The sequence below is a fragment of the Hordeum vulgare genome, chromosome 2H (genome assembly GCF_904849725.1).
Source record: "Hordeum vulgare subsp. vulgare chromosome 2H, MorexV3_pseudomolecules_assembly, whole genome shotgun sequence".
Lineage (NCBI taxonomy): Eukaryota > Viridiplantae > Streptophyta > Magnoliopsida > Poales > Poaceae > Hordeum > Hordeum vulgare.
Window position 1 is genome coordinate 655,025,417 of NC_058519.1, and position 72,089 is coordinate 655,097,505.

Below are 72,089 nucleotides of genomic sequence, written 5' to 3' on the forward strand. Positions count from 1 at the left end.
ATCATCTGTCCATTCAGTTCATATTTTGAAAGGTCAATTCAACCACTTATTAGAGTTTGTGAAAAGCTATGAACAATTGCGCGACCAAATCTTTTCAAATTTCCAGTCCAATTAGTCACCAAGAAGTTGAAATATGATAGTTCTAGAGCATCCGCAACCCAACCCCCCATATCAGCCCCAAACGTCCGCGCGAGCTGCCTAGACGAAAATTTACCACCCAACCGGACATGGAAAATCGGGCCGAAATGCGTGGGCTCACAGGCAACTCCCATAACTAGCTCATATCTTCACCTGATATGGGGAAGCCCGGCCGCGCGTGGGTGGGCCTACAATGTTAGATCCGACACACTACCCGGTCGACTCCACATATATTCAACCATATCCGCAGTGTGCACGAAACCAAAGTCGCATTCCACTTCACTCCACTCTCCCTTCACTATACTCCATCCCAAGCAACCTGTGGGCGATCTCCGGCCATCTCCGACTTGAAGAGCAGCGAACCCAAATCCTCCACGTCCAGATCTTGAGACTGGGAGCTCATCACACGCAGCCCCGAGGAAGAGATGTTTGCCCGCATTGTGCTCCTTCGCTCCTGGGAGGAGTCTGCCCACCAATGGTTAGACTTCATTTGACGAAAATCTATTGTGTGTTAGGCACGTTGTCGCGGCCTCACTAGTGGCGGTTCGGCCCGTCTTTCGTCCAAAATGCCATGGCGGTTGCAGCACCGCTTCGTTGGTGCATTGTGTTTGTGGTGGAATGTCACTACATGAAGGATGCAAATATGATGCGACATGCGTGCTGAGCGGGGCTACGGTCGTGGGAGGCCGCGACAAACGTCAACGAGGCGGAGTCGCACTCTCCGACGCCCAACGGTTGACCATGGTCCTATGCCGCTGCAACCGCGTCGTCGTGGACTTGTCGACGATCTCACCTCCACTCGCGATGTGAAGGCTTCGGGCTTCGACGAGAAAGAATAGGACGTGGGAGACGTCGGCGCCTCGAGTCGCATGAGCCGGTGCGTGTCGTATGTCCTACTCTACGTTGTCGGCGGCCGCACTTGCACTTTGAGAATCGCAGCCGACCGATGGACATGAACACGGCATGTGCAAGAAGGGCGAAAATTTGAAGTAGGTCTACTTTGCATTATTGCATGGGGGGTGTGTTTTTGGCTCTCGGGTGCATTTGCACCCGGATGAACAGTAACCCAAAATATAATAGTAAATGTTTTGAAAAATTATAATTTTTTTTGTAGATGTTGGTGTTACTGTCTCAGACATGCTTGACAACTTTCATGCGAAATAGGAGTGGTGTTTCGCCGGTGGAAAAAAAACAATTTTGGATCTAAAATTTTGGGTAACAATTGATATTTAGTTTGTTTCTTTCACAAGCCAAAATGCTTAATTTTCATATCTAAAAATGTTTTGATAGCATTTGAATGTGACAAAGAACACATAATATTTTTCTTATGATTTTCTTGACATATCGAAAGTCATTTTTTATGGACAGGGGCACGTGCTTCCCGAAGCCGAATTGCATGTACCTATGAATTTGATGATTTGTACTCCCTCCATTCCTAAATATATATATATATATATATATATATATATATATATATATATATATATATATTTTAAAGATTATATCAAGGGACTACATATGAGTAAAATGAACGAACATATATTCTAATGTATGTCTATATACATCTATATTTAGTTTTTTATAATAAAAACTTTAAAAAATACTTATATTTAGAAACCGAGGGTGTTAAACGGGATATCCGGACGACTTTTTTTTTGTGTGCTCACCGGTCAGTATGTGCGGAAGTTTGGAGCCGCATTTGATGATTTTATACAACTTGTGGTTGTGGATGCTCCGTCGCTTGCCGGTGGAGACGTGCAGAAGGCGATGCACGGCTTGTGGTCAGGCCGGGCTGTAAATAAGGAACTGTGCACATTGAACGCGCAGCAGCACAGCACAGCACAGCACAGCACAGCAGGCGCCATCACTCCTCCAAGCATGGGTCAGGGGCCACGGCTGCGGTGCATCACATGCCCATTGAATTCATTCACACCCGCACAGCACAGGTGAGAGTATTAAACACCCAGCAACCAAACGACATTCCACCCATGACGCATCTACTAACCACCAACGGATCAACGCTAGGCAAGCTTGATTAACTCTGATCACGAAAGCATCAACCATTTTGTTTATCTTTTGCGGATGAAAAAGAAATATCGTTGATGAAGGACGTGTTTGCTTTGCCCAAAGCATGCAAAACCATAGTTTTTTGCATCAAAAAAAAAAAGGCATGCAAAAGCATCTACCCCACCGAAAGCAAACTGAGCACCGTCTTTTTTCCACCCTAAAAGCAAAGCGATTTTCCCATCTAAAAAGAAGAAAAAGCAAAGCAATTTGGCGGTCGATCGAGCAGCAACCGACGTACGCAGGATGGATCCCGATCCTCTCCTCGATTGCGCGTGGCGTGGTGTGGTGTGGTGTGGTGATTCAACAAGTGGTTAAGCAAACACGCGTGCACACGGTACGGTACAGTTTTTATTTATTGCTAATTAAAATCCTCACTAGGAGTACTACTAGTAGTACTCTGGAATCTGGATCCGAAAGCTGCACGAGCAGGCAAGCTTAATCTGTCACTAACTTTTCCACTACTACATGGCGTGGCGTGGCGTGGCGTGATTAATCAAGTCGGATGATACAGTAGTAGTAGTACGTAGGTACGCGAGCATGCATCTGCATGCCATTGCCACCAACCATCTTTACGAGGACGACGAGGAGCATGGCTGCTGCCGGAACCCGAGCCGGTTCTTCTCGAGGTCGTACTCCACCTGGTAGTTCTGCTGCTGGAAGCTGCCCAGGATGATGGCCGGCCCGCCCCCACCGGACACCCCGGCGCCGCCGCTCGCGCTCGACACGTCCGACACCACGGCCAGGCAGATCGCCTCGGGGGCCACGCCGGACGCCGGGCCAGCCGCCAGGAAGTAGTTCTCGATCGGGAGCCGCATCTCGGCGCCGCCGCTGAAATGGAGCGACAGCTCCGGGAGGTCCATTGTCCTGGCGCCCGCCGGGAGTGCGAAGCAGGGGCGCAGCCCGAGCGCCCCCTCCACGTCCTTGGATCGGTTGTACCTGCCCCCCACCGCGGCCACCATCGCGGCCGCCACCGGCTTGAACACCGTCGGGTCCAGGTAGGTGAAGGTCGTGCCTGAGTCGATGATGGCGCCGCCCCCGCCACCACCGGACACGGGTGCCAAGGCCCGCGCCGGGAGCGCCACGCTCTTCCCGCCCACCGCGATGCCGGTCAGCGACAGGTAGTAGTACACGGAGTAGGGCGGCCTGGCGCCCGCGTTCTTGAGCAGCGGCGCGTACTGCATCATCGCTTTCGCCTTGCCGGCGGAGGAGGCGCCGAGGACTAGCTCGCCGCTGATGGCGGCGTCGTCGTCGAAGCGGCGGGAGAGGAGGCAGTAGGAGAACTTGTTGACCCCGAGCTGCGCGGGCACGGACGGCGCCCCGCGGCCGAACCCCGCGAGCCCCGACGGCGGCTGGTGCACGGAGGCGAGGCTGCAGCCCACGGCGAAGTTGCGGCTGGCGGCGCCGCGTGGGGAGAGGCGCAGCGTGTCGGAGACGAGGAGCCCCGCGGTGGAGCCGGAGCCGTAGACGACGAGGTAGGGCGGGCAGACATTGGTGGCGGTGGCGGAGCAGTTGGCGGTGCTGGGCCTGCAGGGTGCGGAGTCGCGGGCGCAGTCGGAAAGGTGGGACTTGGAGTGGATCCAGAGGCAGGAGGGGCTGCTGCAGGAGACGAGGAGGGAGGAGGAGGAGCTCTTGGGATGGAAGACGGGGAAGGAGCCGGCGGCGGCGGAGCAGTTCTGGCACTGGTAGTTGGAGGTGCAGGGCACCCAGGTGAGGTGGCTGCCCGTGTCGAGCAGCACCGGCAGCGGCTGCGGCGGCGTGCCGAGGGAGAGGGAGAAGGCGTAGCCGCCGTAGGAGTGAGGGTACAGCGCGGCGCGCACGGGGGATGAGGCGGCCTGGCCCTGGTGGTGACCGCGGAGGCGGGAGGCGCGCGCGAGGGAGGCGCGCGCGAGGCGGGAGAGCGGGTGGTGCTGAGCGGCGGCGGGCGGGAGCGGGGGAAGGTGGCGGTAGAGCGGGATCCTGGCGGACGTTGCGAGGAGAGGGACGGCAAACAGGAGGAGGAGCAAGCACGGGAGCGGCGGCGCCATGGGCATCGGCATGGCGATGACTGAGTGCACGGGGCGGGGGTTTTAAGCTTGCTTTGCTTGGGTTTGAGAGGCGAGTATAGGTGCCTTGCTTGCTTGGGTTGGAATTGGAAGGAGAGACAATCAACCAGAATCAGAATCAGATTGATGGATGACTCCAAGGACTGGACTGGACTTGATGGGTCACGGGCGGGCGCGTGCCGGAAGGAAGCGGTGGCCATCGTCGTTGGTCGCGCTCGCGCCTAGGCATAGGCATAGGCATAGGCATAGGCGCGTGCCGGAAGGAAGCACCGCCACGCACGCACACATCCGATTTTGTTTTTCAAAAATAATACCTATTTTTTACTAAATTCGAAAAACATATGCGAAAATTGAAATAAATCAAAACTAGCAGGATCTGTCGGCTTGTGGGAGGCCCAAGAGGGCCCGTTGGTCCGCGGGTGACCGAAGAGCAAGCTGTCGGCCCGCGGCTGGTCGAAGAGGACCCATCGGACTTCAAGAGGCCGAAGAGCCCCCTGGATAAGGCCGACCGAGCCCTTCTTCCTCCTCAGTCGCTGGCTCCTCTGCTCTCTCTCGTTTTTCTTTCCTCATTTTGCCCCCCCTCCGATCTCCTCCATCCTCCACCCATTTTCCTATTCAATGTGCTGAATCAATAGATCATATCCATCTCCACCGCCTACCTATGGTATCATTTTGTGCGATCGGATAGTTTTTTGTTCGTTTAGAGGAGCCATGGTGGGATGGTGGAGGTGTGGATGGTGAGGTGAGGAGGTGGTGTGGTGCAGAGGAAGAAGAAGGGGCACACATGCCGAAGGTATACCGATTTTTTACTGTAGGTTCTTTTTAGTGTTGGTTTATTTAGTTTGTGTAGGTCTATTTTTGTATAAATTTGTTCGTTGCGAATAATGACACAGTCACAATGTCTGACACGTGAAAATGTCTGAATCCGTAAATTTGACTGTTTATTACGGCCCTGGTAATGTTTCGATATAATGAGTTGGGGATTGATCTTAGCGAGTTTTAAAAAGGCGTCCTGACACTTTCAGACCCGGGCAGACTGGACATTAGGCAGTTGAAGCACTGGTGGACTACTAGTTTTGGGCTGGATCCTGAAGTGTGTTCCGTCAGTATTCATTCATTGTGGACCAAATTCTGTAAAAATGTCAAGTGGGAGTTGATGCCGATAGATAGGAGCCAACATTGATTGTCCCTGTTAATTCATTCCAGAGACCGAAGAATCCAGCCATATGCCCTAGTGCAACCAGTGGCGAAAGAGGAGAATTTCGTACAAGTCAACGTGGGGTATGAACCAGGCCATGGTAGTCAAGAGGCAGAGACTGGTCATGAGACTGGGCAGAGTATTCAGTCGATACAATTAGCTGGCTCTGCTGTTCCTGATGGGGATGAGCAGGCGATGAAATGCAGAGGGTGATGGAGGAAGAGAACGATGATGGGTTTGCGGAGGATCTGGATTCTGAAAATTTCGAGGATGAAGTGGAGGTACCGATTCCGTCTGCATGGGATCAGGAAATAGCCGTCGGCATTACTGTCAACGATGGCCATGAGACTCCATGGCAATATATTCTGAACCAAGTCTAGATCGGGATATGTTCGACACAAAGAAAAAATTGAAGTATGCGGTGATAAAGTGGGCTATGTCTACGCAGAGGGTTTTCCGGACACACATATCGACTCCAACAAAATATACCGTGAATTGTGTTGAAACAGGTTGTCATGCGAAGGTGCACGAGCACGTGTCGAAGTACAACATCCACTGGGTTGTCACTAATGTGGTCCCACATAATTGTGTGAGGAAAAACCTGTTGATTCGTCATCCAAACCGGACTTCAACTCTCATAGCGCAACTCATGTATACTGAGATAGTTGAGAAGAAAGATATGGAAGCAAAACATATCCAGAAAGCAGTGAAGGTTAGATGGAATTATGACATTTCATATGGGAAGGCTTGGAGGGATAAGGAGAAGGCTATGGAGGAAAGGTTTGGGACGTTCTTCGACTCATATGATAATGTTGTCCCTCTCCTTGACATATTGAAGGAGAGGAATCCCGACACTTATGTTAACATACAACACACGAGGTTGGAGATTATACCAGATTACACGGTGTTGAAACGAGTATTCTTCTCTTTCGGTTTTTGCATCGAAGCTTTCCGACATTGTCCTCCTGTGATGTTTGTGGGTGGTACATTCCTGACTGGTCAGTACAAAGGGCAAATCCTGACTGCTATTGGTGTGGACGGGAACAACCAAATCATCCCACTAGCCATGGCATTTGTGGAGGGTGAGAACTTTCTGAGCTGGGTATGGTTCTTCCGGCAAGTTAAAATTACGATCGTGAAGGACCGACCAAACGTGTGTGTCATTCATGACAGACATCCTGGTATATTAAAGGCCATGAAGACACTAAGTAATCCAACAGCTGACGAGCCAACACCTTGGAAGTCGGTGGTGCATGCGCCATCTGGATGCAATTTTTTTCTCACAGTTCTGTCAACGTCAAATATCATGATGTTTCGGACCAATATAGTAACATCGAGGTAGTTCGCGTTTCTACCTTGGCCCACTGCCAGGCCGAACACGCATTGCTCACTGACATGGCAGGCCAGAAACGCCGGCCCATGTTGCGTTCTAAAAACACCAGGGCCGTTGGCGTTCCTGATGCAGATATTTTTATTGGCCGGCTGCTCTCACGAGTCAATCCCACTCATCTCTTCTCCCCAAATTGGCCTTTCCCGACCTCTTTTCCCTTTTTCCCTTTGTTTCCCTCACTTGGCCCCTCTCAAATCCTTGCTATTTGACTGGATTGATCCGTGGATCCGGTGTCATTTATGTTCCTTGAGGTAATCTACTTCATGTCGCAAATTTTTATTGGTTGAATTTGTCTATTTGAATTATTTTGTTCATGTGGTTCCTAACCCTAGTTTTGAACATGGTTCTATAATATGATGTGGTTAAGTACTGTTGTTTCAATAGTGATGCATTATGATGTTGGTGAACAAACCTTATTGTTTGGGTTATCCCTAATGTTAATATTTAGGGTTAGGGTTCGGGTTTGGGTTTGGGTAATGCTTAATTTGGATGGACAAAGTGGTTTTATTAGCAATGTGGTATATTTAGTCCTTATGTTTGTCTTTTTGAGATGAAAAATATTGTGAATATTTATTATGTTGACAAAGAGGCATTCATGAATGTTGATATTATTGACAAGTATGAGGAAGTGTTGATATTTCCTGAAAGTCCTAGTTATGATGTAGTGGTGGAAGAAACACAGACAAGATTAAAGTGGGTTGATGCAAGTGACCAAGTTGAATTAGTAGGAAGATATGATGTAGGGTAGGTACACAAGTGTCGAATGAAGACAATTGAAAGGATCGATATGGTTGACTAGAGGGGGGGGTGAATAGGCAACGACCACTTTTTAATTAATCTTAGCAAGTTAGGGTAAACAACATACGGGTTCACAAATATGACAACAATGGGGTGAACCGTAATGAAGCTAGCAACGATAGCTACTAAGACAAGTAAGAGAAAGACAACAACATAAGCATACACAAAGTAAAGGTTAGAGATAACCAAAAGTGGAACCAATGAAGACGAGGATGTGTTACCGAAGTTCCTTCCCTTTGACAGGAAGTACGTCTCCGTTGGAGCGGTGTGGAGGCATAATGCTCCCCAATAAGCCACTAAGGCCACCGTACTCTCCTCACGCCCTCGCACGATGCAAGGTACCGTGATTTCACTATAGGTGCGCTTGAAGGCGGCGACCGAACCTTTACAAACAAGGTTGGGGCAAACTCCACACAAAGCTTGGAGGCTCCCAACAAAACCACGAAGCTTCGCCACAATGGAATGTGGCTTCGAGGTGACCTCAACCGTCTAGGATGCTCAAACACCCAAGAGTAACAAGATCCGCAAGGGATTGGTGGGGGAATCAACTTTTCTCTTGGTGGAAGTGTGGATCTAGGCCTTCTCAACCAATCCCTGAAGAATCAACAAGTTTGATTGGCTAGGGAGAGAGATCGGGCACTTTTGAGCTTAGGGAGCAACAATGGAGCTTGGGAGGGTAAGAGATAGGGTTCCACAGCTAGAAGAACCCTTTATATAGTGGGGGGGGGGAATCCAACCGTTTTCCCACTCACAGCCCATGCCCAGCGGTACTACCGCTGGCACTCCAGCGGTACTACCGCTGGGCCCCTGGTAGTGCATAAGCACTACCACCGCCAAGAAAGTCTTCGCAAAAAGGTCCGTCCACGTACAACCGCTAGGCAGGTGGTACTAAGCTCCTGGAGCGGTACTACCTTTGACCAGGGGCGGTACTACCGCCAGGTAGCGGTACTACTGCTGGATGCAGCGGTACTACCGCTAGCACTCCAGCGGTACTACCGCTAGGCCCAGCGGTACTACCGCTGGGGGACCCTTTGCAAAGATGAAGGAAACACTACGGCGGGAGCCACTCCAAAGTTGCCGGCAAGGGGGAAAATATGTGAAGTGTGCGCGTGCGAGATTGATTCCACCCAAACCTTTCCACTACGGTTCCCCTCTTAATAGTACGGCTTTCCTATGACTCAAATAAAGAGAATCGTATAGAACACCATGCTTCTGTTCCACGAAAGAGGGGGCGAGTCGTCTTGTGCCATTGACGTGTGTTATCTGAAATCTTAATACACACGGTTAGTCATTTGCGGTACTGTCATCAATCACCAAAATTACTTAGGTATAAACTATGCCCCAACAACAATGCCTATCAGGTCCAATTCGTATTGGGTTGCATATAAGGAGGTTGTTGCATCATCGACAATCAATTCACTCGAATTGTTTGCAGGTAAGGTGGGCAAGGCTCCTCTTTTTCAAGTTGACTTGAACCAAACCTTGGTAGATGGCGTTGAGCATAAAGTTGAAGTGCAAGCCAATGAGTATTCCCAGTATGAGTTTCGAGGTAGTGCACCGATTAATGATGATGATCATGACTCCGAGGAAGAGTATGAGAGGCAGCACAACAATGTTGGTGACGTAGAGGCTCAAGTAAGGCATAATAAGGACATGGATCCTGACATTATCTATCAGCGTGCTTGTGTGGATGGCTCGGATGATGAAGGTGTGGTGAATGACTTGGATGAGGCTGGCTTCAGTGAGAAAGTAGCAGAGTGGTACAGAAAAATCACCTGTAGAGATCATAAATTTCACTTGTTTGTGATGTTAGCCTTGCAGATAAGGCTATAGTCGACGATGGCATGAGCAAGACAATTGAGGCTAGACAGTTTCCAAGAAGTACACCCGACGAAATTTTGATGTCTTGCCTGAGGAAATGTTTTATGCTTGAGAACATGCTAGAATTCAAGATTTGGTTGTGTGACTATACTGTCAAACAGCACAGACCTTTCATTGTTGTTCACCCGGACAGTAACAGGCCATACACCGTGAAATGAGAGGGAGAAAGATGCAAATGCAAATTCAATGGAAGAATCACAAAAGATAACTTGTGGAAGATAACAAGTTGCAAAGCGCTCACTCACAAATGCGAGGTGCGACGACAAATCGGGGTGGCTGGAGGAGATGCTACGGTGGTACCTCCGCGCCAACCGCAAGGAAACCCATGGCCTGATCGTCGACGCCTTCGTCCACCTGATCGTCGGGCTCTCCGCCGTTATCAATAAGCGAGTAAATTGGCAAAAATCAGCACAATTGCGTCGCTCAATGCGAAAATCCACCGTTTTCAGAAAAGTTTGCTAGAAACATCGATTTTCAGTAATCACATTGCCAAAAGCACTAACCAGTCGACTAAGAGCCGTTTGACGCAAAATATGTCAGACGGGCCCGGTTTCAGGAATAACGTGGCACAAATTTAACGTCGTCGACTAAAATGTTAAGTTAACAAAAGGGCCCACCCGTCAGCACGGTTGTTCATTTTATCAAACACGTTGTGTGCAGCGACCGACCACTGCTCCCCACACCCGCACAATACAGCTTCGCGCCGCTATACAGCGAGCCAAGCGTCGCCAGCCCCGCCTCTAGCGCCATTCTACTCCTTCATTCCCCACTCATGAGTTCCGCCTACCTTGCTTGTCGAACGCCATGGCCACGACGCGGCCATGTCCTTTGGCCATGACCTTGCTGCAATCATCGCGGCGGGCTGCAGGAGCCGTCGGAGCTTCTGGTGGTGGTTTGAATATGTTGAGTAGGGGTGTCATGCTAGGAGGCTCCCGCGGCGAGTCCCCGGAATCGACAAGTTGTGGCACGCCATGGACGGCAGTATGCTTGAAGGCGAGCGGTGTGAGTGGTCATGGCCGTGATCTTGTCCAGCGTGTGTGTGGCGTCGTCTCAGAGTCAATGGAGTAGTCGAGGAAGTCGATGGTGCAGTGATGTTGATGAATTTTGGAGACAATGGCGTCTGCCAGAGAGGAGGAAGAAGACAAGCGTGTCGCGGTCGGGCCGCGTCCATCCAATTCAACTCGCAAGAGGACATAGAGGAGGAGCGTGATGTTTTCGGACATGGCTACGAGGTCGACGGAGGGCGTTAGCCGCGTGGCCTATGGTGGTCGTTCTCAGGCAAAGCTCTCTTTCTCTCTTGACAGAAAAAATGGAAGGGGAAGCCATATGCTGTCCAACTTTGATGAGAAACGACTGTTGCCTTGCTCTGTTCATGCCCTAGCTCACTGGATGGCGGGGCTTCGACGAGGGTGGCTGCCGGTCCACCCGTGGCGGGGGATCCAGGCGCTAGCTTGTGGGGAGATAGGAACAACGTTGACCCTCTCGGTCCAGCCGGACCCGGTCAACGTGAGCCATGTTAACGGCCACATGGTCATGACAGGTGGGCCCAAGATGTCAGGTTCCTGTCAAAACGCGGCCAGTTGACCAGTTAATGCTTTTGGCAATGTGATTACTGAAAATCAATGTTTTTAACAAACTTTTATGAAAACCATGGCCTTTTGCATCGAACGAGGCAATTGTGCTGGTTTTTTTGGCAATTTACTCTCAACAAGCACAACGCCGAGTGCTAGCGGAAAGCAAGCATCATCATCGACTACCATGTCAGTGCGCAATGCGTGCGATTGATTACCGAAGAACCAGACCATTGTGGCATCAGCAATTTGATCGAGATGAATGAATTGAGCGAGAGGTGTAGGCTGTGTTGTGTTGTTGAGAGCATGCATATCTCTAGTGTACTCCCTCCGTTCTAAATATAAGTCTTTTTAGTTCTTTTTCTAATGGACTACATACGAATAAACTCTATTCATCACCCAGGGTGTAGAATAAATTATTCCTCACTCGAAGTAATTTTACGACCATTTCATAAATAAATTAAATTTAAAATGCAAATAGATATATTTATATTTATTAACTATGGAAAATTTGCCATAATGAAACAAAAATATAGATCATAACAACACAAAAATCACATTTTATGCATAATTTAAACTATGTTTTTATGTTTGTTATTTTACGTGACATAAAGTATTTTTTACGGTGACTATGTATTTTTTACGGTCTCTTTTTACGTATGAGATAAGATTAAAATTTAAGAAACGTCAAATTACAATGTATTAATGTGAAAATAGAGGGGGGTAGAAGAATAACTATTCCTCACCCAAGGTGACGAATAGCGCGACCCTATATATCGTCACCTTGGGTGAGGAATAGTTATTCTTCACCCCCTCAATTTTTACATTAATACACCGTAATTTTACGTTTCTGAAATTTTAATCTTATCTCATACGTAAAAAGAGACCGTAAAAAAAATACATTGTCACTGTAAAAAAATATTTTATTTCACGTAAAATTACAAACATAAAAACATAGTGCAAATTATACATAAAATGTGATTTTTCTAGTCTTATGACCTATATTTTTGTTTTCTTATGTCAAATTTTTCGTAATGAATCAATATAAGCGTATCTATTTGCATTTCAAATTTAATATATTTATGAAATGGTCGTAAAATCACCTCGGGTGAGGAATAATTTAATCTGCATCCTGGTTGATGAATAGAGTTTCTATTATATATATATATATATATATTAAAGTGTACATTCATTTATTTTGCTTTGTATGTAGCTTCCTTGTAAAATCTTTTAAAAAACTTATATTTAGCAACGGATGGAGTACTTGATTAAATTATGTGCGGAGTAGACGTTTTTTTCTACGGGAGGTGTAAGCTGTGTTGTGTTTGTTGAGAGCATGCATATTTATTATGTACTTGATTAAATTATGTATAGAGTAGAAGTATTTTTTTGCGGGGAAAATTATGTAGATGTTGATAGTTGAATTATTCGATGATTGCAAATGACCAGCAAGGTAGTCCCATCATGTAAACTGCTAATAACTATACTAATCTAGCCAAACGTTGAAAATCGTTTTCGCACTGATAGTATGATTGACTTCTGTACATTGTTTTTCACTTTTAATGAGATTTCAATGAAATTTGCTGAATTTCAGCAACCTTTGATATATTTATCTTTCGGACAAAATATTTCAACAATTTCAGTAATACACAGGAATTTAGATATTATTAAAAATCAATTATTAATTATCTAAAAATGAATATTTTGGTATTTTGACCGAAACGCATAACGTCGGTGTTGAATTTTTTATGAAGGTAAAAGTGAAAGCCTTGCTTCCTGACCCCTATATATCCCTGCCTCTCTGACGGCCGCAATGCTACGATGTTAGTTCTCATTTTCGGCACAACTTCTTCCTCCCGTTCGCCGACGGCAACGTGCCCGATGCATCTTGTTCGTCTCTAACGGTGTCATGTTCGCTTTTTTCTTCTTCGTCCTCCAAATTGACTGCGCAAGTGAGGAATCGATTCATCGAAGATTCAATTCAGAAAATTGTGGAATTAAAAAAGTCCAAACATGTTATGATGCTAATTGCATCGTGTTAATTAGTCACAACATCACTAGACTATCAATCACATACTTCCTCAGTCTGGAAATATATGTCGCTCAAATGGCGTATCTATACATTAATTTGAGTGACAAGTATTTAAGTCTCAAATAATTCATACTATAACATTAAATTAGAAACCTAAAATCCATACTATTATATGCAACATAAACCAAATATTAAGCAGAGTTCGTCCGACTTCTTCGTGTCCATACCCAACGGTCTGCTGTACTCCTCAAAGTGTTGGTGCGGTTGCCAGTTGGACATGAGACACGAGCCGGCTCACGGGACTCGAGAGATGCCGCCGTCTTTTATGACCTAATCTTCCTTGTTAGAGCCCGTAACCCTAACGATGCCGGTGAATGTGAGATCGATGATGGATCCATCTTGGGACGAGCCGACGTCCACCACATCACGATTGCAACGGTCGCACTGGTGCACCATTTCGGGCGTCGGAGAATGCGACTCCGCCTCGCAAACGTCCACCCGCCGCAAGGGCCGCCGTCGCCTCCTGTGCCCGTTGCCTCGCACGGCGGGCTCACCGCTTCATGTTTGCGTCGGAGGGAATTAGAATGGACTAGGAAAAATGCCCGTGCGTTGCAACGGGAGAAACAAACCCTCGCACCCCTTTCATGAAAAAATGATGCTCATGTCAACTAAAGCTTCCAATTACCACACGTACTAAGGCATAATTTTCCATCTTATTTTGTTCATCTACACATGGGTTTGTTTTTAACTCAGCTCCACTTCATTATATAAATCTTCGTCATCCTTCCTTTATCTATCTGATCATCACACCCTTGCTCTACCATATCTTTGAGAGAACACAAATATTGTTTATCCTCCACTAACACGAAGGACGCAATGCATGTTTTTTTGCAGGGTGCACGCATCTCCGCATCATCTTAATCTTTAGCCAAGAAAATTATACTCAAATGGGGTTTGATTGTAACGACCAAGATGTGGTCCTTTCCGATCTGGGGGTCGAGACCCCCCGAATAGGAAAGAAGCGCATCTAAGCGTTTCGCAAGCAAGTAAGCATAGCACACAATAATATTTACAGTAGACAATCTGGAATTCAACTGTCTTCTTATTAATAATACAGAGTACAACGCAGATACAAACAAGGTAGTTCCGGTACGGACTACAAAACAAGGAAAATGCTATGCTACCCGCTGCAGGCCCACGATCACGACCACGGCTCAGTCCTCTGGATAGTTCACGTAAAGGCGATCTGTCTCTTCGTTGTACTGCCACGCCAGCTGGGTGCCGTCGGGATCATCTGACTCTGGGGTACCTGTACCTGCTGGAAGTTTCGGAGGAATCGGTGAGCCACGGGGACTCAGCAATCTAAGACCTTGGTGCCAGAACTAGTCATGTTATTGGGTAAGGAAGGGGTGAAGTGTTTCAGGCTGCTGCTTCCTAAGATGGAATAAGCGGCTAACTTACGCGAGAAAGAAGTGAAACTGGTCTACGCTAACGATCGTGAATACTTGATCAAAAAGTGATCCTGAACACCTACCTACGGCATTCATAACCCCACCGTGTTCCCGGTCGAAGAGAGATCTTCGAAGGGACAGTCACGGTTACGCACACAGTTGGCATTTTTATTAGTTTATGTTTAATTTCTCTAATACCGGATGTTAACAAAATATTCCAAGTTGCCACATAACCGCGGGCACGGCTTTCCGAAAGATTAAACCCTGCAGGGGTGCTCCAACTAGTCCATCACAAACGAACACAGGCCGCAAAGGCATCCTCTTTCACGAATCTTGTGATCTCGTCGGATTCCTTAGAAGAAAACCTCAACTCTGGGTAAACCAAAGCTTCACCGGGATTCCGATACGCAAGATATACCACTAAGGTAAGACACGACCAGCAGGACCTCCCGTCGTGTCGACGACCCTGATAAGAGCCGCGTATCTCAGTCTCAGGACACGACAGATGAGCTAGACGTCGGGATGGCTAAACCTCTGGGTGACCAGTGGGGCCCCGGACATCGCTCAGGTGGGCCCAACACTCATGGGGAGCACTGGCCCGGGTTGTTGATTAAATTCCTCGGGGTAGCTATTGTTGGGAAACGTCGCATGGGAAACAAAAATTTTCCTACGCGCACGAAGACCTATCATGGTGATGTCCATCTACGAGAGGGGATGAGTGATCTACGTACCCTCGTAGACCGTACAGCAGAAGCGTTTAGAGAACGCGGTTGATGTAGTGGAACGTCCTCACGTCCCTCGATCCGCCCCGCGAACAATCCCGCGATCAGTCCCACGATCTAGTACCGAACGGACGACACCTCCGCGTTCAGCACACGTACAACTCGACGATGATCTCGGCCTTCTTGATCCAGCAAGAGAGACGGAGAGGTAGAAGAGTTCTCCGGCAGCGTGACGGCGCTCCGGAGATTGGTGATGATCTTGTCTCAGCAGGGCTCCGCCCGAGCTCGGCAGAAACGCGATCTAGAGGAAAAACTGTGGAGGTATGTGGTCGGGCTGCTGTGGGAAAGTCGTCTCAAATCAGCCCTAATTGCTCCATATATATAGGAGGAGGGAGGGGAGGCTTGCCTTGGGGCTCAAGGAGCCCCAAGGGCTGCGCCACCAAGGGGGGAGGAGTCCTCCTCCAATCCTAGTCCAACTAGGATTGGAAAGTGGAATCCTTCTCTCCTTTCCCACCTCCTTTTTTTTTTCTTTTCCTTTGATTTCTTATCCTTGGCGCATAGGGCCCTTTTGGGCTGTCCCACCAGCCCACTAAGGGCTGATGCGCCACCCTCATGGCCTATGGGCTTCCCCGGGGCGGGTTACCCCCCCGGTGAACTCCCGGAACCCATTTGTCATTCCCGGTACATTTCCGGTAACTCCGAAAACCTTCCGGTAATCAAATGAGGTCATCCTATATATCAATCTTCGTTTCCGGACCATTCCGTAAACCCTCGTGACGTCCGTGATCTCATCCGGGACTCCGAACAACATTCAGTAACCAACCATATAACTCAAATACGCATAAAACAACGTCGAACCTTAAGTGTGCAGACCCTGCGGGTTCGAGAACTATGTAGACATGACCCGAGAGACTCCTCGGTCAATATCCAATAGCGGGACCTGGATGCCCATATTGGATCCTACACATTCTACGAAGATCTTATCGTTTGAACCTCAGTGCCAAGGATTCATATAATCCCGTATGTCATTCCTTTTGTCCTTCGGTATGTTACTTGCCTGAGATTCGATCGTCAGTATCCGTATACCTATTTCAATCTCATTTACTGGCAAGTCTCTTTACTCGTTCCGTAATACAAGATCCCGCAACTTACATTAAGTTAGATTGCTTGCAAGGCTTGTATGTGATGTTGTATTACCGAGTGGGCCCCGAGATACCTCTCCGTCACACGGAGTGACAAATCCCAGTCTTGATCCATACTAACTCAACTAAGACCTTCGGAGATACCTGTAGAGCATCTTTATAGTCACCCAGTTACGTTGCGACGTTTGATACACACAAAGTATTCCTCCGGTGTTAGTGAGTTATATGATCTCATGGTCATAGGAATAAATACTTGACACGCAGAAAACAGTAGCAACAAAATGACACGATCAACATGCTACGTCTACTAGTTTGGGTCTAGTCCATCACGTGATTCTCCTAATGACGTGATCCAGTTATCAAGCAACAACACCTTGTTCAAAATCAGAAGACACTGACTATCTTTGATCAACTGGCTAGCCAACTAGAGGCATGCTAGGGACGGTGTTTTGTCTATGTATCCACACATGTAAATGAGTCTTCATTCAATACAATTATAGCATGGACAATAAACGATTATCTTGATACAGGAATTATAATAATAACTATATTTATTATTGCCTCTAGGGCATAATTCCAACAGTCTCCCACTTGCACTAGAGTCAATAATCTAGTCCTCACATCATCATGTGAATTACATTGTAATAAATCTAACACCCATACAGTTCTGGTGTCGATCATGCTTTGGCCGTGGAAGAGGTTTAGTCAGCGGGTCTGCTACATTCAGATCCGTGTGCACTTTGCATATATTTACGTCCTCTTCCTCGACGTAGTCGCGGATGAGGTTGAAGCGTCGTTTGATGTGTCTGGTCTTCTTGTGAAACCGTGGTTCCTTTGCTAAGGCAATGGCACCAGTGTTGTCACAGAACAAGGTTATTGGATTCAGTGCGCTTGGCACCACTCCAAGATCCGTCATGAACTGCTTCATCCAGACACCCTCCTTAGCCGCCTCCGAGGCAGCCATGTACTCTGCTTCACATGTAGAATCTGCTACGACGCTTTGCTTGGAACTGCACCAGCTTACTGCACCCCCATTAAGAATAAATACGTATCCGGTTTGCGACTTAGAGTCGTCCGGATCTGTGTCAAAGCTTGCATCGACGTAACCTTTTACGGCGTGCTCTTCGTCACCTCCATATACGAGAAACATCTCCTTAGTCCTTTTCAGGTACTTCAGGATATTCTTGACCGCCGTCTAGTGATCCACTCCTGGATTACTCTGGATCTACCTGCCACACTTATGGCCAGGCTAACATCCGGTCTAGTGCACAGCATCGCATACATGATAGAACCTATGGCTGAAGCATAGGGGACGGAGCGCATATGCTCTCTATCTTCATCAGTTGCTGGGCACTGAGTCTTACTCAATCTCGTACCTTGTAAAACTGGCAAGAACCCTTTCTTGGACTGTTCCATTTTGAACCTCTTCAAAACTTTATCAAGGTATGTGCTTTGTGAAAGTCCTATCAGGCGTTTTGATCTATCCCTATAGATCTTAATGCCTAGAATGTAAGCAGCTTCTCCTAGGTCCTTCATAGAGAAACTTTTATTCAAGTAACCTTTTATGCTCTCCAATAACTCCACGTTGTTTCCAATCAGCAATATGTCATCCGCATATAATATTAGAAACGCCACAGAGCTCCCACTCACTTTCTTGTAAATACAAGATTCTCTAACCACTTGTATAAACCCAAATGCTTTGATCACCTCATCAAAGCGTTTGTTCCAACTCCGAGATGCTTGCACCAGTCCATAAATGGATCGCTGGAGCTTGCACACCTTGTTAGAATTCTTAGGATCGACAAAACCTTCGGGTTGTATCATATACAACTCTTCCTTAAGGAAACTGTTAAGGAACGCCGTTTTGACATCCATCTGCCAGATTTCATAATCGAAAAATGCAGCTATTGCTAACATGATTCTGACGGACTTAAGCATCGCTACGGGTGAGAAAGTCTCATCGTAGTCAACTCCTGGAACTTGTGAAAAACCCTTTGCCACAAGTCGAGCTTTATAAACGGTTACATTGCCGTCAGCGTCCATCTTCTTCTTAAAGATCCATTTGTTCTGAATAGCCTTGCGGCCCTCAGGTAGTATCTCCAAAGTCCACACTTTGTTCTCATACATGGATCCTATCTCGGATTTCATGGCTTCTAGCCATTTGTTGGAATCTGGGCCCACCATTGCTTCTTCATAATTTGCAGGTTCATTGTTGTCTAACAACATGATTGACAAGACGGGATTACCGTACCACTCTGGAGCAGCACGTGATCTCGTCGACCTGCGTGGTTCAACAGAAACTTGAACTGGAGTTTCATGATCATCATCATTAACTTCTTCCTCAACCGGCGTCGCAATGACAGAGGTTTCCCCTTGCCCTGCGCCACCATCCAGAGGGATGAAAGGTTCGACAACCTCGTCAAGTTCTATCTTCCTCCCACTCAATTCTCTCGAGAGAAACTCCTTCTCGAGAAAAGCTCCGTTTTTAGCAACAAACACTTTGCCCTCGGATTTGAGATAGAAGGTGTACCCAACTGTCTCTTTCGGGTAACCTATGAAGACGCACTTTTCCGCTTTGGGTTCCAGCTTTTCAGGCTGAAGCTTTTTGACATAAGCATCACATCCCCAAACTTTAAGAAACGACTACTTTGGCCTTTTGCCATACCACAGTTCGTATGGTGTCGTCTCAACGGATTTTGATGGTGCCCTATTTAAAGTGAATGCAGCTGTTTCTAATGCATAACCCCAAAACGATAACGGCAAATCAGTAAGAGACATCATAGATCGCACCATCTCTAATAAAGTACGATTACGACGTTCGGACACACCATTACGCTGTGGTGTTCCAGGCGGTGTTAACTGCGAAACAATTCCACATTGTCTTAAGTGATCACCAAACTCGAAACTCAGATATTCACCCCCACGATCATACCGTAGGAACTTGATCTTCTTGTTACGATGATTTTCCACTTCACTCTGAAATTGCTTGAACTTTTCAAATGTTTCAGACTTGTGCTTCATCAAGTAGACATAACCATATCTACTCAAATCGTCAGTGAAGGTGAGAAAATAACGATATCCGCCGCGTGCCTCCACGCTCATCGGAGCACACACATCGGTATGTATGATTTTCAATAAGTCACTTGCACGCTCCATTGTTCCGGAGAACGGAGTTTTAGTCATCTTGCCCATGAGGCATGGTTCGCACGTGTCAAGTGAATCAAAGTCAAGTGACTCCAAAAGTCCATCAGCATGGAGTTTCTTCATGCGCTTTACACCAATATGACCTAAACGGCAGTGCCACAAAAATATGGCGCTATCATTGTTTACTCTAACTCTTTTGGTCTCAATGTTATGTATATGCGTATCGCTATCAAGATTCAATATGAACAATCCTCTCACATTCGGTGCATGACCATAAAAGATGTTACTCATAGAAATAGAACAACCATTATTCTCAGACTTAAAAGAGTAACCGTCTCGCAATAAACAAGATCCAGATATAATGTTCATGCTCAACGCAGGCACTAAATAACAATGATTTAAGTTCATCACTAATCCCGACGGTAGCTGAAGCGATACTGTGCCGACGGCGATTGCATCAACCTTGGAACCATTTCCTACGCGCATCGTCACTTCATCTTTCGCCAGCCTTCGTCTATTCCGCAGTTCCTGTTTCGAGTTGCAAATATGAGCAACAGAACCAGTATCGAATACCCAGGCACTACTACGAGAGGCGGTTAAGTACACATCAATAACATGTATATCTAATATACCTGATTTTTTTTTGCCCGCCTTCTTATCTGCCAGATACTTGGGTCAATTGCGCTTCCAGTGACCCATACCCTTGCAATAGTAACACTCCGTTTCAGGCTTAGGTCTAGCTTTGGGTTTCTTCGGCGGATTGGCAACAGGCTTGCCGCTCTTCTTCGAATTGCCCTTCTTGCCTTTGCCGTTTCTCTTGAAACTAGTGGTCTTATTCACCATCAACACTTGATGCTCTTTACGGAGTTCAGACTCTGCGACTTTCAGCATCGCAAACAACTCGCCGGGAGATTTGTTCATCCCTTGCATGTTGTAGTTCAACACAAAGCCTTTATAGCTTGGCGGCAGTGATTGAAGGATTCTGTCAGTGATAGCCTCTTACGGGAGGTCAATCCCCAGCTCAGCTAGACGGTTTGAGTACCCAGACATTTTGAGCACATGTTCACTGACAGACGAGTTTTCCTCCATCTTGCAAGCATAGAATTTATGTGAGGTCTCATACCTCTCGATCCGGGCGTTCTTCTGAAAGATAAAATTCAACTCCTGGAACATCTCAAATGCTCCATGACGCTCAAAGCGACGTTGAAGTCCCGGTTCTAAGCCATACAAGACTGCACATTGAACTATCGAGTAGTCCTCCTTACGTGCTAACCAAGCGTTCTTAACATCCTGATCAGCCGTAGCGGGTGGTTCATCTCCTAGCGCAGCATTAAGGACATAATCCTTCTTCCCAGCTTGTAAGATTAGCTTAAGATTACGAGCCCAGTCTACAAAGTTGCTTCCATCATCTTTCAACTTAGCTTTCTCTAGGAACGTATTAAAATTCAGGATGACTGTCGCGTGAGCCATGATCCTCGACACAAATATATTCAAAGTGGACTTAGACTATGTCCAAGATAATTAGAGTTTAACTTAATCAAATTATATGCCAAACTCCCACTCAAAAAGTACATCTCTCTAGTCATTTGAGTGGTTCATGATCCACTTACACTATCCCAAGTCCGATCATCACGTGAGTTGAGAATAGTTTCAGTGGTATGCATCCCTATGCTAATCATATCATCTATATGATTCATGATCGACCTTTCGGTCTCATGTGTTCCGAGGCCATGTCTGCACATGCTAGGCTCGTCAAGCTTAACCCGAGTGTTCCGCGTGCGCAACTGTTTTGCACCCGTTTTATGTGAACGTTGAGTCTATCACACCCGATCATCACGTGGTGTCTCGAAACGACGAACTGTAGCAACGGTGCACAGTCGGGGAGAACACAATTTCGTCTTGAAATTTTAGTGAGAGATCACCTCATAATGCTACCGTCGTTCTAAGCAAAACAAGGTGCATAAAAGGATTAACATCACATGCAATTCATAAGTGACATGATATGGCCATCATCACGTGCTTCTTGATCTCCATCACCAAAGCACCGGCACGATCTTCTTGTCACCGACGTCACACCATGATCATCCATCAACGTGTTGCCATCGGGGTTGTCGTGCTACTCATGCTATTACTACTAAAGCTACATCCTAGCAAAATAGTAAACGCATCTGCAAGCACAAACGTTACTTTAAAGACAACCCTATGGCTCCTGCCGGTTGCCGTACCATCGACGTGCAAGTCGATATTTCTATTACAACATGATCATCTCATACATCCAATATATCACATCACATCGTTGGCCATATCACATCACAAGCATACCCTGCAAAAACAAGTTAGACGTCCTCTAATTTTGTTGTTGCAAGTTTTACGTGGTGACCAAGGGTATCTAGTAGGATCGCATCTTACTTACGCAAACACCACAACGGAGATATATGAGTTGCTATTTAACCTCATCCAAGGACCTCCTCGGTCAAATCCGATTCAACTAAAGTTGGAGAAACCGACACTTGCCAGTCATCTTTGAGCAACGGAGTTACCCGTAACGATGAAACCAGTCTCTCGTAAGCGTATGAGTAATGTCGGTCCAAGCCGCTTCAATCCGACAATACTGCGGAATCAAGAAAAGACTAAGGAGGGCAGCAAAACGCACATCACCGCCCACAAAAAACTTTTGTGATCTACTCGAGAAGACATCTACGCATGAACCTAGCTCATGATCCCACTGTTGGGAAACGTCGCATGGGAAACAAAAATTTTCCTACGCGCACGAAGACCTATCATGGTGATGTCCATCTACGAGAGGGGATGATTGATCTACGTACCCTCGTAGACCGTACAGCAGAAGCGTTTAGAGAACGCGGTTGATGTAGTGGAACGTTCTCACGTCCCTCGATCCGCCCCGCGAACAATCCCGCGATCAGTCCCACGATCTAGTACCGAACGGACGGCACCTCCGCGTTCAGCACACGTACAACTCGACGATGATCTCGGCCTTCTTGATCCAGCAAGAGAGACGGAGAGGTAGAAGAGTTCTCCGGCAGCGTGACGGCGCTCCGGAGGTTGGTGATGATCTTGTCTCAGCAGGGCTCCGCCCGAACTCGGCAGAAACGCGATCTAGAGGAAAAACTGTGGAGGTATGTGGTCGGGCTGCTGTGGGAAAGTCGTCTCAAATCAGCCCTAATTGCTCCATATATATAGGAGGAGGGAGGGGAGGCTTGCCTTGGGGCTCAAGGAGCCCCAAGGGCTGCGCCACCAAGGGGGGAGGAGTCCTCCTCCAATCCTAGTCCAACTAGGATTGGAAAGTGGAATCCTTCTCTCCTTTCCCACCTCCTTTTTTTCTTTTCCTTTGATTTCTTATCCCTGGCGCATAGGGCCCTTTTGGGCTGTCCCACCAGCCCACTAAGGGCTGGTGCGCCACCCTCATGGCCTATGGGCTTCCCCGGGGTGGGTTACCCCCCCCCCCCCCCCCGGTGAACTCCCGGAACCCATTCGTCATTCCCGGTACATTCCCGGTAACTCCGAAAACCTTCCGGTAATCAAATGAGGTCATCCTATATATCAATCTTCGTTTCCGGACCATTCCGGAAACCCTCGTGACGTCCGTGATCTCATCCGGGACTCCGAACAACATTCGGTAACCAACCATATAACTCAAATACGCATAAAACAACGTCGAACCTTAAGTGTGCAGACCCTGCGGGTTCGAGAACTATGTAGACATGACCCGAGAGACTCCTCGGTCAATATTCAATAGCGGGACCTGGATGCCCATATTGGATCCTACACATTCTACGAAGATCTTATCGTTTGAACCTCAGTGCCAAGGATTCATATAATCCCGTATGTCATTCCTTTTGTCCTTCGGCATGTTACTTGCCTGAGATTCGATCGTCAGTATCCGTATACCTATTTCAATCTCATTTACCGGCAAGTCTCTTTACTCGTTCCGTAATACAAGATCCCGCAACTTACATTAAGTTACATTGCTTGCAAGGCTTGTGTGTGATGTTGTATTACCGAGTGGGCCCCGAGATACCTCTCCGTCACACGGAGTGACAAATCCCAGTCTTGATCCATACTAACTCAACTAACACCTTCGGAGATACCTGTAGAGCATCTTTATAGTCACCCAGTTACGTTGCGACGTTTGATACACACAAAGTATTCCTCCGGTGTTAGTGAGTTATATGATCTCATGGTCATAGGAATAAATACTTGACACGTAGAAAAAAAGTAGCAACAAAATGACACGATCAACATGCTACGTCTATTAGTTTGGGTCTAGTCCATCACGTGATTCTCCTAACGACGTGATCGAGTTATCAAGCAACAACACCTTGTTCATAATCAGAAGACACTGACTATCTTTGATCAACTGGCTAGCCAACTAGAGGCATGCTAGGGACGGTGTTTTGTCTATGTATCCACACATGTAAATGAGTCTTCATTCAATACAATTATAGCATGGACAATAAACGATTATCTTGATACAGGAATTATAATAATAACTATATTTATTATTGCCTCTAGGGCATAATTCCAACAGCTATTCCCTATGCAGATTATTAGGTGATTAGCAGATTAAAACCAAAGTTGGGTCCTGCTGGACAAGCCTTAACACTACGCGATTTATCAAAGGATCCCCATAACAACCCCGAACGTGTTAGGAGCGATCATTATGGAATCAAACACCGGTAACCGGTAACTAAGGCGGCAATAACGAAACAAGACACCCGGCAAAAGGCTAGGCCTCCCGTCTTTTATCAAGTATATAGATACATTAATTAAATAACAGAAATTAATATAATGATATCAAGCTCATGTCATCACATGAGTTAAGGCACCTGCAGCTAACAACGCTAACATTAGTAGCTGAGCAAGCCTACCTAGCCATGCAAGTTTGCTAGGAAAAAGTAAGGTGTTTAAGCTCATGGCATATGAAGAGGCAATATATTTTCAGTGGTAAGCAGCGAGCAATTTGACATGGAATCGAAACTAACATAACAAGTCTAGAGATGGGATTAAGGTCATATCATCTTGCCTGTGATATCCTCAGCTTGGAATGGTTCTGGATCGTCCTGCACGTACTCTCCTGACTCCACGTATTCGTTCTCCGCTCCCGGTGCTACCCAACACAAGAATAACAGCCAATGAACAGCAGCACCCCAAAATGCAACAATCACATGATGCATGAGATGAAAGTTGAGCATGCACCACTATTTCTAACACTAGCACAAGCAAAAAAAAAACTACAACAAGTTTCTGGACAGAACTTTGCGCTAACTTATTTGGACATGCATGGGAATGATATGAACAGATGCATCTCGTAAAAACGGTGCAAAACCATATAAAGAACTTTGCAAACGGAGCTACGGATCAATGGGAAGCAACGAAACACGATATGAAGCTCTACGTGAAAGATTCAACACCTCACACACATTTGGCACAAATCTGGTGTTCCCAGGTTGCCAAGACATATATAGACCCAACATGAATGAAATGGAGCAAGGTAGAACACCCCAACAACAATTAAACACAAACTTTGAACAAAATGGCAAAACTACATAATCTGCCAGTTTCTGCATCTTAGCTGTTTGTGAGCAACATGCAACATAGCTACAGGTCTTCAAATATGACAAATAATATATGTGGCTGTTGCCAACCAAGAACACTACAAGCTCCAGTAAGAATCACAGCAAAAGGAATTAAACTCTAGAAGATACAAGGCTACAAACTTTCCCAAAACCATCAGATCTCAGGGACTTAGTGAAAATTCCTGCACCTGAGTTTCTGTTTCTGTTCTGAAGCTTTTTGACAGCAATCAAAACACAAGCTACTGGACTCCAAATGACGTTAAAATTGACAGGAAGCTTCACAAACATACCAGGTTTAAAATACTAGCACTGAACTAAGTCCAGTTCTCAACAGAATGACCAGCACATCCTTATCTACAGGGGAAGAAAATGTTTTCAGCATTCCAGACTTAGTGAAATTTTCAGAGTTCAAAAATCTGAAATTTTCCAGCCACATGCCCACTTTGTCTAGGCATAGTTTGCACACACATGTCACCAAGAGGTGACTGACACCACTATGGTGTTGAGCACAAACCCCTTCCACTAACACACAAAATCCATGCCCTTGGGCTCCATCTATACCATGGAAACAAAGCCCAAACTTTTAACAAAAATGAAAATGCAACTCCATAAGGTATGCTTATAAGATGACAATTACGTAGGAGAGTTTCATGTGCACAATGACAAAGTGACATGGAGGTTTTCACCCCATGTTTGTGTCATGCACATCAACAACACCAACACACACAATACCTCACTAGCACTAGCATCAAGCCCAACACAAAAGAAACTCTAAGCTAACAAGAGAGTATGCACACCCCCACATATGGGCATGTGATGGTGCACACTCTCACAAGCATCACTAGGATCTTCCTAGTATTCATGTCATCCTCAATATGCAACCACCACAACAATCCACACCCTCACATGCTAACATAGATAGCTACCTAGTGCAACTCATCACCTCAAGACATGTGGTGAGGGGGAGGCATCCACACCCCACTAAATCCATGCAAACAAAAGAAACTAAAATATCAACTTAGTCCCTCTTAAGCTCAAGAGATGTGACCCAACATGAATAGCTAGTGCTTCTATCACCCCTTAAGAACAACACACACAAGAAAAACACATCATCATGCACAACTCCTACCAAGTGTACTCCAGACCACTAGATGCAATCCACAAGGTTCACAATGCTAGCAATACAACATCTAATAACTTGCAAGTGTGCAACTCACACACAAAGGGATCTGCTACTAACTACACTAGCAGGGAAGAACGATTCAACCACCACCTTGCTGCCCAAGCACAAGGAAGAGGAAGAACAAATAAAAGGCAACAAAATAAATAGCAAAAGCAAAAATCAGGGGTCCTGGGGTTCGAACCCAGTACCTCCTGGTACACAAGGCACCACCTAGCCACTGCACCAGCACCACTATGTCGATAGCAAGGGGGAAGAGAACAGGGAAACATGTCCCTGCTGCTCTTGCACAGGAATAACAGGCAAAAACAACTGACAAAATTACACAGCGCCGAGGGGAGAATCGAACCCACAACCTCTCATTAGGCGCGCACATGGAACAACCACTGGGCTACGAAGTGTTTACTGACAGAGGGAGAGACTCGAACAGGAAAAGCTATCTGAAGTCGCCCTCTGTCTACTGAGATCGACAGCGACAGAGAACTAACGGGAATCCTAGCCGGCGTTGCTACACTGCACTGCCGGCGGTGAACTCGTGCACACGACGCTGATAACCGACGAGGGGAAGAGCCCGCACCTGCTGGGCACCCATCTACGCGGGGAGGAGCCCCTGCTACAAACACGCATGCCCTCCAACTCGTCCAGCAACTGCCACGCCGCGCAGCTGCTGCCGGGGTAGCCTACGGCGGCTCACCAACAGCGAGGCCAGGGTGGCCATGGCGCGGCTACCACGAGGAGAGGGAGGCCCTTTGCGCAGCACACCCATGCACTCGGCACCTAGCAGAACAGCCGCTACTACTGCTCCTCTGTCATGCTGCTGCTATCGAACAGAGGAAGTACGCACCACGACGAGGTCTGAGCCGATCCGCGGAGGAGGAAGGAAGGGGGAGGATGCGACCTCACCTTGGGGAGAAGAGGGGGCGCCGAACAGGGAGGAGGAGCGCCGGAGGGGAAGGAGACGAGTCGAAGAAGATCCTCCGTAGACCGAAGAAGAGGACGCAGTTCGCCCGGTTCGCCCCGTTGACGAGGACGAGCTCGACGGAGGGTCGCTCCCCGGGGCTCCTAGCACCGGGAATGGGACGCGGGGAACCACCCCGAGCCCCCGGACATGGCGGCCGTGCCGCCCGACGACGCCCGCGGGTAGACGCCGGCGACTCTCTTCTCTCTGCACTCTCTGCTAGCTGCAGGAAGCTCACCTGGGGAGGAAAGGAAGAGATGGAGATGGGGTTGGGAGAGGTGGCGGCGGTGGCTGAGGGGAGAAGAGGAATCCTAGGCTACGGGCACGGTCGCCAACGCATCTTATAGGGGGTCCTCGACGTGCTGCTCACGGCGTCTACACCCCTCTCTCTCTCTCTGGCGCTGACGGAAAGAAGAAAGCGGGGGAGGAGAGGTAACGTCGTCAGGGGAAGAAGGAAAGGAGGGGCTCTCGCGTGGGCTCTCTCTGGAGGGGAAGGGAGCAGCTGGGCCGGAAGGAAGGAGGCCCATGCTGCTCAGGGAAAAGAAAAAAAACTGGGGAGGGAATTCCTATTTAGTTTTAAACACACACAGAGAAAAATAACCCACAATATAATCTACTGTGGCAAAATTCAAAAGGAAATACCTGCTGGACATAAGGAATTATGGCCCAATAGGGAAAAAATAGGAAAGCAATATTTGGAGATGTTTGAAATAAATGCAAAACAGTAATTAATTTTCTATTTTGAGTTTATTTGCACCTCTAAAAATCAAAGAACAAGCCAGAAAAATTGCACCTCCCCATAAACACATTTTTATCTAACCACCAGACATTTTAGAATCATTTTTGGGAAGAACGAATTTTGACATGGAAAAATAGGAGGGAAAAGGAGTTTAAATTGCAAGAGCTTCAAATGACTAGCACTCACTCCTACACTACACACACCATTATCACATGCATCACAAGATAGTGCACTACCACCACTTAACCCTAGCAAGAACACATGCACTCACAACACCACAACACTACTCCTAGTAAGAACATATACAACATGATCATGGCATGCAATCATAAGGTATGGCAAGGAATGATATGTTACGCATGCATGCAAGGGAAGTAAGTACTAAGGAACACACATGAAATCATGGCACAAAATGATATCATCACAATCTCTGACAAGGTGGCCCCACATGGAAGGTTACAAAAAGGGAAAGTCCTACACTTGGGGCATTACATTGATGACCTGATGTTTTTATACCAAATCTTTGACGATGTTGTTTCTTCTATTGATTTTTAATAAAACATGGATAAGAGGAAACAGAGAAAGAATGCATGCATTCGTCGCCTTACCTTAGGAAGGGAGTCAAAATATTTAAGGGACAATGTTGTAGCACCAATTCACAGTCTATTTCTAGTCCTATGCACCTGCTATATCGTTGTATATTTTGAAAATTATCCCAATCTTCTTTACGGTTGGATGTAAGGCAGACTACAGCTTCATATACAGAATGATTATCTGTAACATAGAGAAGAAAGAGTCTTCCAGCAATTTTTTGTTGTAGCCGGTTGACACTTTACCTTGTCATGATCTAAGGTGTAACCATTAGAAGCAAGTCTTGACAGGCCAGTTCTTTGTTCCCAAGCAGAATAACATTTGTTAAGCACAACTTAACATCCACGACAACATCAATCACCCCCTCCGTACAGTCTAGACCTGTCATATATGCAGACACCGAAATAGATAGATAAAGCTTCCCCAAGGACATATAGTTCTGATTAGCTCATACTTGAGAGAACTGCAAGTATATTACAAAAGTTTGCTCTCTTGATTAGGCAGCCTAATCAAGACATACATGTATATCTGGCAGTTTGAGATTTGTCAAACAGGACGATTAATGTCGTTAGAAATGTTATGCCAAATAAGTTAGCAAACCACCCTAAAAGAGATAGACAATTTGTTATATTATCCAGCAGAACATAATATAAATGGATGCGGTTTTCAACCTTTACGAGTTGTTTCTAAAGAGGTTTACCATGAGCTAGCACTTTGAGACAAACCTGAATCATTAGAGCTACTATGAAATTTTAACCGTGTGTAGCAACATGATACATATTGTTTCATGATGTCCAATACACATGGGATACTATAGAATAACAAATTGTTCCACTTCATCAATATGTGCATCAAACATGACGTCCCTATGTGGGCTCTCACCCTCTTTCTCAGTTTCTTGCCTTGTCTATCCTTTCCACATGCATGAAATTTCACCCGGAAACCAAATCATAGCGAGTATCATATTTTTAAATTTATGAACCTAAAGCGAGCATCTTATTGCGTGCTAATGAGATTATCCGCATCGACATGCAATGCATCTCAAATGGAGTATCATACCAAGTCTAAAGCCAAGGTTATTACACCGAGCGTCTAAAAAAAGGTTAACTACAGAGAGAAATGCAAATTTCTTATATGACTGGGAACATCAACATCTCATTCATCTTCAGTCTAACAGTTAAATTTAAATCACCAGGAATTCCTCCGGATGCCATTTGAACAGAGTGAAAATACTATATATGTATCACGCAATTTCACACTGAAATATCCTTTCCTGAACCTGATAGCTATATAGAAGGTAATTTCCCTTTCTAGCAGCTGGTTGTACAACTGTACTGAAACCATTTGAATTGGTTTCTGACCTTCTGTGTAAGTTTAACATGTTATTTGAATAACAAAAAATAGAAAGAGCCTATTGTTTAGGGTTCTAAAGAAGGTTGAACGACAACAATGAAACACAAACCTAGCTATTTCATGAGCACGGTTAGTTTATATAGGTTAAGCCACACATACTGATATATATGTTTACAAGTAGTGGAAACAGGCAATAGTGTACAAAGTTGTTGTCTACTTCGAGCTACTTGCTACCAACTATTGATTGATGAATACATGTTTTTTCTTACCGTGCACAAGATGGTTGAGGTGTTTCATCATATTTTCTTGCAAGGTAAAAGATGCTCCCGGTCCCAGGCCTGTAATCTGGGAAGAGGCTGATGTAGTCAAGAACCTCTTCGACATGAACAACCTGGCTGGACAAGAACACATATACATACACGTCAATGTGCAGAACATCCGATTAAATCGCACAAAAGAACAACCAAAATTACACAAACATCACACACCATGTTTGGAAACACATTGCACAGGACCTGAGTGACTTGTTTGAAGCAAAAATTTGGGCTCAAACGTTGAAGCCAAACATATTGCAATTCAAGAATGGGAAATTGTGAACAAGATAGAGGAGCATCAATCCAGTTCTTCCTACGGAGGTGAACGGGCTAAGAGATCGGGAAAAGGCGAGGTGTCTGAAGAAATTAAGGTGAGTATTAGTTACAGACATCAACTGCAATTTCTTCACACAAGTGTGATCAGAACGCATGTGGCAGGGGATGGGGATAGGCAATGTCGCCTCCGGGACAGCCACCGGGCGACGCTCATCCGCACCTACCGGGCGCGAATCCTGTGCACGGGGCTCGTCCGCCTAAGGTAACGGCCTGGCATCTCCATCGGGGCTCACCTATGGCCTGTAGATCTCAATACCGATCTAGCAGCGAGGTGAGGAGGGGCTGCGGCGGCGTGACGTCTTCCTGCGTGCAGAGGATGAAGGGATCGGGTGGTGGCGGGCAATCGAGATATGCGCCACCGTGGTCCGTGGCTTCGAGCTCCGGCGGGGAGTTCTGGTGGTGCGACAACGGGGCGAGTTTGGGCTGCGCAACGGCGGGGCGGAGTCCGAAGGGGCGGGCTTCGACGACGCGATGACTGGGCAGGTTCCGGCGGCGCTACGACGGGGTGAGTTCCGGCGGCGCAATGGCGAGGCGGAGCCAGGCGACGGGCGGCGGTGTGGCAGAGGTTGGCGGCGCGCTGGAGCCTGGAGGTCGAGATGGGATCAGGAGGCAGTTGTTTTTTGTGATTGGATCTGGCTCCTCGCCTCAGAAAACATATAGGGTCTTAATCATAAAAGTGAAACGTTTTCCTCACTAAAGAAAGGACTGTGGGTTTATTAACAGAAAACGGAAGGGCCTTTTTGCAAAAATGCCATGACGGACGACCAGAAACCCAATTTGCTTTATTATTAGGAAGAGATATATGTGGGATCGAATGGTCCCACATGGGCCATGTTCGACATGACGGACGGGTCCGGGTGCCCCGTATCCGTATTAGGTTCGGGCTAAAAATGAGTGATGCCGGTCACCCGGAACATTTGAGGCATATTTTTGTAGCCCTTGTGGGGCGCATTTTTATGATCAGATGTTTGAGACCGGTTTAAAACTTGCGGTCGTAGATGCTTTATGATATGCAAAACGGCAAAAGCTTATTTAGGAAGGTCCAAGTCATTGGGGCTTTGCATCCATGGTGGGCAGGCACGTACGTACGTGGTTCTCGGCAGGCGGCCAGGCCAAAATGTCCGATCACCTCTTCAGTATCAGTCACGCGCCTGTTCCGTTTCTATACGAATGGCTTGATTGATTTGGCCCATCGGGTCGGGTGACCAGACAAGACCCCAAAACAAATACTCCCTCCATCATGAAATACCCGTCGTTCAAATGAATAAAAATAAAAATATCTAAAACTAAAATACGTTTAGATAAATTCATTTTTTTCGACAAGTATTTCCGGACAAAGAGAGTTATGAATCGGCAGAGCAGTAGTGTTAGTGTATATGGGTGGCGAGACGCGAAAACACGTCCACATAATCCCGTTTCGTAGGGCGAAATTAGGCTGCAGCTTCTGTTTGTCTACTCCCTCCTTGCGGTGGTTGGATTGGCGCCACTGTTTGAGTTTGGGTGGCGGCTTTCGCTCTTCCGCAGCCTAGCCCAGCAGTGGTTCATTTCCTAACAGTAGCATGCAGATCTCAGGCCGGTCAGCGTGTAGAGCAGAGAGAGCTTGTGTTCCTTTAGTTTTTCTTGAGAAGATGAGCAACAGTGGCCCATTTCCCTGACGGAGTGCTATACCTGAGCTGGGCAAGTGATCAGCATGCAAAAATGCAAAATGCAGCATGATCCGGTCACTATAGCCCGCTTGTCGGGTGCACACAAGATAGATATCGATCATTAGTTTGTTTCTATGTGCTGCACAGGCACATCGGATGGATACATAAATCGACGTTATTGTGTCTGCGTCGCGTTGGGCGGTGGTGGCCTGAATTCAGAGCCCCCCAACAGTTGTGCCTCCTTGGCCCGTCCTCGCCTCACCAACCCTTCAAGAAACTCCAAGGGCCAGTTCAGGAATGAGGATGACAAAAAAACTCATCTCTATTCCAGAAATGACTCCAAATAATTTCAAAATTACAGCGCAATCTAGAATTGCCGAAACGTGGCAATTCTGCTAAGTCCCTCAAAAAACGGTTCGGTTTAGACTATTGCTTCTGTTTTAAACGCATATTACAGCCAAAATGCCACTCCTACCTTACCCCTACACTTCTCGCTCCCTCTCATTGCGTTGGCCCCTCCCCATCCGTCGTTCCCGATAGGCTTCAGCGCCGCCACCGGCCTCGTCAGATCCGGCTGCTGTTCGTCCCCAGACCGGCCGCACCTTCCCGTCGGGCCGTCGTACGCATCGTCCGCTCCTTCCCGCCAGCCCGCCGTCGGCTCCTCTGCCCGTCCTCCGTCCGCTCCGTCCTCCCTCCCGCCCGTAGTCCGCTCCGTCGCCCGGCTGCCGTCCGCTCCGTCCGCCCGGCCGTCGTTCACTCCAACCTCCCGGCCAGCCTCCAGTCCGTCTTGTCCTTTGCGATCATCTATTTCTAGTTTGCAACTCGCTTTTAACTTGTAATAGTAAGGAATGCCATTTCCAACGCTAGTTCTAATTTGTAATATTTGTCCGCTTTATGATATTTACAACTCGCTTTTGTATTGTAATATCATATATTTTTATTAAATTTGCAGTTCTTTTTTGTTTTTATTTTATATACATAAACTGTTAGAAATAATCAAGTATTAGCAATTCATCAATCATTTTAATCTAAGGACACATTTGAGACATTTCAATAAACAACTCATACAACAATTACATGCTACAATCACGGAAAATAACTGAACAGGTAATTTTATGGACAGACAATTTTATAATCAATTTCTAAAATTGTTATTCTACAGAATTACAAGGTGAAAAGAACTTGCCCCAAACGCGAGTGAGCAACGACCTTTCAGCTCGCCGCTAGTGCAGATCTGGATCAACACATGACGACGAATTAATACTGTCCAAGTAACGTGCGCGTGCAGGTACGTAGTATGTGCGGCTAGTTGATTAATCCATAGAAATTAATCAAGGGATAAACATGACCGCCGCCGAGTCTCTCTCAAGCTTAAGTGTTATCCTCGCCTCGCGAACCTCATCATTCGGCCTTGACAAATCCACAAGCAGTTCACGATATAGGGAAAGGCAAACTAAGATAAAGGCATCTTTAGCAGACATGTAAAAGAGCGATCCACAAAATTTACGTCTACCGATTGCTGCGGATCAATTTTACGGGGCCATTTTATACGTCAAAGATCGCACCCCGTATACGAAATTGTAAAATTTGAAGAAAGAAAAAACGTTCGCGGGTGAAACTATATCATTGTTCTTCAGCAAAATACATCATGGTTCTTCATCAAATACATCATTCTTTATCAACAAACTACATCAGTTGTTCATACTACTAGGTAGGGGAGGGGGACTGCGGGCCGTGCAGCGTACCCGAGCCTAGGCTATCAAAAATGACGGGTTCGGTGGTGCCAACGCGGCGGAGGAGTCGGAGGACCTCAATCCTCATCGGAGTCGGTGTCGAGGTTGATCCAGATCTTGTCCTGCTGGACCTTCATGACGTGCAGGTCCGCCTTCTTGAACGCGCTCGCGTGCGAAGTTGTGACGCCTTGCTCGAGGAAGATCTTCTTGATCTTGAGCTCGCGACGGTTGCGCGTGACAACCTCCTCCGCCTCCCTCACCGAGCGCTCCATGATGGCGTGCATGAGGTGATCCTCCTGCCCCGGGGGGAGGTAGTCCTCGGGGCCGATGACCCCTCCATGCGCGGGACGGCGCCGTCCTCCAGCTTGACGGCGAGCGTCCCGAGCTCCTCTGGCCTTCTCTTGACCGGAGTGATGGTCCGCGAGGACGAGGCGCCCGCGGACGAACTCCCATTGGCAGAGTAGCCGGACGAGTCGAGACGTCAGGCTGCGAGCTCGCGACGTTTGAAAGCCAGTGGCCGTAGTTCAGCCACCTCTGCGATCCCTGCTTGCGCGCAAGGGCGGCGGCGCTCGGCGTCATCCCCTCCATTTACGTGGTCATCCATGGTCGGGACGGCCCGCTATGGTTTTTTTTGGCTCGTCGGCGGCGAGAAATTAGTGGGGAGTGGGAGATGAATCGTGACAGAGCTTCGGCGGCGGAGCATATGGTCTGAACCATATCCGAGCGCTGAAACGGCATATATGCCGGTTGGGGGTTCTTTTTTGGGCCACAGTAAAAAAATTAGGAGCCAGATGCGCGATACGGGATCTGTTTTGTCTAGCAAAACGGGTCGAACCCGTATATTCGTCGGAATTATTCGGGTTCAACCCTTTTACAAGGTCTGCTAGAGATGCTCTACCAAGATAGAAAAAATCGCCGAACGCGGACAACCGCGAGAAGGACAACATCCCGGGAGCGAACAGGAAAGGGACGATAGTAGGGAGCATCTACATCCAACGCGTAGGCGTGGTTTGGACGCCAAGAACTGACGACACTCGTATTCATCGAATGATGGTAGAGGTCTCTGCCGTCAAAGATCATGACGGTAGGATCTTTTTTTACAATGAACGGACATGACGGTGTAGGAAAGTCCTACCGTTAAAGGTCTTGACGGTAGGATGCCGTTCAAGATAATAATGATAGGAAAATGATTAAATATGAAACAGTTTTATACATAGGATCAAATCATGCTAAATTAATATAGAAAACTTAAAACAGTGAATTAGGCCGATCCAATGCCGCCAAAAACATTGGCCCACTTGATAACCAGGCTATGTCGGGCATGTAAAACTGGTTGATGAGCACCCTAATAAGAACACAAGTTTTGGTCTTACTAGAATTGTGGCAAAGCTCAAAGCAACCAAAGCAACTAAGGGCATCTTCAAGGCACACTAGTAAACAATCCGCATCCGTTCAGACCGTAATTTCCTGACGGCAGAAGTCATTCAACGCGGAAATGTATTGACCCACGGCATGGTTCGGACGCCAATTCTCTCGCAATTTGGAGACAAAAGTGGGGGAGCTTTGTCGGAGTTCGGACATGAGAAATATCGATATCCGGCATCCCCAGCCCATCCCCCTCCATGTTCAATTTCTTGCACCCAGCCCTTCTATCCCTTGCTTTCCACCCTTCACCTCCACCGCCACTGCTCCTTGTACGTCTTCGGCCGCCAGAGAGGCACTGTCGTACGTCCGCAACCAACACCGCCGCACGTGCTCGCCATTTACGGCAAAGCTTTCCACCCTGGAGCCGTTTGTACTCAGGTCCAATCTGTCCACTATCGACGACCTCCATGACGGACACCATGCCCTGACAGATGTTTGGTCAAACACCATTGAGCTTATTTTCAAATGCTATGTCATTATTTAGATTTTGAAGGATGCTGAGCTACTATACCATGGAGGATGAGTTGTTGTGCGATGCATGGCTAGCCGCATCCGCGGATTTCATAGACAGGACCACCAGCACGGGGCCCTTTTGGCGGTAAGTACACGAAACGTTTCATGCACGAAAGGACATTCCTTCCTACGACATGTACATCATTCAACCACGTAATGTGAAGTCATTGTCGTATCCCTGGCACATGATCTAGATCAGCGTCACCAAGTTTTGCAACATGGTTCGTCAGCTCGAGGAAAGGTGACCATTGCACATGGCAGATGACGGGCTCGTAAGTTTTTTGCTTCCTCTTGCTCAACTTGTCGATTGATTCATTCACGAATGTTGGTCTACACATTATATCTACTCTGCATGCGTTTCCGTGGCATACCGCAGGAAAGAAGAACGACCGTTTGCGTGCACAAACTATTGGATGAAGTTAAAGACGCAATATGCATGGGACGACATGATCCATTGATAAAAAACTTGATGAACATTCACATAATAATTGAAGACTTTGTTATACTAGACTTGATTTTCATAGTATATATGGGTGATTTGTGTTATTTCTTATCCGAACATAGATGAATATCGTTTGATTTGTATGAATTTTATCCGTTCTGTTAAAATACTAGCAAAAAAGCCCGTGCGTTGCAACGGAAGAGAAAAATAACACAAGCTTTGAACGTAATATATTAGCACATTTGTGTTGTCGACGATGGCCTCAGTGCTCACACAACGAAAACGCGTTTGAATATACAATCACTCGGAATAAGATGAGAAATATGTTGTTTCTCCCCACGAGATTTTCCAAAGGTGTGCATGTGTGGTTAACGATGTTTTCTTTCCTCTCAATTTGGTTTTAATTTAATGGATATTTATTGCAATTCGTATGGTCGTCGGAAAGAGAGAAAAAAAGACAGTGCATTACAAATTAAGTTTGCACCAAAAATAATATTTAAGAAGTATTCAACAGCTAAAAATAACATCCTATTTAGATTCTACATATTTTTTCAATCAAATTTCATATATAACATGTTAAAATCGGAGTTACGGTTTAAAAGATATGGATAATTTTGTTTTAGATAAAATATGGATTGATTAACTGAAAAGTCAGGTTTTTTTTTGTTAAAACAAAAAACGTTTCGGCTGACTTAAATAGGGACGGCGGGTTGATTACGTGAAACATCAAGGAGTTTTCTGTAAAATGCAAAAAAAACGGTTCGGCACTGACTAAAAGATGGACCGCGGGTTGATTATCTAAAACGGTGAGGACTTTTCTGTAAAAGGACAGAAAACGTTCGTTCTGACTTAAAGTTGGACTGCGGGTTAATTAACTGAAACTGCGAGGGCTTTTCTGCAAAATGACCGACGACGGGCGACAGAAGCGATGCGCGCTTTATTATTAGGGGAGCTGAGTTAAAATATTTTTAATTGAGAATTCAATCTATTATAATATTTTTAAATGAGAACTCAATCTACCAAAATTTCACACTCGGTCTCTTTTGGAATCTTATTTTGACTCATCCCGAGACCACTAGTGAGGCACAAGTCAAAATGATCCTCTCCCTTTCGACTTTGAGCACTCATGCAATGGATGAGCGTAAGCAAGATATGTTGACACTTAGGATGTCAAATAGAATAATGATGGGGAAGGAAGACAAAAAGGTGTGGAAGGCTCATATCAATGAGGACAACCATAGGCGAGAGAAAGCCAAATGATAGTTATGATGTGAGGAGTAGGGATTGCCATGGATGCACATATGAGCTAAGGTAAGTTGTGCAATGAAACTAGTGGGGGTGCATCCAACTTGCTTGCTCATGAAGACCTAGAGCTCATTTGAGGAGGCTCGTCATTGGAATATAAAAGCCAAGTTCTATAGTGTAAGGGTCCCCACATAGTTATGCATGAATGGTAATCTCTATGTAGTACAAATATAACAATGGAGTACGAGTGTGGATCTTTCAAAATAAATAGTAGTGTTGCCCCCTTCTCTCTTTTTCTTTTTTTTTCTTTTTCTCTTTTTTGTGTGTGGCCTCTTTGGCTCTTTATTTTTATCTCTCATTTGTCCGCTTTGGGATCTTTTTTTTGTCCTCTTTGGGATCTTTTCCCCACTTAAGGGCAACACTCTATGTTTTACATGAAAAAAAAGATCATCACACTTTATAAGAAGTACTCAACATAAAGACAAGTAAAAATTATCATGATGTAAGCAAATGTATGCCTCTGTCAGTGTAGCAGGATATGCAACGATACTAGCGCGTTATGTAGCAATAATAAGGGCAAGGCTCAATTAGCATGAGGCTCCTCGATCAAGCAGAAGCATGTATGACATGAAGATCAAGTCATGAGATGGTGGATGTTGCATGGCAATGTATCTCGGAAAGGCTATGGAAATGCCTTAATAGGTAGGTATGATGACTGTTTTGAGAAAATATATAATGATGCTTATGTATGACAGAGCGTATCATGTCATGGGTTTGGATGCACCAACGAAGTTTGCACCAACTCTCAATGTTAGAAAGCGCATTGCACGGTAGCGAAGAGGCTAGCAAAATATGGATGGTGGAAGTGCCAACAATCGAATACTCACATTAGTCCGAAGAACTCATACACTTATTATCGGTAACTCTCTATCTAGTTAGGAAATTCACAAAGAGACAAGTACCCCGAGGAGGAGTGCTTGGGGGTTTGGTTATCCTTGCGCATCCTCGACTCATGGTAACGTGAGGGTACTCTATATATTCCAACCCCTCCAGAGGTTCGCGATCAATTTAGTAGCTAGAGTTCTCAACTAATTTTTAGTTTTTGAAAAACACACGAATTTCCGAAAATATGACACCTATCACTAATAGGCTCAAGCTCTTGGCACCGCTAGTCCAAACATTACTCAAATCAAAACTATTGCAAGTTACTATTATACTTAAATAGCAACCTCAGTTACCTACTCATGCAAGACACACAACTCAGTGACACAAGCCAACTCTCTAAACAAGATAAGCATGATAACTCAAGAGAGTTCCAAAAGCAACCTAAATAAAAGCTCTGAAAAAGATATAGCATGAAAACTAAGAGCTAAGCATGACAACAACTATGTATAGATAGAGAACACACAAAAAGGATAAGTATGAAAAACTATGTTGTGTTCTAGAGTGGAATGGAGCGTGTTTCTCTCCGAAACAAGGTAGGCTAGGTTCTGACTTGTTATGAACAACAAGCAAAACTAAAACAAACTAAAAAGTAAAGAGCGGGACGATCCAAGTATATCACATAACATATGAAGTGATAGAAATATAGCATGGTGATGGACGAATGCTACTTCTCAAACAACATCGCCACAAATTGGCACATTGCCGGAGATTTGACTTGCGTTGGGTTTTCCCTTGAAGAGGAAAGGGTGATGCAGCACAGGAGCAGTAAGTATTTCCCTCAGTTTGAGAACCAAGGTATCAATCCAGTAGGAGGATCGCGTCAAGTCCAGAGTACCTACACAAACACAAAAGAGCTTGCACCCAACGCTATAAAGGGGTTATCAATCCCTTCAAGATTGTTTGCAAAGTGAGAACTGAAAGCGGAAAGCAAAACAAAGTAAAAGTATAAGGCTGAAAATATGATGTTAAGTAGACCCGGGGGCCATAGTGTTCACTAGAGGCTTCTCTCAAAATAGCAAATAACACGGTGGGTGAACAAATTACTGTCGAGCAATTGATAGAACCGCGCAAAGTCATGAAGATATCTAAGGCAATGATCATACATATAGGCATCACGTCCGAGACAAGTAGACTGATACTTTCTACATCTACTACTATTACTCCACACATTGACCGCTATCCAGCAAGCATCTAGTGTATTGAGTTCATGACGAACAGAGTAACGCCTTAAGCAAGATAACATGATGTAGAGGGATAAACTCAAACCGATGATGAAAACCCCATCTTTTTACCCTTGATGGCAACAACACGATACGTTCCTCGCTACCCCTTCTGTCAGCGGGTGAGGTCACCGCACAGTATGAACCCAAAACCAAGCACTTCTCCCATTGCAAGAATCATAGATCTAGTTGGCCAAACAAAACCCACAACTCGAAGAGAATTACAAGGATATGAAATCATGCATATAAGAAATCAGAGAAGACTCGAATAATATTCATAGATAATCTGATCATAAATCCACAATTCATCGGATCTCGACAAACACTCCGCAAAAGAGGATTACATCGGATAGATCTCCATGAAGATCATGGAGAACTTTGTATTGAAGATACAAGAGAGAGAAGAAGCCATCTAGCTACTAGCTATGGACCCGTATGTCTGAAGTGAATTACTCACGCATCATCGGATAGGCAATGGTGTTGATGAAGACGGAAAGGTCTCCGAAACCCCCTCCAACAGGGCACCGGAAAGGTCTCCAGATGAGATCTCGCGGAAACAGAAGCTTGCGGCGGCGGAAAAGTGTTTTCGTGGATCTCTTGATTTTTTCTCGTATTTTAGGGAATATATAGGCACAAAACCTAGGGCAGAGGAGGTCCAGGAAGCCCACAAGCCAGGGAGGCGCGACCTCCCCCCTGGCCGTGGCTAGGGGGCTTGTGGGGTCCCTGGGGACCCCCTGCCTTGGCTCTCAAGTCTCCCGATCTTCTTGTGTTACGGAAAAAATCTTTTCGGAAGTTCTATTCCGTTTGGACTCCGTTTCAAATTCTCCTCTGAAAAGGGTCAAAAACACGGAAAAAACAGGAACTGGCACTTGGCACTGAGTTAATAAGTTAGTCCCAAAAAAGATGTAAGAGGCATATAAAACATCCAAAGTTTGACAAGATAATAACATGCAACCATCAAAAATTATAGATACGTTGGAGACGTATCAAGCATCCCCAAGCTTAACTCGTGCTCGTCCTTGAGTAGGGAAGTGATAAAAACTGAATTTTTGATGTTGAATGCTACCTAGCATAGTTGTCCTTTGTAACTTCTTTCATGTGGCATGAATGTTCAGATCCGTGAGATTCAAAACAATAGTTTGGTATTGACGTGAAAACAATAATACTTCAAGCAAACTAGCAAGGCAATCATAAACTTTCAAAATAACAAGGCCAAAGAAAGTTATCCCTACAAAATTATATAGTCAGGCTATGCTCCATCATCCCCACACAACTAATTTAAATCAAGCACAACCCCGGTATTGGCCAAGTAATTGTTTTTGCACTCTTACTTTCTCAAACCTTTTTTCAACTCTCACGCAATACATGAGCGTGAGCCATGGATATAGCACTATAAATGGAGTAGAGTGTGGTGGTGATTGAAAGACAAAAAAGGAGGAGATGGTCACATTGACTCGGCGTATTAAAAAGGCTATGGAGATGCCCATTAATAGATATCAATGTGAATGAGTAGGGATTGCCATACAAAAGATGCACTAGAGCTATAAATATGTGAAAGCTCTAAGGGAGAACTAGTGGGTGTGCATACAACTTGCTTGCTCACGAAGACCTAGGGCAATTTTGAGGAAACCCATCATTGGAATATACAAGCCAAGTTATATAATAAAGATTCCCACTAGTATATGGTGGTGACAAAACAAGAAGCTCTCAATCATGAAGAACATGGTGCTTATTACGAAGCACAAGTGTGGAAAGGAGATAGTAGCATTGTCCCTTCTCTCCTTTTCTGTTTTTTTTATTTTGGGCTCTTTGGCCTCTCTTTTTTGTGGGCATCTTTGGCCTCTTTTTTTATTTCCTCAAATGGGACAATGCTCTAATGATGATCATCACACTTTTATTTACTCAAAGCTCAAAGCTTAGAACAAGGATGACTCCATAGGAAATGCCTCCGTGCAATGATCTAGCGTAGCAATGACATCAAAAAAATGCACAAGCCATGAAAACATCATGCTATCTATCTTACGATCATGCAAAGCAATATGACAATGATGGCACAAGTCATGAGACGGAACGGTGAAGGTTGCATGGAAATATATCTCGGAATGGCTATGAATATGCCATAGTAGGTAGGTATGGTGGCTGTTTTGAGGAAGACATATGGTGGTTTGTGCACCGGTGAAAATTGCGGGGTACTAGAGATGCTAGCAATGGTGGAAGGGTCAAAGTGCGTATAATCCATGGACTCAACATTAGACATAAAGAACTCACATACTTGTTGCAAAAGTTTTTATTAGTAATCGAAACAAAGTGCTAAATGCATACTCCTAGGGGAAGGGTTGGTAGGAATTAACCATCGCGCGATCCCGACCGCAACACAAAGGATGACAATCAATAGATCAATTATGCTCCGATTTTCTAACATAGCGGTTCACGATACGTGCATGTTACGGGAATCACTAAATTCAACACAAGTATTTCTAGATTCACAACACCCTACTAAGATAACTCTTAATATTACCAAATCCACGTCTCAAAACTAATTGAGAGGAATCAAACTTCTCTTTCTACTCAATGCACATGAAGAAGGAAGTTTTTGTATCCTCTTTGGATACCTATCACTTTTGGGACTACTTTCATAGCACAAACCAACTACCAAGTCACAAACCTTGGTGCTCTAAAAGATCTAAGTGAAGCACATAGAGCAAAATCAACTAGCTCAAAGGATATAAGTGAAGCGCATGTGAGCTAAATTGCCTAACTCAAAAGGTATAAGTGAAGCTCAACGAGTATTCTAACAAAATCACGATGAGTGCATGTCTATCTCAAAAGGTGTGAAGCAAGGATGATTGTGACACAACAAAAAAAAGACTTCTACGATACAAGACGCTCCAAGCAAAAACACATATCATGTGGTGAATAAAAATATAGCTCCAAGTAATGTTACCGATGGATTGAAGACGAAAGAGGGGATGCCTTCGCGGGGCATCCCCAAGCTTAGGCTTTTTGGTATCCTTGACTTGGCTTGGGATGCCTTGGGCATCCCCAAGCTTGAGCTCTTTCCACTCTTTATCTCTTTGTCCATGAGAACATCACCCAAAACTTGAAAATTTCACAACACAAAACTTAAACAGAAACTCGTGATATCATTAGCATAAGAAAAGCAAACTACCACTTCCTTAGGTACTGTAGTAAACTTGAATTCTATTTATATTGCTGTTAGATTACTGTATTTTCACTTCTCCATGGCTAGTACCCCCCGATACTATCCATAGTTTCATCAAAACAAGCAACCAACTCAACAAAAATAGAATCTGTCAAAAACAGACCAGTCTGTAGCAATCTGTATACTTCGTATACTTCTGGTACTTAAAAAATCCTGAAAACTTACGACAGTAGGGGAAATTTGTATATTAATCAGCAGAAAAAAGAATCAACTCAAAAACTATTTCTGGATAGAAATGAAAAATAATTTCGTGAGCAGAAAGTTTCTCTGTTTTTCCAGCATGATCAAACAACTATCACCCAAGCTATCATAAAGGCTTTGCTTGGCACAAACACAAAAAGTACAATCATAACAAAATTATGATGGTGTGGACACAACAAAACAGAAAGAAAAAAGATAAATTTATTGGGTTGCCTCCCAACAAGCGCTATTGGTTAACGCCCTTAGCTAGGCATAAGGCGATAGAATCACGTATCGTCGTCTTTGGTGCTCAAACCATAAGTAGCCCTCATCATGGATTCATAATGCAATCTTATTTTCTTTCTAGGAAAATGCTCCATGCCCTTCTTTAAAGAAAATTGAAATCTAATATTCCCTTCCTTCATATCGATGATAGCACCGATAGTCCTTAGGAAAGGTCTACCAAGAATGATAGGGCATGTAGGATTGCAAACAATGTCAAGTACAATGAAATCCACGGGTACATAGTTCCTATTTGCAATAATAAGAACATCATTGATCCTTCCCATGGGTTTCTTGACAGTAGAATCCGCAAGATGCAAATTAAGAGAACACTCCTCAATCTCAATTAAACCAAGAACATCACATAATGACTTTGGAATCGCGGAAAACACTAGCACCCAAATCACACAAAGCATTACATTCATAGTTTTTTATTTTGATTTTGATAGTAGGTTCCCACTCATGATGAAGCTTTCTAGGTATAGAGACTTCCAATTCAAGTTTCTCTTCTAGAGATTTCATCATAGCATCGACGATATGATCGGTAAAGGCTTTGTTTTGGCTATAAGCGTGTGGAGAGTTTACAATGGATTGCATCAAGGAAATGCATTCAATCAAGGAGCAACTATCATAATTGAATCCCTTGAAATCCAAAGTAGTAGTTTCATTACTACCCAAGATTTTAATCTTTTGTACTCCACTTTCAAAACTTTTAGCATCAAGATAGATGGACTCCGAATCATTGGGGAATTTTTCAACCAAAGTGGATTCATATCCAACCCCATCATCATTAGGTTTGACACAAGAAAACAAAGAATCAATGGGAGTCACACCACGCACTTTAAGATCTTCGTGATTCTCATCACGAGAACACACCCTTTTAAGCCATTCATGCCTAGCACGTATTTGGGCGGTTCCTTCGTTGCTCTCACTCATGGAAACACGCATAGCTTTTAAAGTTTCATCCATATTGATCTTAGGAGGAGCACATCTAACTTTCAAGGCATCAATATCACTAGACATTCTTGTTGATGAACGTCGCATGGGAAACAAAAATTTTCCTACGCGCACGAAGACCTATCATGGTGATGTCCATCTACGAGAGGGGATGAGTGATCTACGTACCCTTGTAGATCGTACAGCAGAAGCGATTAGAGATCGCGGTTGATGTAGTGGAACGTCCTCACGTCCCTCGATCCGCCCCACGAACAATCCCGCGATCAGTCCCACGATCTAGTACCGAACGGACGGCACCTCCGCGTTCAGCACACGTACAGCTCGACGATGATCTCGGCCTTCTTGATTCAGCAAGAGAGACGGATAGGTAGAAGAGTTCTCCGGCAGCGTGACGGCGCTCCGGAGGTTGGTGATGATCTTGTCTCAGCAGGGCTCCGCCCGAGCTCCGCAGAAACACGATCTAGAGGAAAAACTATGGAGGTATGTGGTCGGGCAGCCGTGAGAAAGTCGTCTCAAATCTGCCCTAAAAGCCCCATATATATAGGAGGAGGGAGGGGGACCTTGCCTTGGGGTCCAAGGGAACCCCAAGGGGTCGGCCGAGCCAGGGGGGAGGACTCTCCCCCCCCAAACCGAGTCCTACTTGGTTTGGTGGGAGGGAGTCCTTCCCCCTTCCCACTTCTTCCTCTTTTTTTTTCCTTCCTTTGATTTTTTCTTCCTTGGCGCATAGGACTTGGTGGGCTGTCCCACCAGCCCACTAAGGGCTGGTGTGACCCCCACAAATACCTATGGGCTTCCCCGGAGTGGGTTGCCCCCCTCCGGTGAACTCCCGGAACCCATTCGTCATTCCCGGTACATTCCCGGTAACTCCGAAAAACCTTCCGGTAATCAAATGAGGTCATCCTATATATCAATCTTCGTTTCCGGACCATTTCGGAAACCCTCGTGACGTCCGTGATCTCATCCGGGACTCCGAACAACATTCAGTAACCAACCATATAACTCAAATACGCATAAAACAACGTCGAACCTTAAGTGTGCAGACCCTGCGGGTTCGAGAACTATGTAGACATGACCCGAGAGACTCATCGGTCAATATCCAACAGCGGGACCTGGATGCCCATATTGGATCCTACATATTCTACGAAGATCTTATCGTTTGAACCTCAGTGCCAAGGATTCGTATAATCCCGTATGTCATTCCCTTTGTCCTTCGGTATGTTACTTGCCCGAGATTCGATCGTCAGTATCCGTATACCTATTTCAACCTCGTTTACCGGCAAGTCTCTTTACTCGTTCCGTAATACAAGATCCCGCAACTTACACTAAGTTACATTGCTTGCAAGGCTTGTGTGTGATGTTGTATTACCGAGTGGGCCCCGAGATACCTCTCCGTCACACGGAGTGACAAATCCCAGTCTTGATCCATACTAACTCAACTACCACCTTCGGAGATACCTGTAGAGCATCTTTGTAGTCACCCAGTTACGTTGCGACGTTTGATACACACAAAGCATTCCTCCGGTGTTAGTGAGTTATATGATCTCATGGTCATAGGAATAAATACTTGACACGTAGAAAAAAAGTAGCAACAAAATGACACGATCAACATGCTACGTCTATTAGTTTGGGTCTAGTCCATCACGTGATTCTCCCAATGACGTGATCCAGTTATCAAGCAACAACACTTTGTTCATAATCAGAAGACACTGACTATCATCGATCAACTGGCTAGCCAACTAGAGGCATGCTAGGGACGGTGTTTTGTCTATGTATCCACACATGTAAATGAGTCTTCATTCAATACAATTATAGCATGGATAATAAACTATTATCTTGATACAGGAATTATAATAATAACTATACATTTATTATTGCCTCTAGGGCATAATTCCAACAGTCTCCCAGTCGCGGATGAGGTTGAAGCGTCGTTTGATGTGTCTGGTCTTCTTGTTAAACCTTGGTTCCTTTGCTAAGGCAATGGCACCAGTGTTATCACAGAACAAGGTTATTGGATCCAGTGCACTTGGCACCACTCCAAGATCCGTCATGAACTGCTTCATCCAGACACCCTCCTTAGCCGCCTCCGAGGCAGCCATGTACTCTGCTTCACATGTAGAATCTGCTACGACGCTTTGCTTGGAACTGCACCAGCTTACTGCACCCCCATTAAGAATAAATACGTATCCGGTTTGCGACTTAGAGTCGTCCGGATCTGTGTCAAAGCTTGCATCGACGTAACCTTTTACGGCGAGCTCTTCGTCACCTCCATACACGAGAAACATCTCCTTAGTCCTTTTCAGGTACTTTAGGATATTCTTGACCGCTGTCCAGTGATCCACTCCTGGATTACTCTGGAACCTGCCTGCCATACTTATGGCCAGGCTAACATCCGGTCTAGTGCACAGCATTGCATACATGATAGAGCCTATGGCTGAAGCATAGGGGACGGAGCGCATATGCTCTCTATCTTCATCAGTTGCTGGGCACTGAGTCTTACTCAATCTCGTACCTTGTAACACTGGCAAGAACCCTTTCTTGGACTGTTCCATTTTGAACCTCTTCAAAACTTTATCAAGGTATGTGCTTTGTGAAAGTCCTATCAGGCGTTTTGATCTATCCCTATAGATCTTAATGCCTAGAATGTAAGCAGCTTCTCCTAGGTCCTTCATAGAGAAACTTTTATTCAAGTAACCTTTTATGCTCTCCAAAAGCTCTACGTCGTTTCCAATCAGTAATATGTCATCCACATATAATATCAGAAACGCCACAGAGCTCCCACTCACCTTCTTGTAAATACAAGATTCTCCAACCACTTGTATAAACCCAAATGCTTTGATCACCTCATCAAAGCGTTTGTTCCAACTCCGAGATGCTTGCACCAGTCCATAAATGGATCGCTGGAGCTTGCACACCTTGTCAGCATTTTTAGGATCGACAAAACCTTCGGGTTGCATCATATACAACTCTTCCTTAAGGAAACCGTTAAGGAACGCCGTTTTGACATCCATCTGCCAAATTTCATAATCGAAAAATGCAGCTATTGCTAACATGATTCTGACGGACTTAAGCATTGCTACGGGAGAGAAAGTCTCATCGTAGTCAATTCCCGGAACTTGTGAAAAACCCTTTGCCACAAGTCGAGCTTTATAAACGGTCACATTACCGTCAGCGTCCGTCTTCTTCTTAAAGATCCATTTGTTCTGAATAGCCTTGCGGCCCTCAGGCAGTATCTCCAAAGTCCATACTTTGTTCTCATACATGGATCCTATCTCGGATTTCATGGCTTCTAGCCATTTGTTGGAATCTGGGCCCACCATTGCTTCTTCATAATTTGCAGGTTCATTGTTGTCTAACAACATGATTGATAAGACGGGATTACCGTACCACTCTGGAGCAGTACGTGATCTCGTCGACCTTCGTGGTTCAACAGAAACTTGAACTGGAGTTTCATGATCACCATCATTAACTTCCTCCTCAATCGGCGTCGCAATGACAGAGGTTTCCCCTTGCCCTGCGCCACCATCCAGAGGGATGAGAGGTTCGACAACCTCGTCAAGCTCTATCTTCCTCCCACTCAATTCTCTCGAGAGAAACTCCTTCTCGAGAAAAGTTCCGTTCTTAGCAACAAACACTTTGCCCTCGGATTTGAGATAGAAGGTGTACCCAACTGTCTCTTTTGGGTAACCTATGAAGACGCACTTTTCCGCTTTGGGTTCCAGCTTTTCAGGCTGAAGCTTTTTGACATAAGCATCACATCCCCAAACTTTAAGAAACGACAACTTTGGCCTTTTGCCATACCACAGTTCGTATGGTGTCGTCTCAACGGATTTCGATGGTGCCCTATTTAAAGTGAATGCAGCTGTTTCTAATGCATAACCCCAAAACGATAACGGCAAATCAGTAAGAGACATCATAGATCGCACCATTTCTAATAAAGTACGATTACGACGTTCGGACACACCATTACGCTGTGGTGTTCCAGGCGGTGTTAACTGCGAAACAATTCCACATTGTCTTAAGTGAGTACCAAACTCGAAACTCAGATACTCACCCCCACGATCAGACCGTAGGAACTTGATCTTCTTGTTACGATGATTTTCCACTTCACTCTGAAATTGCTTGAACTTTTCAAATGTTTCAGACTTGTGCTTCATCAAGTAGACATAACCATATCTACTTAAATCGTCAGTGAAGGTGAGAAAATAACGATATCCGCCGCGTGCCTCCACGCTCATCGGACCACACACATCGGTATGTATGATTTCCAACAAGTCACTTGCACGCTCCATTGTTCCGGAGAACGGTGTTTTAGTCATCTTGCCCATGAGGCATGGTTCGCACGTGTCAAGTGAATCAAAGTCAAGTGACTCCAAAAGTCCATCAGCATGGAGTTTCTTCATGCGCTTTACACCAATATGACCTAAGCGGCAGTGCCACAAAAATATGGCGCTATCATTGTTTACTCTAACTCTTTTGGTCTCCATGTTATGTATATGTGTATCGCTATCGAGATTCAATATGAACAATCCTCTCACATTCGGTGCATGACCATAAAAGATGTTACTCATAGAAATAGAACAACCATTATTCTCAGACTTAAAAGAGTAACCGTCTCGCAATAAACAAGATCCAGATATAATGTTCATTCTCAACGCAGGCACTAAATAACAATGATTTAAGTTCATCACTAATCCCGATGGTAGGTGAAGTGATACGGTGCCGACGGCGATTGCATCAACCTTGGAACCGTTTCCTACGCGCATCGTCACTTCGTCTTTCGCCAGCCTTCGTCTATTCCGCAGTTCCTGTTTCGAGTTGCAAATGTGAGCAACAGAACCGGTATCGAATACCCAGGCACTACTACGAGAGCCGGTTAAGTACACATCAATAACATGTATATCAAATATACCTGATTTTTCTTTGCCCGCCTTCTTATCTGCCAGATACTTGGGTCAATTGCGCTTCCAGTGACCCATACCCTTGCAATAGTAACACTCCGTTTCAGGCTTAGGTCTAGCTTTGGGTTTCTTCGGCGGATTGGCAACAGGCTTGCCGCTCTTCTTCGAATTGCCCTTCTTGCCTTTGCCGTTTCTCTTGAAACTAGTGGTCTTATTCACCATCAACACTTGATGCTCTTTACGGAGTTCAGACTCTGCGACTTTCAGCATCGCAAACAACTCGCCGGGAGATTTGTTCATCCCTTGCATGTTGTAGTTCAACACAAAGCCTTTATAGCTTGGCGGCAGTGATTGAAGGATTCTGTCAGTGATAGCCTCTTACGGGAGGTCAATCCCCAGCTCAGCTAGACGGTTTGAGTACCCAGACATTTTGAGCACATGTTCACTGACAGACGAGTTTTCCTCCATCTTGCAAGCATAGAATTTATCGTAGGTCTCATACCTCTCGATCCGGGTGTTCTTCTGAAAGATAAACTTCAACTCCTGGAACATCTCAAATGCTCCATGACGCTCAAAGCGACGTTGAAGTCCCGGCTCTAAGCCATACAAGACTGCACATTGAACTATTGAGTAGTCCTCCTTACGTGCTAACCAAGCGTTCTTAACATCCTGATCAGCTGTTGCGGGTGGTTCATCTCCTAGCGCAGCATTAAGGACATAATCCTTCTTTCCAGCTTGTAAGATTAGCTTAAGATTACGAGCCCAGTCTACAAAGTTGCTTCCATCATCTTTCAACTTAGCTTTCTCTAGGAACGTATTAAAATTCAGGATGACACTTGCGTGAGCCATGATCTACAACATAAATATATTCAAAGTGGACTTAGACTATGTTCAAGATAATTAGAGTTCAACTTAATCAAATTGCATGCTAAACTCCCACTCAAAAAGTACATCTCTCTAGTCATTTGAGTGGTTCATGATCCACTTACACTATCCCAAGTCCGATCATCACGTGAGTCGGGAGTAGTTTCAGTGGTAAGCATCCCTATGCTAATCATATCATCTATATGATTCATGATCGACCTTTCGGTCTCATGTGTTCCGAGGCCATGTCTGCACATGCTAGGCTCGTCATGCTTAACCCGAGTGTTCCGCGTGCGCAACTGTTTTGCACCCGTTGTATGTGAACGTTGAGTCTATCACACCCGATCATCACGTGGTGTCTCGAAACGACGAACTGTAGCAACGGTGCACAGTCGGGGAGAACACAATTTCGTCTTGAAATTTTAGTGAGAGATCACCTCATAATGCTACCGTCGTTCTAAGCAAAATAAGGTGCATAATAGGATTAACATCACATGCAATTCATAAGTGACATGATATGGCCATCATCACGTGCTTCTTGATCTCCATCACCAAAGCACCGGCACGATCTTCTTGTCACCGGCGCCACACCATGATCATCCATCAACGTGTTGCCATCGGGGTTGTCGTGCTACTTATGCTATTACTACTAAAGCTACATCCTAGCAAAATAGTAAACGCATCTGCAAGCACAAATATGTTAGTATAAAGACAACCCTATGGCTCCTGCCGGTTGCCGTACCATCGACGTGCAAGTCGATATTTCTATTACAACATGATCATCTCATACATCCAATATATCACATCACATCATTGGCCATATCACATCACAATCATACCCTGCAAAAACAAGTTAGACGTCCTCTAATTTTGTTGTTGCAAGTTTTACGTGGTGACCAAGGGCATCTAGTAGGATCGCATCTTACTTACGCAAACACCACAACGGAGATATATGAGTTGCTATTTAACCTCATCCAAGGACCTCCTCGGTCAAATCCGATTCAACTAAAGTTGGAGAAACCGTCACTTGCCAGTCATCTTTGAGCAAAGGGGGTTACTCGTAACGATGAAACCAGTCTCTCCTAAGCGTACGAGTAATGTCGGTCCAAGCCGCTTCAATCCAACAATACCGCGGAATCAAGAAAAGACTAAGGAGGGCAGCAAAACGCACATCACCGCCCACAAAACCTTTTGTGTTCTACTCGAGAAGACATCTACGCATGAACCTAGCTCATGATGCCACTGTTGATGAACGTCGCATGGGAAACAAAAAATTTCCTACGCGCACGAAGACCTATGATGGTGATGTCCATCTACGAGAGGGGATGAGTGATCTACGTACCCTTGTAGATCGTACAGCAGAAGCGATTAGAGATCGCGGTTGATGTAGTGGAACGTCCTCACGTCCCTCGATCCGCCCCGCGAACAATCCCGCGATCAGTCCCACGATCTAGTACCGAACGGACGGCACCTCCGCGTTCAGCACACGTACAGCTCGACGATGATCTCGGCCTTCTTGATCCAGCAAGAGAGACGGAGAGGTAGAAGAGTTCTCCGGCAGCGTGACGGCGCTCCGGAGGTTGGTGATGATCTTGTCTCAGCAGGGCTCCGCCCGAGCTCCGCAGAAACACGATCTAGAGGAAAAACTATGGAGGTATGTGGTCGGGCAGCCGTGAGAAAGTCGTCTCAGATCTGCCCTAAAAGCCCCATATATATAGGAGGAGGGAGGGGGACCTTGCCTTGGGGTCCAAGGGAACCCCAAGGGGTCGGCCTCCCCCCCCAAACCGAGTCCTACTTGGTTTGGTGGGAGGGAGTCCTTCCCCCTTCCCACTTCTTCCTCTCTTTTTTTTCTTCCTTTGATTTTTTCTTCCTTGGCGCATAGGACTTGGTGGGCTGTCCCACCAGCCCACTAAGGGCTGGTGTGACCCCCACAAATACCTATGGGCTTCCCCGGAGTAGGTTGCCCCCCTCCGGTGAACTCCCGGAACCCATTCGTCATTCCCGGTACATTCCCGGTAACTCCGAAAAACCTTCCGGTAATCAAATGAGGTCATCCTATATATCAATCTTCGTTTCCGGACCATTTCGGAAACCCTCGTGACGTCCGTGATCTCATCCGGGACTCCGAACAACATTCGGTAACCAACCATATAACTCAAATACGCATAAAACAACGTCGAACCTTAAGTGTGCAGACCCTGCGGGTTCGAGAACTATGTAGACATGACCCGAGAGACTCCTCGGTCAATATCCAACAGCGGGACCTGGATGCCCATATTGGATCCTACATATTCTACGAAGATCTTATCGTTTGAACCTCAGTGCCAAGGATTCATATAATCCCGTATGTCATTCCCTTTGTCCTTCGGTATGTTACTTGCCCGAGATTCGATCGTCAGTATCCGTATACCTATTTCAACCTCGTTTACCGGCAAGTCTCTTTACTCGTTCCGTAATACAAGATCCCGCAACTTACACTAAGTTACATTGCTTGCAAGGCTTGTGTGTGATGTTGTATTACCGAGTGGGCCCCGAGATACCTCTCCGTCACACGGAGTGACAAATCCCAGTCTCGATCCATACTAACTCAACTACCACCTTCGGAGATACGTGTAGAGCATCTTTATAGTCACCCAGTTACGTTGCGACGTTTGATACACACAAAGCATTCCTCCGGTGTCAGTGAGTTATATGATCTCATGGTCATAGGAATAAATACTTGACACGCAGAAAACAGTAGCAACAAAATGACACGATCAACATGCTACGTCTATTAGTTTGGGTCTAGTCCATCACGTGATTCTCCCAATGACGTGATCCAGTTATCAAGCAACAACACTTTGTTCATAATCAGAAGACACTGACTATCATCGATCAACTGGCTAGCCAACTAGAGGCATGCTAGGGACGGTGTTTTGTCTATGTATCCACACATGTAAATGAGTCTTCATTCAATACAATTATAGCATGGATAATAAACTATTATCTTGATACAGGAATTATAATAATAACTATACATTTATTATTGCCTCTAGGGCATAATTCCAACAATTCTATCAATGCTCCTAGCCAAATCATCAATTTTGAGTAGTTTTTCCTCTATGGACGCATTGAAAATCTTTTGCTAGTTAATAAACTCTTTGATATTACTCTCTAAATCAGAGGGTAACCTATTATAATTTCCATGAGTATTGTTGTAGGAGTTGCCAAAGTTATTAGAGGGGTTACTAGGAAAAGGCCTAGGAACATAGTTTCCTCTAAAAGCATTGTTGTTGCCAAAATTATTCCTACCAAAAAAATTAACGTCCAAACTAGCGTTGCTACTCTCAATCAAGGAAGACAAGGGCATGTCATTAGGATCTAAAGGAGCACTTCTACTAGCAACCAAATTCATTAACTCATCCATCTTAGTACTCAACGAGTTAATTTCTTCTATGGCGTGTACCTTTTTACTAGTAGGTGACCTTTCAGTGTGCCACTGAGAGTAGTTCGTCATGATATTGTCTAAGAGTTTTGTAGCTTCTCCTAACGTTATTTCCATGAACGTTCCACCTGAGGCGGAGTCCAAGATATTTCTAGAAGCAAAATTCAAGCCATCGTAAAAGATTTGTATAATCATCCAAAGACTCAAGCCATGAGCGGGACAATTTCTAATCATTAATTTCATTCTCTCCCAAGATTGTGCAACATGTTCATGGTCAAGTTACTTAAAATTCATAATATCGTTACGGAGAGAGATAATCTTAGCTGGTGGAAAATACTTGGATATATAAGCATCTTTGCACTTGTTCCAAGAATCAATACTATTTTTAGGCAAAGACGAAAACCAAGTTTTTGCTCGATGTCGCAACGAGAACGGAAAAAGCTTCAATTTAATCACATTATTATCCACATATTTCTTCTTTTGCATATCGCAAAGCTCAATGAAGGTATTAAGATGGGATGCGACATCTTCACTAGGAAGGCCGGAGAATTGCTCTTTCATAACAGGATTCAGCAAAGCGGCATTGATTTCCTATGATTCCGCACTAGTGGCGGGAGCAATCGGAGTACTAATAAAATCATTATTATTAGTATTAGAGAAGTCACAAAGTTTGGTGTTTTCAGTCATGGTGACTTCAACAGGCAAACAAGAACACAAGCAAACGGAAAGTGGGTGGAAGAAGGGCGAACGAAAAAGGCAATTGAAAACGGAAAATTGGTGAAGTGGGGGAGAGGAAAACCAGAGGCAACTAGCAAACAAAGTAAATACAAAAGATGAGTTTGCGACACTTACTTGGATGAGATCTTGACTTGATCCTCCCCGGCAACGGCGTCAGAAATCCTTCTGCTACTTCTCAAACAACAACGCCAGAAATTGGCACGTTGACGGAGATTTGACTGGCGTTGGTTTTTCCCTTGACGAGGAAAGGGTGATGCAACACAGGAGCAGTAAGTATTTCCCTCAGTTTGAGAACCAAGGTATCAATCTAGTAGGAGGATCGCGTCAAGTCCAGACTAGCTGCACAAACACAAAAGAGCTTGCATCCAACGCTATAAAGGGGTTGTCAATCCCTTCAAGATTGTTTGCAAAGTGAGAACTGAAAGCGGAAAGCAAAACAAAGTAAAAGTGTAAGGCTGAAAATATGATGTTAAGTAGACCCGGGGGCCATAGTTTTTACTAGAGGCTTCTCTCAAAATAGCAAATAACACGGTGGGTGAACAAATTACTGTCGAGCAATTGATAGAACCGCGCAAAGTCATGACGATATCTAAGGCAATGATCATACATATAGGCATCACGTCCGAGACAAGTAGATCGATACTTTCCGCATCTACTACTATTACTCCACACATCGACCGCTATCCGGCATGAATCTAGTGTATTGAGTTCATGACGAACACAGTAACGCCTTAAGCAAGATGACATGATGTAAAGGGATAAACTCAAACCAATGATGAAAACCCCATCTTTTTACCCTTGATGGCAACAACACGATACGTGCCTCGCTACCCCTTCTGTCACTGGGTGAGGTCACCACACGGTATGAACCCAAAACCAAGCACTTCTCCCATTGCAAGAATCATAGATCTAGTTGGCCAAACAAAACCCACAACTCGAAGAGAATTACAAGGATAAGAAATCATGCATATAAGAAATCAGAGAAGGCTCAAATAATATTCATAGATAATCTGATCATAAATCCACAATTCATCGGATCTCGACAAACACACCGCAAAGGAGGATTACATCGGATAGATCTCCATGAAGATCATGGAGAACTTTGTATTGAAGATCCAAGAGAGAGAAGAAGCCATCTAGCTACTAGCTATGGACCCGTAGGTCTGAAGTGAACTACTCACGCATCATCAGATAGGCAACGGTGTTGATGAAGAGGCCCTCCGTCTTTGAAACCCCCTCCGGCAGGGCACCGGAAAGGTCTCTGCTACTGCAAAAAAGACCTTCCAACGGCGCCAAAAATAGGAGTGTTGATTGATACTCCTCAGCAACGGCACCAGGAATCCTTCTGCTACGGCTACGCCTGAAGGGACTTCCTAGGCAAATATGCGAAGGATTTCCCCCGTGGCCTTGGATCCTTGCGTTGGTGTTCCCTTGAAGCGGAAAGGGTGATGTAGCACAGCAGTGGTAACTATTTCCCTCAGTTTGAGAACCAAGGTATCGATCCAGTGAAGGAGTATCACAAGTGCGTGCACAAACACAAAGAGGATGCTCCCAACGCTATGAAGGGGTTGTCAATCCCTTATAAATTGTTCGCCAAGTGAGAACTGAAAGCAACAAAGTAACAAAGCAAAGTAAAAGCGAAAGTGGAAACGATAGATGTGAATAGACCCGGGGGCCGTAGTGTTGACTAGTGGCTTCTCTCATGAAAACAAGTAGACGGTGGGTGAACAAATTACTGTCGAGCAATTGATAGAACCGCGCAAAGTCGTGACGTCATCTATGGCAATGATTATATCTATAGGCATCACGTCCAAAACAAGTAGACCGATACTTTCTGCATCTACTACTATTACTCCACACGTCGACCGCTATCCAACATGCATCTAGTGTATTAAGTCCAAAAGAACAGAGTAACGCCTTAAGCAAGATGACATGATGTAGATGGACAATCTCATATCAATGACAAAGCCCGTCTTGTTACCCTGGATGGCAACTACTCAATGTGTGCCTTGCTGCCCCTACTGCCACTGGGAAAGGTCACCACATGGTAAGAACCCAAAAACAAAGGATAGATTCAGAAACTCCCAACAAGCGTTATTGTTTAACGCCCTTAGCTAGGCATAAGGATTTTAATGATGCTCACACAAAAGACAGGAATTGAAGCACAACGAGAGCATCATAAGGCATGTGAAAATCAAATCTAAGTCTAACATACTTCCTATGCATGGGCATATTATAGGAAAACAAATTGGCAAGACAACCAATAGTTACCAAATGCAAGGAAGAAGAAAGAGACAATAGCAATCTCCACATAACGAGAGATAATTTAGTGATATGAAAGTTTCTACCACCATAAAAAATACATGTGGGATCATATTCGAATTCAACAATGTAACTATCACATAGGATATTATTTTCATGATCCACATGCATGCAAAGTTGACGCTCTTCAAAAATAGTGGGAATATCATCTAAAGTCATGACTTCTCCAAACCCACTTTCAATATTATTGCAAATATCATATTCATCATGAGGTTTGAACAAATTTTCAAGATCATAAGAAAGATCATCACCCCAATCATGATTATTGCAACAAGTAGTGGACATAGCAAAACTAGCATCCCCAAGCTTAGGGTTTTGCATATTTTTAGCATGATTGTCACTAATAGAATTTATAGTGAAACCATTGCAATCATGCTTTTCATCCAAGGAGACCTCGTGAATCACTTCATAAATTTCTTCCTCACAATTTTCAGATTCACGCATCTCAAGCAAAACTCCATAAAGATAGTCAAGTGCACTCAACTCACTAGCAATTCGATCAACAATATTAGATCTCTTAAAGAGATTAGCAAGTGGATGAGGATCCATATCACTAGATTTTCAGAAAGCTAAGATGCAAGCATATTGAAGGCACATGGCACACAAGCGAACAGAAAGCAAGCGAGAGAAAAGGGCGAATGAAAAAGGCAAAACAAGAAAGGCAAATGAAAACGGCAAATGTGAAGTGGGGGAGAGGAAAACGAGAGGCAACTGGCAAAAAAGGTAAATGCAGGAGATGAGTTTGTGATACCTACTTGGATAGATCTGTCCTTCCCCGGCAACGGCGCCAGAAATACTTCTGCTACTGCAACAAAAGACCTTCCAACAACGCCAGAAATAGGAGTGTTTCTTGATACTCCTCAGCAACGGCACCAGGAATCCTTCTGCTACGGCTACGCCTTAAGGGACTTCCTAGGAAAATATGAAAATGATTTCCCCGTGGCCTTGGAGCCTTGCCTTGGTGTTCCCTCGAAGCGGAAAGGGCCATGTAGCACAGCGGTGGTAAGTATTTCCCTCAGTTTGAGAACCAAGGTATCGATCCAGTGAAGGAGTATCACAAGTGCGTGCACAAACACAAAGAGCGTGCTCCCAACGCTATGAAGGGGTTGTCAATCCCTTATAGATTGTTCGCCAAGTGAGAACTGAAAGCAACAAAGTAACAAAGCAAAGTAAAAGCGAAAGTGGAAACGATAGATGTGAATAGACCCGGGGGCCGTAGTGTTGACTAGTGGCTTCTCTCATGAAAACAAGTAGACGGTGGGTGAACAAATTACTGTCAAGCAATTGATAGAACCGCGCAAAGTCGTGACGTCATCTATGGCAATGATTATATCTATAGGCATCACGTCCAAAACAAGTAGACCGATACTTTCTGCATCTACTACTATTACTCCACACGTCGACCGCTATCCAACATGCATCTAGTGTATTAAGTCCAAAAGAACAGAGTAACGCCTTAAGCAAGATGACATGATGTAGATGGACAATCTCATATCAACGACAAAGCCCATCTTGTTACCCTGGATGGCAACTACTCAATGTGTGCCTTGCTGCCCCTACTGTCACTGGGAAAGGTCACCACATGGTAAGAACCCAAAACCAAGCACTTCTCCCATTGCAAGAATTATAGATCTAGTTGGCCAAACAAAACCCAAGACTCGAAGAGACTTACAAGGATATCAAACCATGCATATAAGAAATCAGCAAAGACTCAAATATATATCATAGATAATCTGATCACAAATCCACAATTCATCGGATCTCGACAAACACACCGCCAAAGAAGATTACATCGGATAGATCTCCATGAAGATCATGGAGAACTTTGTATTGAAGATCCAAGAGAGAGAAGAAGCCATCTAGCTACTAACTACGGACCCGTACGTCTGAAGTGAACTACTCACGAGTCATTGGAGGGGCGATGATGATGATGAAGAAGCCCTCCAACTCCAAAGTCCCCTCTGGCAGGGCACCGGGAAGGGTCTCCAGATGAGATCTTGCGGAAACGTAAGCTTGCGGCGACGGAAAAGTATTTTCGTGGATCCCCTGATTTTTTGCTGTATTTTAGGGAATATATAGGCCAAGGATCTAGGTCAGGGGGGCGCCAGGGAGGCCACTAGCCTGCCCACCGCCGCCTCCCCCTAGTGGCAGAGTGGGGGCTTGTGGGCTCCCTGTAGCCCTCCTGGCTTGGCCCACGGCCCCCCTAACCTTCTTTCGTTCGGGAAAAAATCATTTCGGGGATTTTATTCCGTTTGGACTCCGTTCCAAAAACAGATCTGAAAAGAGCCAAAAACACAGAAGAAACACGAACTGGCACTTGGCACTGAATTAATAAGTTAGTCCCCAAAAAGATATAAAAGGTACATAAAACATCCAAAGATGTCAAGATAACAGCATGAAACCATCGAAATTTATAGATACGTTTGGGACGTATCAGTCTCCAGATGAGATCTCGCGGAAACGGAAGCTTGCGGTGGCGGAAAAGTGTTTTTGTGGCTCTCTTGATTTTTTCTGGGATTTTAGGGAATATATAGGCGCCAAACCTAGGGCAGAGGAGGTCCAGGGGGGCCACAAGCCAGGGAGGCGCGACCTCCCCTGGCCGCGGCTAGGGGGCTTGTGGGGTCCCTGGGGACCCCCTGCCTTGGCTCTCAAGTCTCCCGATCTTCTTCTCTTACGAAAAAATTCTTCTCGGAAGTTTTATTCCGTTTGGACTCTGTTTCAAATCCTCCTCTAAAAAGGGTCAAAAACACAAATAAAACAGGAATTGACACTTGGCACTGAGTTAATAAGTTAGTCCCAAAAAAGATATAAAAGGCATATGAAACATCCAAAGTTTGACAAGATAATAGCATGAAACCATCAAAAATTATAGATACGTTGGAGATGTATCAACGAACTGATGATTATTGATAGAGAAGGGGATGCACGGGGTCATACCCAAGCTTAGACGCTTGAGTCTCCTTGAATATTTCTTGGGGGTGCATGAGGGCATCCCCAAGCTTGAGGGCTTGACACTCCTGGATCTTCTTTCATCATCTTCCATCGCATACTTGAAAACTCCCTTCATACAAAACTCATCATAAGCTGATTATAGTGGTTAGTACCCATGATAAAATAATTCATTACCTACTGGAAATAATGATTTTCATGAAAAGCTACTGTTTTTCATGATTGCCAAAAGGTTTTTGCAAAGGAAAAGCAAGCTTAAGATTTGCAAAATGATGAAAACGGAAAACATGGCAGAATCTGTGAAAAATAAAACAACATGTAGTAAACATTTTTGGGACACTTCTGCAACTCAAATCAGAAAAACACATAATAGATGCGAGAAAGAAAATTATATAGAGCATGCTTTCAAAAAAATTCAGATAAAAAAGATGATCTGGTGATTTTTGGCGAATTTTTCCGTCAAGCAGATAGAATCTGTTTCTGGATAGCATGTCAAAACTTTTGAACTTTCTTGCAATCGGAGGCTAAAACTTGGCACAAAGCTTAAAACTAAAGATACAATGATATTGTTACAGTAGTAACAAATGTCAAGATCACTAAAAACTGAAAGTAAAAACTCAAAGTAAAGAAAAGAAGGGTTGTCTCCCTATAGCTGTTTCTTTATAACCATAAAGATAGGCTTTAGATTTTAATGATGCTCTTGTAGGAATAAGAGTGGTAGAACAAAAGAGAGCATCAAGAAGCAAATACCAAACACATTTAAGTCTAGAATGGTTCCTATGCATAGGAATATTGCAATAGAATAATTCATTGAAGCACAAAGCAATAAGCATAAGAAGGAAAAACTAGTGCAACTTCAAAACCTTTAACATAAAAGAGAGGAAACTTCTTATTTTTTAGATATTTAGAACCATGTCTCCCCCTCTAATTATAAATTTGAGTAGCATCATAGATGAACTCAACAATATAACTATCACATAAGGCATTATTTCCATGATCCAAAAGCATAAAAGTACCATTACTCTTCTTATAAGCAAAATCTTCCTTATTAGGAATAGTGAGCGTAAGGCAATCATTATCATCATGGCAATCATCATATTTAGGAAACATAGTATCATCAAAGCAAATTTTCTCCTCAAAAGTTGAGGGACTATAAATATCATGTTCATCAAACCCGTCATCCCTAAGATTAGAGCTTTCCATGTCATTAGCAATATTGATATTCAAAGAAAGCATACTAATAACATTGCCACCATCATCGTTGTTGTGCAAATAATAAAGTTCCATAGGTTTTTTAATTTTCTCCTCAAACACTTCATGTCCTAGTTCAACATAAAGTTTATAAAGCTCTCTCTTATTTTTGCTGTTTTCCATTAAGTCTAACTAGTCATGTCAATCATGAAAAACAAATTAACAAGACTAAAAAACAAAGGTAAAAGATAGTGTGCAACTGCCCTATCTTGAAGACTAGAGTCTCCGACAACGGTGCCAGAAAACTTTGCTTGATGACGAGATGATGTATATACTTCTCGCACCTCGTTGGTTACCCCAAGTGGAAGGTTGAGATGTAGTCAGCAGCAAGTTTTCCCTCACACGAAACTGTAAGGTTTATCGAACCAAGAGGACTCCTAGGCTCAACAAGTAGGTGTCTCCCACCCTGGCGCTAGCTAGCAGAAGACGTGGACCTGCACACACAACAAATAACTTTGCTCCCAATGAGTACAGAGAGGTTGTAAATCTCTCTGGTCTTGTAGTTTGCAAAGGATCAAAACACAAGCGGAAAAAGTGATAGTGATTGCAACGAGAAAGTAAATGAAAGCGGTAAGTGATGGAGGTGCAAGCAATTATGGCGATTTGGACCGGAGTCACATGATGTTCACTAATGATGTCTCTCTCCCAAAAGACGATAAAAAACTATGCTTGGGTAAAAAAATCACAATTGGGCAATTGACAAAATTATGAACGCACCGCAATGCTAATTATGCTACTTGATAGTTAGAGGTTCAACAGTAATGGGCAGTACGCCAAGACAAGTAAACCGTTTATTCATCAGCATCTACTTACTAATCATCCACCTTGATATATCTATCCAGAACATCTCGCCGGTATTAAGTTGCGAGCCCCACCCAAAGTGTAAACTCAAACCAACAAACAACTGCATTAACAAACTATGCGTAAGGTAAACAATCCTTGCAACCGTGGTCACAACCACTGTTGTTTTCTCCGTGGTGGCAACAACACATCCCCTAGTCTCATGTTTCTGTCACTCAAGATAGACATCGAGGGGCATGAACCCACAATCATGCATAACTCTCCCTCTTGGAGTTACAATCTACTACTCGGCCAAAGCAATAAATAGCAACGGAGAACATGCATGAATCACGAAGGAACATAATATAAAAGGATAATCAAATATATAACTCATAACAATCTGAACATAATCTCATAATCCATCGGATCCCAACAAACCGAGCATAGCAATAGCAAGAGAATTACATAGATGCCTTGATCATGTAGGGCAGCTCATAAGGACTAACCATTGAAGCACAAGATTGGAGATAAGACATCACATAGCTACTGGTCATGGACCCATGGTCCAACAAGGACTACTCACCGCACGTCCGGGAAGCGTCCATGGCGGTGGAGAAGCTCCCGGAGGTCAATCCTCCCTCCGGCAGGTTGCCGGGAAGAGGTCTCCTGACGCTCTCGATCTCGGAAGCGCTGTGGCACTGGAACGATGGAGAAATTCACGATTCTGGAAGTTGTTGAAGGGTTTCCTCTCGAAGGACTAAATATAGGCCGAAGGAGGGCACCGGAGGAGGTGGGACCCACCCAGGCGGACTCCTGGCGCGGCCAGGGGGTATGCAGCGCCAGCAGGTCGCCTGAACGGCCCCTGGCCCCCCTCTGGCCCATCTTTGGTGATGTGGAAGCTCCCATTTCGCTGATTTTTTATATAATTTCCTGGAGTTTTTCAGGCTTCAGTAAATTGGGTAAAAGCCCCTGCAAAATAGACATCAGCAAACATAAATTGGCACTGGGTGCACTGAGTTAGTAGGTTAGTCTAAATATGTGTAAAATGCTATTAAAGTGTAGAAACACATATAACAATGTCATCCAAAATATCATGGAACAAGAAGAAATTATAGATACGTTTGGGATGTATCACGAGTTGGCATGGTGGAAGAAGAGAAGGGAAGAAGAGAGGAGAGCGAGAGAGGAGAAGAATAGAGAAATGGCGACAAACTCTGCTTCGGTTGTGCCTTTCATCGCTGGAAACGAAGCGAGAGGCAAACCGTTTGGGCCTTTATTCCCGGGTTGAGCCACCAACCAGGACTAAAGGGTGATACGAATGGTTGCCACCACCACTTCGTCCCGGTTTGTTCTACTAACCGGGACTAAAGGGGGATATGAACGGTCCACCTCATCCCGGTTTGATCCACCAACCGGGACTAAAGGTGGATACGAACAGTTCGGGCCTACTGGTCCCGGTGCGTGTCTGGAACCGGGATCAAACGGTTGACACGAACCGAGACCAATGGCCCACGATCCTGACTGGCGCCCTGGCCTCACGAACCGGGACCAATGAAACCATAGGTCCCGGTTCGTGGGTGAACTAGGACTAATGGGTTGTAGGCCCTCTACCAAAGCCCTCCTTTCTACTAGTGAAGACGGCCCAGTGGAAGACCTAGCGGCATTGCTACCCCCATGTTCCCCGTCCCATCTAACCCTCGAGTGTTGACTGGACAGATCTAGGCCTTTGACTTTTGCGGGGCGGGGTTTGATCCATGGACATTTTCACCTGCATGTGATAGGCCAGCCCATAGGTACACTTCGGATCAAGGTCAGAGCCCAACACACCGCAAGATTCCCATCGTGTCTCCCCAATGTGGTCGTTTCCACCCGCCGTGTGATGGAGGTAGCTACGTCCGTGAGGGGTGTAACACCACGGAGCCGCGTGTCTGGTGCTTGCACGTGCCACCACACTTACAGACGTGTAAGACGGCCTAGCGCAAGACCTGGCAACATTGCTACCCCAAGTACCACGTCCCTCTAACCCTCGCAGTGTTAACCGGACGGATGTAGGCCTTGGACTTTTGCGGGAAGGGTTTTGACCCATCGACATTTTCACCTGGATGTGATAGGCCAGCCCATAGGTACACTTCGGATCAAGGTCCGGGCCCAACCCACCGCAACATGTCCTCCGTGTCTCCCCGACGTGGCCGTTTCCACCCTGCGTATGATGGCGGCACCTACGTTCGTGAGGGGGGTCACACTACGGAGCCGTGTGTCTGGTTCTTGCACGTGCCACCACACTTCCAGACGTGTAAGACGGCCCAGCGTAGGACCTGGCGGCATTTCTACCCCCCAAGTACCCCATCCCATCTAACCCTGTCGCGGTTTATCGAACGGATATAGGCCTTTGATTTTCGCCTGACGGGGTTTGACCCATGGACATTTTCACCTGACTTTGATAGGCCAGCCCATAGGTGCACTTTGGATCATGGTCCGGGCCCAACCCACCGCAATATGTCCTCCGTGTCTCCCCGACGTGGCCATTTCCACCCTGCGTGTGACGGCGAGAGCTACGCCGTGAGGGGGGTCACACTACGGAGCCACGTGACGGGTGCTTGCACGTCCCACCACACTTCCATACATGTAAGAGGGCCCAACGCAAGAACTGACGGCATTGCTACGTACCCCCCCAAGTATCGCGTCCCGTCTAACCCTGACACTGTTGAGCGGACGGATCTAGACATTTGCCTTTCACCGGACGGGGTTTGACCCATGGACATTTTCACCTGGATGTGATACACACCCCATAGGTACACTTAGGATCAAGGTCCGGGACCAACCCACCACGAGATTCCCTCCGTGTCTTCCCAACGTGGCCGTTTTCACCCTCCGTGTGACGGCGGGAGCTACGTCCGTGAGGGGGGTCACACTACGGAGCCACGTGTCGGCTGCTTGCACGTGCCGTCACACTTCCAGGCGTGTAAGAAGGCCCAACGCAAGACCTAGCAGCATTGCTACCCCCCAAGTACACCGTCCCGTCTAACCCTCGCATTGTTGACTGGACGGATCTAGGCCTTTGACTTTTGCGGGACGGGGTTTCATCCATGGACATTTTCACCTGGATGTGATAGGCTAGCCCATAGGTACACTTCGGATCAAGGTCCGAGCCCAACCCACCGCAAGATTCCCTCCGTGTCTCCCCGACGTGGTCGTTTCCAACCTCCGTGTGACGACGGTAGCTACATCCGTGAGGGGTGTCACACTACGGAGCTACGTGCGGGGTGCTTGCACGTGCCACCACACTTCCACACATGTAACACGGCGCAATGCAAGACCTCGCAACATACCCCGTCCCGTCTAACCCTCGTTATGTTGACCGGATGGATCTAGGCCTCCACCCAACCCACACGTTTTCCCCCTCCATGTGATGATGATTGTGCCGTCCGTGGAATCGGGACACACCCCGGAGCCGGGTATTCATAAATAAACCGGATATATACAAAAGTACATTTTAACATTCTCAAAAGTAAAAACAAACCGAATATTCATAATCTACAGAAAATTCTGCCCCAAATTCACATATAATTTGTGTAGGTTTAAGTTTATATAAATTAGGTCTAAATTAATTAAATCTAAAATTTTAAAAATACAAAATAAAAAAATACATATAATATGTATGCGTACGGCCTGGCCGTCAGCGTAGATGTGCCATGTGGATTTTGATAAATAAAATAAATGAAAATAGCTATTTTGACGGCCGCCGTCAGGGCGTCGGCACATTTTTTAACGTCGTTAACTTACCGTCGGATCCTGGGAAGCCGGACCCACATATGCGCCGGCGGCCCGGTCTACGCCGACGTCCCCCGTCGGCGTAGGTGGACGTATGCCGACGGCTTTACTATGCCTACGGTCTTTTCCCTGTCGTCGGCGTACCTCGACATATGCCGACGGGGGCCGTCGACGTAGATAAGGCCGTCGGCAACGTCCGTTATTCCGGTAGTGAGCATGCCTCGTTTTATACGATCTTTATGCAATTTTTTATAGGTATTATGTTGGTTTTATTTTTCATTTATTTTACGTGGTATGTTTCATTTTCCTATTTGTTTTTTCCTATAAAAACATATTTATTGTGCATTTTAAATCTTTGTTATATCTTCATTCTTTTGTACCCTGGAGAACTAAACATGAACCTTTTTCTAAAATTTATGTAGATTAAAATATTTTAGAAAATTATACGTGTGTTCATTCAGACCACAAGTATGCACAATTATTGTGTATCCTCATTATATTTCTGAAATACACAACTACTAAGAAAATTACATCATATATTCTGAATATTTTTTATAGTAATTTTAGTAGTTGGTTATATTTTTGCCCAATTATATGTCCATCTAGCGTTTTTGAGTATTGTTTTCCTCCAAGTTTGTGTTTACTTTTACATTGATTTAAACACTTAAGAATAGGCATCTTCATTTAGAACACAAACACTCATAGTTACTGCATATATTGATTGTATTTTTATAATGCACAACCACTTACAAAGTCACAACATGTATTAAGAAATTGTGTAATCATAATAAATTTTAGAAATGTATTAAAATTGTTCAACCTGTATTAAACAAATCACTGTGTCTCCTGAAATGCAAGAATTATTTTGCACAATAATTTTTTATTACACGTCGAACATTGTTTAAAATACACACATTGTCAAAATTTTGAAGGCATGACGAACACGGAAAAAGATACATTTACAATTTTGAAATACATGTTAAACATTTTCCAAAATCGTTCTGAACCCTTTTTTTCAAATGCACAAACATTTTATTTACCTTTCTTGGTAATTTTAATTTTTTCTTGCATTTATATATGCTCGAAAAAAATAAAAAAAAGTGAACCTAAAATAAATAAATAGAACCAGTAGAATAGGAACATGAAAGTCTTTGCGATACACCTTGTAAAAGCCTAGCTCAGATATAAAACAAAACAACTATTGTGTTTTGTGGTTTGCTTAGGCCAACTCCACCGCACGACCCCAAACGGATGTCCGGTTTGGCCGGATTTTGTCCGTTTGGGTAGGGAGATGGGGTCGTGTCCGGCCCTGTCCTGGGATGCGCTGGCCGTGCGCCTAGCACGCGGCCGCATCCTTTTGCCACATCCTATCCGCCAGGGCCTAAAATGCCCATATTTTCGTATCAAAACAAATTTGCGCATCAACCAAAATCGAAATTGTCTCTAAATAAAATAGTTCTACAACCAAATTGAAATTGCCTCTAAATAAAATAGGTTTACATCTGTTGGTTGCCAATATGTTCCCACATGTGCTCAATCAAGTCATTTTGAAGATTCAAATGAGTGTGCCAATCACGCATCTCACGATGGAACTGGACAAATTGTTGAAACATGACCGGTTCTTGGTGCAGGGGCTCAACATTTTCACCTTAAAAATCAAATGCTTGGTCAAAGATACTGTCATCACGCTCGTCCTCAACGATCATGGTGTGCATGATTACACAAGCAGTCATCACCTCCCATAGCTTCCTTTCATGCCATGACAGTGCAGGGTTTCGAACGATACCCCATCGGGATTGAAGCACACCAAAAGCACGTTCCACATCCTTTCTAGCACTCTCTTGCATTTGGGCAAATTTCTTTCTCTTCTCATCTTGGGGGTCCGAGATTGTCTTCACAAAAGTTGACCACTGAGGATATATACCATCAGCTAGATAGTATCCGTTGTTGTACTGGTGGCCGTTGATCTCAAAGTTGACAAGGGGGGAGTGGCCTTCTGCAAGCCTTGCGAAGACTGGAGAACACTGCAGAACGTTGATATCATTGTGAGAACCTGCCATGCCGAAGAAATAATGCCATATCCAAAGATCCTGCGAAGCCACTGCTTCTAATATGATAGTGCACGCTTTGACATGCCCCTTGTACTGGCCCTGCCAAGCAAATGGACAGTTCTTCCACTCCTAATGCATACAATCTACGCCGCCAAGCATGCCTGGAAAGCCTCTAGCTGTGTTGGTCGCTGATGACCCACAAGTATAGGGGATCTATCGTAGTCCTTTCGATAAGTAAGAGTGTCGAACCCAACGAGGAGCAGAAGGATATGACAAGTAGTTTTCAGCAAGGTATTCTCTGCAAGCACTGAAATTGTCGGTAACAGATAGTTTTGTGCTAAGATAGTTCGTAACGAGTAACAAGTAACAATAGTAACCATGGTGCAACAAGGTAGCCCAATCCCTTTTGTAGCAAGGGACAAGCCTGTACAAACTCTTATATGAAGCAAAGTGCTCCCGAGGACACATGGGAAATTCTGTCAAGCTAGTTTTCATCATGTTCATATGATTGGCGTTCGCTACTTTGATAGTTTGATATGTGGGTGGACCGGCGCTTGGGTGTTGCCCTTACTTGGAAAAACCTCCCACTTATGATTAACCCCTCTCGCGTGCATCCGCAACTACGAAAGAAGAATTAAGACAAAGTCTAACCATAGCATTAAACTAGTGGATCCAAATCAGCCCCTTACGAAGCAACGCATAAACTAGGGTTTAAGCTTCTGTCACTCTAGCAACCCATCATCTACTTATTACTTCCCAATGCCTTCCTCTAGGCCCAAATAATGGTGAAGTGTTATGTAGTCGACATTCACATAACACCACTAGAGGAAAAGACAACATACAACATATCAAAATATCGAACGAATACCAAATTCACATGACTACTTATAGCAAGACTTATCCCATGTCCTCAGGAACAAAAGGAACTACTCAAAAAGCATAAATATATTCATGATCAGAGAGGTATTGAATAGCATCAAGGATCTGAACATATAATCTTCTACCAAAGCAAACCAACTAGCATCAACAACAAGGAGTAATCAACACTACTAGCAACCTTACGAGTACCAATCGGAGTCGCAAGACGGAGATTGGATACAAAAGATGAACTAGGGTTTGGAGAGGAGATGGTGCTGATGAAGATGTTGATGGATATGACTCCCCTCCGATGAGAGGAGTGTTCGTGATGACGATGGCGACGATTTCCCCCTCCGGGATGGAAGTTTCCCCGGCAGGACAGCCCTGCCGGAGCTCTAGATTGGTTATGCTCAAGTTCCGCTTCGTGGCGGCGGAGTTTCTTCCCGCAAGCCTCCTCTTGATATTTTTCTGGGACAAAAGACAACATATAGCAGAAGAGGGGTGCCAGAGGGCCAACAGGGAGCCCACAAGCCCCCTAGGCGCGGCCAGGGGGGTAGGCCGCGCCTAGCAGGCTTGTGGCCTCCTAGTGGCTTGACGTCAGCTGTGCTTCCCTGGCAATGGCTCCAGAAAAGTGCTGATCCTGCAATCTCTAGTGTTAGCTAGACGGATGCTTATAACAACGAACCTTCTCCTGCAACGACACCAGAAGAATGCTGAAAGCACTCCCCGACAATGAAACTGGAAGAATGTTGTTGATGGCCCACCAACGTGTGGGTTCGCAGCAGTTTTCGAGGGTAGAGTATTCGACCCAATTTGTTGGTTTGCACGACGGGAGGCGAGAGTATACTCTCAAGTATTAGCAGCTGAATTTGTCAGATTCAACCACACCTGAAAGATTAGTATCTGCAAGCACAGTAGTAACAACAAAGTAGCGAGTAACAGCAGTGTAACGAGCAATAGCAGTGGCAAGGAACAGCAGTAGTTAAAGCAGTAGCAAGTAGCAACAGTAGAAAGTGACAATAGTAGCAACAGTAGCAGCAGAGCAAAACAAGTAACAGCAGTAGCAACAGTAGTAGCAACAGTAGAGCAAGACAAGCAACAGTAGTAGCAGCAGCAACAGAGCAAGACAAGTAACAACAGTAGCAACAGTAGTAGCAGCAGTAGGACAAACTCGTAGGCAATGGGTCGGTGATTTGTTTGGATGATATTCATCATGCAAGAGCTATAACATGGAGAGATATGTGGCTAGCTCCCGTTCGTCAATGTGATGTAGGCATGCATTCCGTGTGTCGTCATACGTGCTTAGGGAAAAGAACTTGCATGACATCTATTGTCCATCCCTCCTGTGGCAGCGGGGTCCAAAAGGAAACTACGGGATATTAAGGTTCTCCTTTTAATAAAAAACCTGACCAACGCATTAGCACTTAGTGAACACATGAACTCCTCAAACTATGGTCATCACCGGGAGTGGTTCCGGTTATTGTCACTCCGGGGTTGCCGGATCAGAACACATAGTAGGTAACTACAACTTGCAAGATCGGATCTAAAACACACATATATTGGTGACAACATAATAATTTCAGATCTGAAATCATGGCACTCGGGACCTAGTGACAAGCATTAAGCATGGAAAAGTAGTAGCAACATCAAATCTCATAACATAGTGGATACTAGGGATCAATCCCCATCAAAACTAACTCGATTACAAGATAGATCTCATCCTACTCACCACCGCCCAGCGAGCCTACGAATAGATTACTCACGAACGACGAAGAGCTTTATGGAATTGGAGAGGGAAGAAGGTTGATGATGACGATGGCGACGATTTCCCCTCTCCGGAGCCCAAGACGGACTCCAGATCTGCCCTCCAGATGAAGAACAGGAGGTGGCGGCGCCTCCGTATCGAAAACGCGACGAAAACTTCTCTTGTTATTTTTCCTGGGACGAAAGACAACTTATAGAGCTGGAGTTGGGGGCGGCAGGTGCCTGTGGGCCCCACAAGCCTGCCCACCGCCACCCGGGGGGGGGGGGTGGTGGTGGCGGAGCAGGGGCTTGTGGCCCACTGGCCCACCCCCTGAGGTGGAACTTGGCGCAAATATTTTTTATATTTTCCAAAACTGCTCCCCGTAAATTTTCAGGACGTTTGGAGAACTTTGATTTCTCCACCAAAATAACACCAAGGCAATTCTGCTGAAAACAGCATCAGTCCAGGTTAGTTCCATTCAAATCATGCAAATTATAGTCCAAAACAAGGACAAAAGAGTTTGGAAAAGTACATACGTTGGAGACGTATCATGGCTCCCCTCTGGTACTTCTTCGGCCCAGTATTTTTTATAAATTCCAAAATAATTCCTCATTGATTTTCACGGTTTTTGGAGTTGCGCAGAATAGGTGTCTCAGACTTGCTCCTTTTCCATTGGTTGTCGATTGAAGCAATTGCAAAATATCGTAACATCGGAAAGAGTCAAATAAGAGCTTGTAAAGCAAATCCACATACTCAATCATCTCTTAATCTTCTACAATTGCTAAGACTTACACAGTACTCATGAGGTCAAAGTTTCAGTTGGACACAGAGAAAGATAGGGGCTTATAGTTTCGCCTCCCAACTATTTACCTCAGGGGTAATGTCAACAATAATAATTCATGAATACTTACTTCCAAGCTGAAATATGAATATAGATCTTTCCTTAGCACAAGACGCTTGCCAATATGTCGACGGAAAAAAAGGGATTGGTGTTGATCACCATGACTCTTTTAAAGGTAAAAAGTAAAGGTACAAGATAGGCCCTTCGCACAGGGAAGCAGAGGTTGTCATGCGCTTTTGAGGTTTGGATGTGCGATCTCTTAGTGAGAAGGAACGTCACCTTATATTGCCTCGTGTGATAAAGAACTTTATTATGCAGTCTGTCGCTTTTATGTCTTCCTCATCACAGGTTCGTACAAAGCTTATTTTCCACTCACTAATAGATCATACATATTTAGGGAGCAACTTTTTATTGCTTGCACCGATGAAAACTTACTTGAGGGATCTTATTCAATCCATAGGTAGGTATGGTGGACTCTCATGGCAAAACTAGGTTGAGGGTTTATGGATGCACAAGTAGTATCTCTACTTAGTGCGGAGGTTTTGGCCGATATGAGGTGGAACCAAGCATCACAAGCTAAGGGATCTCTAGTCATATAACATTGTTCGTAATCAAGCAAACATAATTCATTATGTTGTCTTCCTTGTCCAACATCTACTTCTAAGCATGTAATAGTTTAATGAGTGTTCACAATCATAGACGGTGTCAAATATGATGTATTTATATGTGAACCTCTCTTTCCTTGTTGCTTTCTACAAATTGCAACAATGACCAAGGTCTACGTTTGTCCACCCACAACAAGTTTCAATCAACATTGTTTTTATATGTGAAGCCATCACTTCCCATAAGATCATTACATGATCTTTTGTGCTTTTGTTCTTTCACTATTTTTCTTTGGATCATGGCATGGAGCAAGGCCTTCAACTACAACACTCTTTATTATATCACTCACGAACTCGAATACATCGGGGGTAACCTAAAGCAAAACTGAAGCCTAGAACAAAACTAAGAACTTTATTCTACTATAAAAGATAAAAACTAAAAGGAATGAACTAAAAGGTAAAGGTAAAAGCAAAAGAAGTGATGGTGATACGATATTGGGGCAACTCCCCCAAGCTTGACATAAGCCAAGGGGATTGCCCA

General features: G+C 45.1%; 2 protein-coding genes across 6 annotated transcripts; both read right to left on the minus strand.

Annotated features, from left to right (window-relative positions):
* Positions 1 to 2,516: 2,516 nt before the first annotated feature.
* On the minus strand, positions 2,517 to 4,475 carry LOC123428474 (probable aspartyl protease At4g16563). The gene has a single exon (XM_045112685.1). The coding sequence runs from the start codon at positions 4,239 to 4,241 to the stop codon at positions 2,775 to 2,777; it is 1,467 nt and encodes a 488-aa protein (XP_044968620.1). The 5' UTR covers positions 4,242 to 4,475; the 3' UTR covers positions 2,517 to 2,774.
* Positions 4,476 to 13,127: 8,652 nt separating this feature from the next.
* On the minus strand, positions 13,128 to 31,013 carry LOC123428475. 5 transcript variants are annotated; one of them, XM_045112686.1, is made up of 3 exons: positions 30,483 to 30,993; positions 30,264 to 30,389; positions 13,128 to 13,673 (listed from the first exon to the last, which is right to left on the minus strand). In XM_045112686.1, the coding sequence occupies exons 1-3, from the start codon at positions 30,497 to 30,499 to the stop codon at positions 13,448 to 13,450; spliced, it is 369 nt and encodes a 122-aa protein (XP_044968621.1). In that variant the 5' UTR covers positions 30,500 to 30,993; the 3' UTR covers positions 13,128 to 13,447. The 5 variants fall into 5 exon arrangements, 1 of the variants encoding a protein (XP_044968621.1); XR_006622554.1 differs by lacking the exon at positions 13,128 to 13,673 and adding an exon at positions 28,635 to 29,022 and having other exon boundaries at positions 30,264 to 30,385; positions 30,483 to 30,990; XR_006622556.1 differs by lacking the exon at positions 13,128 to 13,673 and adding an exon at positions 28,635 to 29,022 and having other exon boundaries at positions 30,264 to 30,665; positions 30,878 to 30,988.
* Positions 31,014 to 72,089: the final 41,076 nt, after the last annotated feature.

Coding starts and splice junctions, on each gene's coding strand:
- LOC123428475 (XM_045112686.1), bottom strand. Junction 13,674..30,263: donor CCTCAACCATCTTGTGCACG/GTAAGAAAAAAC, acceptor GCAAACATGAAG/CGGTGAGCCCGCCGTGCGAG.
- LOC123428474 (XM_045112685.1), bottom strand. CDS start 4,241: ATGCCGATGCCCATGGCGCCGCCGCTCCCGTGCTTGCTCCTCCTCCTG.